General features: G+C 36.4%; 9 protein-coding genes across 14 annotated transcripts in view; 5 read left to right on the plus strand and 4 right to left on the minus strand.

Annotated features, from left to right (window-relative positions):
* LOC110449067 (ATP-binding cassette sub-family D member 3-like) overlaps window positions 1-655 on the plus strand; it is a 23,413-nt gene extending 22,758 nt beyond the window's left edge. Inside the window, exon 27 of the mRNA XM_021495658.1 lies at window positions 1-655. This exon is cut by the window's left edge and continues 2,701 nt beyond it. The gene's annotated coding sequence lies outside the window, so the exon portion shown is untranslated.
* A 7,855-nt stretch (window positions 656-8,510) lies between these two features.
* Window positions 8,511-17,094, plus strand: LOC110449073. 2 transcript variants are annotated; one of them, XR_002462814.1, is made up of 3 exons: window positions 8,511-8,837; window positions 10,731-10,839; window positions 15,935-17,094. XR_002462814.1 is itself a non-coding variant. In XM_021495670.1 (2 exons), exon 2 carries the CDS (start codon window positions 10,756-10,758, stop codon window positions 12,892-12,894), a length of 2,139 nt encoding a protein of 712 aa, XP_021351345.1. In that variant the 5' UTR covers window positions 8,511-8,837; window positions 10,731-10,755; the 3' UTR covers window positions 12,895-14,639. The 2 variants fall into 2 exon arrangements, 1 of the variants encoding a protein (XP_021351345.1); XM_021495670.1 differs by lacking the exon at window positions 15,935-17,094 and having other exon boundaries at window positions 10,731-14,639.
* Window positions 17,095-18,915: 1,821 nt separating this feature from the next.
* LOC110448591 (protein Asterix-like) lies at window positions 18,916-22,951 on the minus strand. The gene is made up of 4 exons (XM_021494926.1): window positions 22,758-22,951; window positions 21,828-21,927; window positions 20,728-20,825; window positions 18,916-19,945 (listed from the first exon to the last, which is right to left on the minus strand). The coding sequence occupies exons 1-4, from the start codon at window positions 22,811-22,813 to the stop codon at window positions 19,879-19,881; spliced, it is 321 nt and encodes a 106-aa protein (XP_021350601.1). The 5' UTR covers window positions 22,814-22,951; the 3' UTR covers window positions 18,916-19,878.
* Window positions 22,952-26,130: 3,179 nt separating this feature from the next.
* On the minus strand, window positions 26,131-30,724 carry LOC110449080. The gene is made up of 6 exons (XM_021495689.1): window positions 30,621-30,724; window positions 29,431-29,792; window positions 28,946-29,053; window positions 27,731-27,836; window positions 26,586-26,703; window positions 26,131-26,213 (listed from the first exon to the last, which is right to left on the minus strand). The coding sequence occupies exons 1-6, from the start codon at window positions 30,631-30,633 to the stop codon at window positions 26,201-26,203; spliced, it is 720 nt and encodes a 239-aa protein (XP_021351364.1). The 5' UTR covers window positions 30,634-30,724; the 3' UTR covers window positions 26,131-26,200.
* LOC110449086 lies at window positions 30,645-32,439 on the plus strand. The gene is made up of 5 exons (XM_021495700.1): window positions 30,645-30,730; window positions 31,092-31,189; window positions 31,434-31,619; window positions 31,959-32,077; window positions 32,324-32,439. Exons 2-5 carry the CDS (start codon window positions 31,107-31,109, stop codon window positions 32,377-32,379), a joined length of 444 nt encoding a protein of 147 aa, XP_021351375.1. The 5' UTR covers window positions 30,645-30,730; window positions 31,092-31,106; the 3' UTR covers window positions 32,380-32,439.
* Window positions 32,440-33,479: 1,040 nt separating this feature from the next.
* LOC110448601 lies at window positions 33,480-36,276 on the plus strand. The gene is made up of 4 exons (XM_021494939.1): window positions 33,480-33,714; window positions 34,796-34,948; window positions 35,666-35,778; window positions 36,094-36,276. The coding sequence occupies exons 1-4, from the start codon at window positions 33,536-33,538 to the stop codon at window positions 36,162-36,164; spliced, it is 516 nt and encodes a 171-aa protein (XP_021350614.1). The 5' UTR covers window positions 33,480-33,535; the 3' UTR covers window positions 36,165-36,276.
* A 1,007-nt stretch (window positions 36,277-37,283) lies between these two features.
* On the minus strand, window positions 37,284-41,375 carry LOC110448606. The gene is made up of 4 exons (XM_021494952.1): window positions 41,138-41,375; window positions 40,455-40,607; window positions 37,691-37,803; window positions 37,284-37,372 (listed from the first exon to the last, which is right to left on the minus strand). The coding sequence occupies exons 1-4, from the start codon at window positions 41,335-41,337 to the stop codon at window positions 37,329-37,331; spliced, it is 510 nt and encodes a 169-aa protein (XP_021350627.1). The 5' UTR covers window positions 41,338-41,375; the 3' UTR covers window positions 37,284-37,328.
* Window positions 41,376-52,109: 10,734 nt separating this feature from the next.
* On the minus strand, window positions 52,110-55,258 carry LOC110448613. The gene is made up of 4 exons (XM_021494966.1): window positions 55,017-55,258; window positions 54,362-54,520; window positions 53,674-53,786; window positions 52,110-52,222 (listed from the first exon to the last, which is right to left on the minus strand). Exons 1-4 carry the CDS (start codon window positions 55,187-55,189, stop codon window positions 52,149-52,151), a joined length of 519 nt encoding a protein of 172 aa, XP_021350641.1. The 5' UTR covers window positions 55,190-55,258; the 3' UTR covers window positions 52,110-52,148.
* A 2,348-nt stretch (window positions 55,259-57,606) lies between these two features.
* On the plus strand, window positions 57,607-66,335 carry LOC110449094 (stromal membrane-associated protein 2-like). 5 transcript variants are annotated; one of them, XM_021495733.1, is made up of 6 exons: window positions 57,607-57,988; window positions 59,216-59,352; window positions 59,615-59,700; window positions 60,926-61,070; window positions 61,618-61,708; window positions 62,484-63,032. In XM_021495733.1, exons 1-6 carry the CDS (start codon window positions 57,874-57,876, stop codon window positions 62,498-62,500), a joined length of 591 nt encoding a protein of 196 aa, XP_021351408.1. In that variant the 5' UTR covers window positions 57,607-57,873; the 3' UTR covers window positions 62,501-63,032. The 5 variants fall into 5 exon arrangements, with proteins under 5 accessions (XP_021351408.1, XP_021351390.1, XP_021351399.1 ...); XM_021495715.1 differs by having other exon boundaries at window positions 62,437-63,029; XM_021495724.1 differs by having other exon boundaries at window positions 60,926-61,049; window positions 62,437-63,027.
* The last annotated feature ends 4,672 nt before the right edge of the window (window positions 66,336-71,007 follow it).

Consider the following 71,007-nt stretch of genomic DNA (forward strand, 5'->3'; position numbering starts at 1 on the left):
ATCCAATCTGGTATTCCTGTTTGTAGAAGTACAGCTCTGTTAGCTTGATTATAACCAGTGTAGTATTCCTGACAGTGGAAGTACAAGTTTTGTTAGCTTGATTTGTTAGAAGTGCTTACTGTCTGAAAGTTTTCACTTTTACACAGAGGACCATATTACTTAATATAGTGGAACCGGACTGGGTCAACAGCTGGCAACTATAGGCAGTTCAATTGGTGGTGGGTCAGAGTTCAAATTCCGATGAAGCCGTGCATTTCTCCTCTGTTACAGTGGACCAACCCTTGTTCATTGTACTGGGTGAATGCTTGGCAAAGGCATATTTGACTGGCGTTTTTAATAGTGTTGTCTTTTGGGCAAAGACTTAAAAAGAGGGAGGAGTGTGGCAGAACTGGACTGGGTTGATAGTTGATGACCAGGGAGCTCAATTGGTAGAGCATCCATCCAGAGTTTAGAAGTTCTCGGGTTCGAATCCCGATCTGGCCATTTATTTCTCTCCTGTTACAGTAATATACCAGCAACATAGATCTCTGACTAAAATTAGGCTAGTGTCAAAAAAGCTTATTTTTGTCAAAGCATTGATATTTCTGAACAAACATTGATCTACTGTCGAAACCTTGTCATTAAATGAATAAACAAATATAAAAACAAAATTAAATCTTTGTTTATGTTGTTACTAAATATCCATATTGGAAGTTGTGCAAACCTTTTTGCAGAATTTTATTTTACTGTTATTTGTGTACGTGTACTATGTATTTGCCTCTATCAAACACATGGAAACAACCTTGTCATATGCACCTTGTTCCTGCTTCAGAATGCCAGTGATAATGTTGTCCTGCTTAAGAATGCCAGTGATAATGTTGTTCCTGCTTCAGAATGCCAGTGAAAATGTTGTTCCTGCTTCAGAATGCCAGTGATAATGTTGTTCCTGCTTCAGAATGCCAGTGATAATGTTGTCCTGCTTAAGAATGCCAGTGATAATGTTGTTGAAATCGGGAAAGAACCTAGCATGTTTGAACTCAGTTGTTGGAAGTTTTGTGTTGTTTTCTTACATACTTGGTGATTTAGCTACAGTATAGCCTTATAAGTCCTGTCACCTTTGTTTTTGTAAAGGAATATATGAAAATAGGTTAAATCAAATTAAGCTACAGGCCAATATTACGGAACTTGCCTTTTTGGTTATAAAGAATAATAATTGTAAAGACTTTTTAAACAGTTGACCCTTATGACCTTGAAAGTGGGTCAGGTCATTCATTTGAACAATCTTATTAGCCCTTCATCCAAGGCTGCTACTGGATTAATTCAGTAATGTCATTACAGAGAAATTTGGTTACTGAGAAGAGAAAGGTTAATTTTTGTTGAACATTTGACCTGTGTGACCTTGAAAGTGGGTTATTCATTTGAACAACTTTGAAGTCCTTCCCTCAACATGGTATCAGATAAATATCAACACCCTTTGCCATATGGTTATGTAGAAGACTTATTTTATAGATGAACTAATTAATTAGACCATTGACCTTGTACATTTAAGTAGGCTTTCTAACACTTCATCCATGCAGGCCACTGGTCAAATATCAGAATGGGCCTTTTGGTTCTTGATAAGAAATTGTTTGAAGATTTAAAGACATTTGACTTCAGTGAATTTGAAAGAAGGTTAAGGTCATTTATTTGAATTAAGTTGGCAGCCCTTCATCCCAGCATGCTACTTACCAAATATCACCAACCTGCGCCTTGTGGGTATTGAGAACAAGTTGTTTAAAAGTTTTTCACATATTTGACCCATGTGACCTTGATAGGGGGTCAAGGTCATATATTTGAACAAACTTTGTTGCACTCCATCCCTGCATGCGTGCTACTTGCCAGATATCATGACCCTGGGCATTTTGAGTAGTGAGAAGATTTTAAGATTTCTTTGACATTTGAACCTAGTGACATAGAAAGTAGGTAAGGTCATCCATTTGCCAAAGTTGGGAGCCCTTCATCCAAGCATTCTACTTGGCAGATATTTTCACATTGGGCCTTTCATTTATTTGGAAAAATATCTATTTTAAAGATTTTTTTTAAACATTTGACCAAGTGACCTTGAAAGTGGGTCAAAGTCATTCATTTGAACAAACCGTGTAGCCCATCATTTCAGCATGCTACTAACTTGCCATGTGTCATCACCTTTGGTCTTTTGGTTATTGTGAAGAAGTTGTTTAAAGATTTAACTTATTTGACCCCTGTGACCTTGGAAGGGGGTCAATGTCATTCATGAAGCCAAATTGGTAGCCATTCATCCCAGCATAGTGTTGGCCAAATATCCTCACCATAGGCCTACTGGATATTGAGAAGAAGTCGTTAAAAGAAAAAATGTTGACGACGGACGGACGAACGGACGACAAACGCCGCGCCACGGCATATGCTCACTTGGCCATTCGTAAGAAAGTTATCTTACTGAAACAAAATTGCAGAAAGACAGACACTCCCGATATCATGAAATGATCCTTCAAATTTTGTTGTTTGCAAATGTCAGGTTAAAGAAAGAGTAATTAAATCTGCATGTTCCTTAATTTTGAATTGGATAAACACTTTAATCTAAGGTTAACGAATATCACGTCACTGAATCCATCCATTGTTATAACCTTATATGGTACTTCACTTTCAAATTCACCGAACACTTCTCATAATGGTTCCTACGAACTTGACTCACTGTTATTCATTGTTTGCCGAAAACGCTCTGCGTCAACCCAGGAAATTTTTAATTTCCTCTTGAAACAATCCCTTGTCACATACAATTAACATGCACCCGTCTGTCTAAATTGTTTCTGTCTATGACACAAATTGTCAAATATATCGTGGGGTCTGCTGTTACAATGAATGCTATTGTCTCCAAGCAGAATCACAATGACGTGGCTGAAATCTACTTTCCGCATCAGGTCCATGCTGTCGGCACGCATTCCACCACGTCTGAAAAACCTGCAATCTCTACCATGAATCTACAATGTGAACAAGAGTATCGCGGGGCGGAACAATATACGCCCGTCGAATGACATATAGTGTTATATACTTTCTTACATCGAAATAAGGTCTGCATCATTCAAAGAGTGGTTGGCCAACATGCTATAAAAATGTAGGAGAAAATCTCCGGATAAAAAAATCAAATACTGAAATGAACAAAGGGCAATAACTTTTGAAACAAGAGTACCGCGGGGCGGAATAATATACGCCCGTCGAATGCCATATAGTGTTATATACTTTCTTACATTGAAATAAGATCTGCATCATTCAAAGAGTGGTTAGCCGACATGCTATAAAAATGTAGGAGAAAATCTCCGGATAAAAAAATCAAATACTGAAATGACCAAAGGGCAATAACTTTTGCAAAAATTGTCGAACCAAAATTCTTTTCAAGGAAACACAACAACATATCATGATAATCTGTCAAAAAATGTAGGAGAAGATCTCCGGACAAAAAATGAAATACTGAAATAAACAAAGGGTAATAACTTTTGGAAAAAATGTCGAATCAAAATTCTTTTAAGGGAGACACAACTCCATATCATGATTATAATGTATACCAAGTTTCAAAGAGATCCGGTGAAAAATGTAGGAGGAGATTGCCGGACAAAAATCAAATACTGAAATGAACAAAGGGCAATAACTCTTGACAAAATTGTCGAATCAAAATTCTTTTAAAGGAGACACAACTTCATATCATGATTATAATGTATACCAAGTTTCAAAGAGATCGGTCGAAAAATGTAAGAGGAGATTGCCGGACAAACAAAAGTTTACGACGGACGGACGACCCCATACCATAATACTCCCGTCAAATTTGACGGGCGTATAAAAATTGTGGAACCAAAATTCTTTTCAAGGAAACACAACAACATATCATTATTATTTAGCCTTCTTTAAGGGAGACACAACTTCATATCATGATTATAATGTATACCAAGTTCCAAAGAGATCGGTCGAAAAATGTAAGAGGAGATTGCCGGACAAACAAAAGTTTACGACGGACGGACGACCCCATACCATAATACTCCCGTCAAATTTGATGGGCGTATAAAAATTCCAGAATGAAAATTGGGCTATTTGGGTTTTTTAAGTCAAATATTACTATTTTCCAAGCATAATTAAACGTGAAATTATGACATTTTAACAAATTTTAGACGACTGAAAATTCGGCCATCAAGTTGAATAAATCTTGAATATCAAGATATATTGATATATTTTGTTCCAGGAAGAAATTGACTAAATTTCCCCACCTGAGAAATGGCGAGAAATTAAAGTAATTCTATGAAATTCAATACTTCTTCAAAATGAGCATTTTTTCATAAAATGATTACTCATCCTCTGATTTTTAGCTCACCTGGTCCGAAGGACAATGATGGGCTTATGCCATACCGCAGCGTCCGTCGTTCGTCCGTCCGTCGGTCAACTTTTCCTTCAAAACGAACTAGTCATGAACGACTGAGCAGATTTTGACCAAATTTGGTCAGAAGCATCCTTGTGTGAAGGGGAACAACCCCTTGGGGCTGAGGGGCGGGGCCCAAGGGATTTCTTTAAAATCCTTCTTCTTCTGTAGGAATGAAAGGGTTTTTTCCATATTTGGTCTGAAGCATTCTTGGATGAAGGGGAACCAATTTTGTATTACCGGTGTGTCTGACCCCCATGGAGGCAGAAAAGGGGGCCCAATAGGGGAAATAGGGGTAAAACCTTTATAATCCTTCTTCTACCATAGGGATTAAGGGATAGTATCCTAATTTATTCTTGAGCATCCTTGGGTCAAGGGGACTCAATTTCGTATAAACAGCGAGTGTGACCCCCCCTCGGGGCAGAAACGAGGGGCCCAATAGGGGAAACTTAGCAACTTCTTCACAATCCTTCTTCTTCTGTAGGAATGAAAGGGTTTTTTCCATATTTGGTCTGAAGGATTCTTGGATGAAGGGGAACCAATTTTGTATTACCGGTGTGTCTGACCCCCAGGGAGGCAGAGAAGTGGGGCCCAATAGGGGAAATATAGTAAATTATTCTTTAAAAATCTTCTTCTGTAGGAATGACAGGATTTTGTTTAAATTTGGATGAAGCACCCTTGGGTGAAGGGGAACCAATTTTGTATAACCGGTGTGTCTGACCCCCATGGAGGCAGAAAAGTGGGCCCAATAGGGGAAATATAGCTAAAAAACTTTAAAATCCTTCTTCTACCATAGGGATTAAGGGATTTTATCCCAATTTAGTCTGGAGCATCCTTGGGCCAAGGGGACTCGATTTTGTATAAGCAGTGGACGTGGTCTTCCAGGGGACAGAAGGGCGGGGCCCAATAGGAGAAATAGAGGTAAAACCTTTAGAGTCCTTCTTCTACCATAGGGATTAAGGGATTTTATCCTAATTTTGTCTGGAGCATCCTTGGGTCAAGGGGTCTCAATTTTGTATAATTGGTGGGTATGACCGCCCTACGGGCATCGGGGTGGGGCTCTGTTTGAAATTTGGTCTTGCTATATCTCAAGTACTGGATGGATCTTTTTGAAATTTCATATGTACTTACAGCTTCTACCATGGAGTGCTATATCTCTACTTCATATCAATTATTTTAAACATATTCAGGCGAGCGATACAGGCCCTCCGGGCCTCTTGTTGTCTATGGACATTAAATGTAATAGAAAACCCAGATGACTGCCAGATACAAATAAGAGCCCCAGAGGGCCTGTATCGCTCACCTGGATAATAAAGCAACCATGGGAAGTTATTCTTATTACATAAAATCCCTCCAATGGTTCAGAAGAAGAAGGATCTACAAGTTTTAAACCTCAAATTCTCCTAGTGGGCCCTGCAACTTTGCACGCAGAGGGCCACAACACTCTGTTTATACAAAATGTTTTGTATAATCCGTAGGTCTGGCCCCCCAGGGGCCTGAGGGGCAGGGCCCAATAGGGGAAACATAGCAAATTATTCTTTAAAATCCTTCTTCTGCTGTAGGAATGAAAGGATTTTGTCCATATTTGGTGTGTAGCATCCTTGGGTAAAGGGGTACCAATTTTGTATAAACGGTGGGTCTGGCCCCCCTGAGGGCTGAGGGGCGGGGCCCAAAAGGGGAAATATAGCAAATTCTTTAAAATCCTTCTGTTTCTGTAGGAATGAAAGGATTTTTTTCCATATTTGGTCTGATGCATCCTTGGGTGAAGGGGAACCAATTTGGTATAAAACGTGGCTCTAGCCCCCCAGGGGCCTGAGGGGCGGGGCCCAATAGGGGAAATATAGTAAATTATTCTTTAAAAATCTTCTTCTGTAGGAATGAAAGGATTTGGTCCATATTTGGTGTCGAGCATCCTTGGGTAAAGGGAAACCAATTTTGTATAAACGGTGGGTGTGGCCCCCCTGTGACCTGAGGGGCAGGGCCCAATAGGGGAAATAGAGGTAAAACCTTTATAATCCTTCTTCTACCATAGGGATTAAGGGATATTATCCTAATTTAGTCTGGAGCATCCTTGGGTCAAGGGGACTCAATTTCGTATAAACAGCGAGATGACTGCCAAATACAAATAAGAGCCCCAGAGGGCCTGTATCGCTCACCTGGATAATAAAGCAACCATGGGAAGTTATTCTTATTACATAAAATCCCTCCAATGGTTCAGAAGAAGAAGGATCTACAAGTTTTAAACCTCAAATTCTCCTAGTGGGCCCTGCAACTTTGCACGCAGAGGGCCACAACACTCTGTTTATACAAAATGTTGTCCCCTTTGCCCAAGGATGCTCCAGGCCGAATGTGGATAAAATACTTCCAATAGTAAAGAAAGAGAAGAATTCTAACGATTTTAACATCAAATTCCCCTTTTGAGACACGGTTTAGACAAAATTGAGTCCCCTTGCAAGAAGGATGCTCCAGAACTAATTGGGATAAAGTCCCTTCATCCATATGGTAGAAAAAGGATATAAAAGCTTGTACTCTATTTCCCTTATTTGGCCAAGCCCCTCTGCCCCAAGTGGGGCCACACCCACGGTTTATACAAAATTTAGTCCCCTTGGCCCAAGGTTGCTCTAGACTAAATTTGGATAAAATTCCTTTATCCCTACGGTAGAAGAAGGCATTTCAAGATTTAACCTCTATTTTCCATATTGGACCCCGCAACTCTGCGCCCAGGAGTTACAAACCCACCAAACATACCAAATTGAGTCCCCTTTGCCCAAGGTTGCTCTGACTAAATATGGATAAAATCCCTGTATTCCTATAGTCGTTATTTCACTTTTTTGGGGTTATTCAGTCCCATATACTCATATAGCAGTACCAATCATGAAATCGATCATCACTTGGTTTACTACAGTGTACTTCCGATTACAAACCAATTATTGATTTTGATTTTAAAGCGATTGTCCATCACTATCTTGGTCTGGGGATGCTTCATACTAAATCATGTTCATATAGAGCGAACTGTACTGAAGGATTAGTCTTTTAGATTACCCTTATTTTTCCTAATGGGCCCTACTTCTCAGTCCCAAAGGAGGTCAACACATCCATTTTTCATGCACAACCTTTAACCCTTTCAACAACGTATTCCCCCTTAGACCAGGGATGTCTTATTTTAAGTTAGTGCCTGTCCAGCCACACTCGATTTTCCCTTATTTGTCTTCAGTCCTATATGCTCCTTATTGGAGCCACATCGTTTGTTTAGAAATTCATTCCTATGACTTTACTATTGCAAAATCCTCTTTTGATAATAATGTTATAGACTGCTTCACAAGGAAAGTATGGCCATAGTCCCTTACGGTACTAATAAACAAAGGGCCATAACCATGGTCACGTAACCCTACCTGGGTTTACCAAATAAGTCAGAAAACCTTCAGCTGAATCCTTGATAATGGATGTATGAGTGCGATTGTTATTTGGCCAATTTAGTGGAACTTTCAACTATTCCAGGAATTCAACATGTAATTTTCAATGTAGAAATACTGTTAAAATGCTTTTTTTTATAATTAGTAGACACCTTATATGAATCAGGTTTTATTGTGAAAAATTCTGACACTGGTCTGATTAAAGCAGTCCATTTTCGACATCTAAGCATTAAAAAACATCCCTGTCATTTGTGACACTGTCAATTTTCAAGCGCATGGTGAGTTTGTCAAGGCCCCTGGTTCAGTGTGGGTCAAAGAACAATGTTAGACCAAAGTATATTAGGAAGGATGCAATTCCCTGAGTCAGTCGAACAAGTTATACTTCCTTATATTTTTCATCATCGTCACACAATAAGTGTTTTTAAAAGTCTTTGTTTCCTATAGGTGAACTGATACTGGCACAAACCCAAGTTTACCAGGATATTATTTACATGAAACACTTGACTTTGAAGTGCAGTGATGTTGGTGTTCTGTTTATATCCATCGATTCTCTATTAACTCATTCACCCCTGAACACACATTTGAACTCCTCCAATTCAAAGGTTGGAATAGTTCATTATGAAATTTCAGGGGTGAATGTGTTAGACACCAACCCTGTTATGCGACCACTTTTGAGTCTTTCTCTGATACAAATGGTATTACATACGCGTCAGAGTTTGCCTTTTTCACATGAAATATTTTGTTGTTTATTGATGTATCATGACACGCTTACTCACAATACAAGTGGTACTTGACCGACTGTCGTCGCCATCGAAACAGGAAGTATTTGCAGCGCTTAAAACGGACCAGATTATTCTAAAAGCCTTAGTTACGAGACGTACAGAGCAGAGCAGAGTCAAGACATGTTCCTTACTTGCAAGCCAGAGCCCAGAGTCACCCTGCAACAACAGACTTATTAGTGTTCAGTCGTCATTCACATTGCAATTTTAAGCCAAGGAGTCTACAAAGTTTGATGCTGTTTGCAGGTAAGCAATAATTTCCTCCAAAGTAACATAATTAAATTCTGATTAATCAAGTTTGTAGACCAGTGGTCAGTTAGGCCAATAAACTGATTAATCAACTTTGTAGACCAGTGGTAAGTTAGGTCAATTAACTGATTAATCAACTTCGTCGACTACTGGTCAGTTAGGCCAATAAACTGATTAATCAAATTTGCTGACCAGTGGTCAGTTAGACCAATAAACCGATTAATCAACTTCGTCGACAATAAACTGATTAATCTGCAACTTCGTCGACTACTGGTCAGTTAGGCCAATAAACTGATTAGTCAACTTCGTCAACTTTTGGTCAGTTAGGCCAATAAACTGATTAATCGACTACAGAATTCATGATCGAATATAGATATTTCCAACTTTTGTCTTTGCTAGCTAAATACTAATAAATTCAGCAGAATTTTCCTGATATATATTTCCTGCTGGTATATTTTAAACATCATTACTGACTTGCTTTTAAAGTTCAAGCCTGCTTAGGACTATAAATTACAGATTCAGTGCTGCTAGATTTTTAGCTCACCTGGCCCGAAGGGCCATCTGAGCTTATGCCATACTGCGGCGTCCGTCGTCCGTCCGTCAACTTTTTCTTTTGAACGACTTCATCTGAAGAACTGTAGGACCTAGGGTCATTATATTTGGCCAGTAGGTACATGGGATGTAGTGTTATTAAGTTTCCTCATTAAAATGACCTTGACCTGCTTTCAAGGTCACAGGGGTCAAATTTGTTAAAAACTTCAAACAACAATATCCTAAGAACCATTTGGACTAGAGTCATGATACTTGGGTATGTTATGTAGATCAGCTGTGTGAATTTGTTTTCCTATTACAGTAATGAGGTCAAAGGTCAAATTTAAGTGCAAGTCGGGAGTCAAAGGTCAATATGGGTTAAAGGCTTTAAAATTAAAATTTCAAGTTTCAAACAACAATATCTTCAGAATCGTTTAAGAGATGTTAGAATGTCTTGTGTTCTAGTTACCTATATGTCAGTTGCATGTAACAAAAGAAACAGGTGAGCGATACAGTCCCTCTGAGCCTCGTGTTTCTATACATCTTTCCCAATCATGTGAAGGTATCACTTTTAATATTGACCAATCAGAATGGTACTCTATATTCACTGCAGTTTTACATACTCAGTTGTAGTGAGGATAGAATATGTGATTGCTCTGCTATACAATTGATGTTAGTTCGAATTATTCTGACGTTTTATCGACTTTTTATATCGGTCTTTGACGACAGACCGATATAAAAAAAATCGATAAAACGTCAGAATAATTCGGACTACATTGATGTATACACTGAGCATTTGGCTCTGGTGACCTAAAATGTAATGGATAGAAAATTCAATTGTATTCCCTAGTATGGCAAGTAGGGCTGCAACGATACGAATACCTCACCTTACAATACGCATCGCGGTTCGATGCTTACAATACGATACGTACCACGATACAAATATACTCCTGCTTATGAAAATTATTGGTTTTCTGCTATACTCAAGAAATACACATCATTATACATAATTAAAGGGCAAATCATTAAATTTCCTGTCACGCTCCGCCATTACTGTATTAGGTTCTAGACAGGCAACCATCACTGATTTCCGTCATTTCCCATCAATTTATATAAAACAGGATGGAAAAATGTCAACACACTGGTGAATCTGAGTAATCAGTAAACATTGAATGATGCTTGAATTGTTTTATGCTATCAGTCAGCTTGTATGATTATATCCTCAATGTATTTCAGTGTCTGACAAACACGTTCATGTATATACAGATGTATTTAACACTTCACTCTGAATGTTTAGTTGATGAAAGGCAGAGATTACAACAGTCTTCCTCTTTATAAGCTTCAGTTTCTTCATTACAGATTAAGTCCTGAAGGTAAACATCTGATGATGGATTCCACAGGGAACGAGCGGATGTCAGTGCTTCTGTCAAAATACATCGAATGGGCTTTCATGGTGACACAAGAAGAGGTAGATATCAGAAGAAAGTCATATGTTTCACTGGGGTATTTTCAAAGTGATGAATCACTTTCTGTCTTTCGAGCTGGAAGTACTGCAGAGGGAGTTGATCTATTGGGTTCAGATAGAGACACAATGGTCATTTGTAAGGAAATTATAGTTATGTACCCTGATCAGTGTATTCCTCCAAATATGGCACACAAAACAATTCTGTACGCAAGAGCAGCAGATTGCCGCCCTGGCTATGTCTTCCTCCAGCTTCATCAGTTACAAAAAAGAGAACCCGTATTGTGTAATGCACTAGTTAGAATTAAGGATTCGATGTTTGTTTCCAGTGATATCTTTAGAGAGCAATTTGTCAGTGGCGTTCGTAAACAATTAGGGGTGAAAGTGGAATCGAATGGACCAGCCTGTACACAAGATACAATGGCAGGTGATCAACAACAAGACATTGCTTTGTGTTTTCCATGGCATAGTTGGCCAAAGGAAGCTAATGAATGGATTACACGTACACGTCTGTATGGATGGCCACATCAAACCTTGATAGACAATATCGTACACCATGGATGTCATCTTGTCCCAGTTGGAGACAAGTGTTCTGAGAACACTTTTCTCCAATGGAGATTTTCATTTGCAACAGCAGAGAGATCTTTAGTTCACTCCTTTAGTCACATCCAATTCAAAGTTTATACTTTGCTGAAATATTATTTGAAACAAATAAAAGGAGTATTAAAAGAAACCATTGGGGATGATGATATCTTGTGCTCCTATTTCTTAAAGACAATCCTTTTTCATGCTATTGAGAATTCCAACCAACTGTTCTGGCAAGAGAAAAACCTATTTTATTGTTTTTGGTTTTGCTTCAAAATACTTATTGCTTTGGTCAAGGCAGGTTTCTGTCCCAGTTACTTCATCCCAGCCAACAACCTATTCAAGAGGAAAGTCCATGGAGAACATCAGCAAATTCTGTTAGATGTTTTGAGCAACTACCACCAGATGAAGTGGATGTGTCTTTCAGTTGGAAACTTCATCAAACCTATATGGGAACAACTGTGTGATTCTTCAGTACAAGCTGTACTTTTGAACCCCAAGACTACAAAGACCACTGCATTCGAACAAGATAGACAACTTATGTGCCATCTGCAACACATAATTTGCATATATAAAGCTTCATTTAGTAATCGTAGTACCTTCAGGAAGGCAATTAATTCATTTTCGACATCACAGTCAGAATCAGATGAACTTTTCACATTCACTTATGCTATGCCATACCTACAAAGTCTTGCAACAGAGCAGGTTTATCCGGAGCACATGGTTGCTACAGACAACAAGACCAGGTACAGAAGTCTAAGGAAATGTAAACACTTGATGGTTACCACAGCCTCCATGGGAACGGAACTGCTAAATTTGGCAACTTTTCATTTTTTGACTGGAAATTTCTTTAAAACTCTGGAAATGTGCGAACAAGTGATGAAACTAGCATCATATTACACCAGATATATAGATTTACATCCAGAACTACGGGCAGTGTATAGCCATTTGTATCATCAATTTGAACATTCCTCAGACAGGCTTAAGAAAATGTACACAAACAAATTGTCTTTTTCAAAGAAGGGCTTGTATCTTCCTCATCTCTGTCAGGAAATGTTAAAAGGACAAACAGATATGATTATCCCACCACTACCCTATGCACTGCTCCTGTCCTTCCTCTGCTGTCATGAACTTGGAGATACTACAGGGCGTGATGAAGCATTAAGGCTCCTCATAGAGGTCCAGAGTGATGATGACCAAGGAGGACACCGATTCTGGATAGTCCACACTCTCCTGGGGATCTGTTACCAGACACTCGGGGACAATCACAGGACCATCAGGGCTTACTGGGATTCAGCACAGTCACAGGCTGATTATCAAGTGTGGAATCCTGCCATCGAGAGGATAGCGGTGGTGTATCTATGTATGTATGCCAGACAGAGGCTAGCTGTGGTGTATCTATGTATGTATGCCAGACAGAGGCTAGCTGTTGTGTATCTACGTATGTATGCTAGACAGAAGTCTGTTCAAGGCTAGCAGTGGTGTAACTATGTATGTATGCCACACAGAAGTCTGATCAAGGCTAGCAGTGGTGTAGCTATGTATGTACGCCAGACAGAAGTCTGATCGAGGCTAGCAGTGGTGAATCTATGTATGTATGCCAGACAGAAGTCTGATCGAGGCTAGCAGTGGGGTATCTATGTATGTATGTCTCACAAAGGTCTGATAGAGGATAGCTGTTGTGTATTTATGTATGTATGTTTCATAAAAGTCTGACAGAGGATAGCAGTGATGTATCTATGTATGTCTCACAAAATTTCACCATATACATGTATTATCAAATGCATTATTACTGTGAATTCATACCGCAATTACATTTGCTTTGGATCCTGTACAGTGTTCAGTTGAAGACCTTAACGTAACACAAGGACTGTGCTGTCTTCAATCTGATATTGTATTATTATTACTTGTATACTAAATGCGGTTTATAACATATATATATTACCTATATTGCAGACTGTATCTAATTAGTACTATGTTATGGGAGTTATCCCCCTTTTCCCACCTATTCCATACTTTGTAAAATATGTCCATTAAATATATAAATATCTAATAGTATTTAAGTACATAATTGGCGGTGAAACTTTAGGCAATGTCTAGAAGAAATATATAATCTGAATTACTAAGCTGATTATTTTGTGATCATAGTATTACATATAATCATCTATACATTTTATATATCTGCAACTTTTCTTTATACCAAAAAGTGCAGATTGAATCACAATGGATAGACAAACATTGATTAAATCTACGTGTACAAGAAATTAAACCATCAATCAACCATCAATCAACATAAGTACATAATTATATTGTATCCATTGCTAAATTATAGTAATGTACATGTATTAAACACCAGTTGCACGAGGTCTTGAAATGTACACTTGGGTTTTTATTCCTATCTTCTTACGTTTGCATTGTCTAAAAGGTTCTACGTCAAATATGATACCTGCTTCTCATGATTAATTATTGACAATAAGCAAAATTGTAATTATTTATCATTATAATATCAATACAATAGGTCCATATATATATATATATATATACCACCAAGGGTGAGGACTTATATAGGCTTTAAGCCTGTTGTCCAGTCCTTTTGACGGTGTAATATTCTTTATGTAAATAAAATTTGTTGAAATTGAAATATTTCAGTCCCTACCTGAACAATTATACTAAAGTTTCCTTAGTTTAAGTCGAATGTTCAAAGGTGCCTATCAGACTCAGATAAATTGTCTCATTCTGGCACGGATGGCCAGGTCCTGATCAGCCATCAATGACAATACCGTTGTTGTTCACTCCTGCGTAGCGACAATCAATCGACTGCCCAGGTTCTTTGTTTACGAAAGGTGTTTAAGTGCAGAATTGAGACTTTCTATGATTTAAACAATAATATTTACATTTCTACTGAACTAGGACTCAATATATGAAGGACCATGGTGAGCTTATGCCATACCGGAGCGTCCGTCTTCCGTTCGTAAGCTTTTCCTTTAAAACGCTACTTGTCCTGAACGACCAAGTAGATTTTGACTAAATTTGGTCTGGAGCATCCTTTGTATAAACGGTAGGTGTGGCCCCCTCTGGGAGCAGAGGAGTGGGGCCCAATAGGGGAAATAGAGATAAATCTTAAATATCCTTCTTCTACAACAGGGATTAAAATATTTCATCCCGATTTGGTCTGGAACATCCTTGGGCCAAAGGGACTAAATATTGTATTAACGGTGGGTTTGGACCTCCTGGGGGCAGAGGGACGGGGCCTAATAGGGGAAATAGAGGCAAAACCTTAGAAATCCTTCTTCTACCATAGGGATTAAGGGATTTTATCCCCATTTGGTATAGAGCACCCTTGAGCAAAATAGACCCAATGTTGTATAAACGGTGGGTGTGGCCCCTCTGGGTACAGAGGGACGGAGCTCAAAGAGGAAATTTGAGGTTGAAATCTTTAAAATCCTTTTCCTTCTGTACCATTTGAGGGATTTTATCCAAATTTGGTCTGGAGCATCCTGGACAAAGGATCTTAATTTTGTATAAAAGATGGGTATGGCCCCTCTGGGTGCAGAGTTGCGGGGCTCAAAAGGGGTATTTTAGGTTTAAGTTTTTAAAATCCTTCACCTTCTGTACTATTGGAGGGATATTATCCAAATTTATCCTGGAGTATCCTTTATCAAAGGGGACTAAATTTTGTATAACAAAGGGTTATGTCTCTTTGGATGCAGAGGGGTAGGGCTCAAAATGGGAATTTGAGGTTTATGTTTTCAAAATCCTTCTTCGTTTGTACCATTGGAGGGATTTCATTCAAATTTAGCCCGGAACATCCTTGGGCAAAGGAGACTTAATTTTGTATAATTGCAGGGTGTGGCCCCTCTGGGTGCAGAGTTGAGGGGCCCAATACGGGAATTTAAGTTTTATTCCATTGGAGGGATCTTTTGTCATGAAAATAATTTCCCATGGTTGCTTTATTATCCAGGTGAGCGAAACAGGCCCTCTGGGCCTCTTGTTCAATGAACTTTCCAGTTGGCGTATGAATACATCAGCTTATTATCAACCTGCTTAGTCCGTTATTCCGCGGAGCGCGGGAAGTAGTTCTATTAACATATTGTTTACAATTTGTTGTGTTATTTTTCTCAGAACTTTTCAACTGAATTAAAAAAAATAACTTTACATCTGAATTTGTTTTTTCGTTGTAACCAATGCAACATGAACAAGATACAACACAGGGCCGTGGTGTGAGTCAAACTCGCAACCCTTCGGTCATGAGCCCGGTGTCCTACCACTAGACTACTGTGTCTCCATATCGTAAACTTTATGAAAATGACCAACCCGTTCACATCAAACAAATTTGGAGTCCTTTCAGGGAGATCTATCACACTACATATGTTGGAAGTGCTAGTGCTTGATATTCATCGATAGACCATATTTTTTTAGATTATAAAAATAAAATTGACACCCATCCGCACAAAAGGCTACTAAATAGGATAAAGGCGTACAGCTTCTTAAATCAGTTGTTATTTTGGATCAACAGCTTCCTGTGGAACATAATACAAAGGGTGGACTGGTAGTACACGGGGAGGTGTCTGAACGGACACAAGTATCGTCAGGAATCCCACAGGGAGCCGTTCTTGGAACAATACTGTTTGGAATGTTGTAAACGATCTTCCGGATAGGGTGAGCTGGTTTATATTCCTATTCTTATGACACCGAAATATTTTAAATCATTGAGAAAGACAAGGACAAGTCAATGCTAAAATACGATTCGGACAGTATGGCAGAATGGAGCCAAAACTGGCTGTTACAAGTACACCCATAAAAAATGCAAACACATGCATATTGGAATACTTACAAAGGAAGAATCCAAGTAATATTTTATCAATTAAGTACTTTTGGCACAAACGGAATCAGAGAAAGATATCGGCATCACAATAGATTCTAATCTCTCATTTGAAGACAATTTAAGCGAAAAAGTAATCAAGGCCAATTTCATGTTTGCTATGCTGAGAATTTTTGCCACGTACTGTATATCAAACACTGGTTAGAACTCACCTCGATTTTGCCAGCTCGGCTTTTGGTCACCATTAAAAATCAAGGACGTAGAAAAGTTGGAAGGTGTCCAGAGGAGGTCAACAAAACAATTACCAGGAATGAAGGATCTTACATCCACAGAAAGATTAGCCGAAGTTACCAACACTCGCCTGTAGACGGATCAGGGGAGATATATGTTAGGAGGATATTAAGATAATAAACGACATATACATATACATGATCGGGAAATCAACAGCACCCTAAAGTAACGGGATAATGTGACAGCAAGGAACAGGGGAATAGGAAACTTGAAAAAGTATTTCCACAACGGACAAGGACTAGTGAGTGTATGTTATGGCGTAGAGCAAATCATTTTTCGGAGTGTATGCTTACAGAGGGTCGAGCGTCCGAGGCGCGTAACGCCGGAGGAAGGGGAGGTTATGGGAGGGATCATAGCTGAAAAACACCTACTAGGTCCTAGAAGCATGGACTTAGATAGCTAATCTAATTCTGTTTTAAAAGCAATTTCCCGTGTTCTGGGAACTCCTTTTAGACTGATTATTAACAAGTAAAACCCAACTTTTCATATGAATGATATTAAATTTTGTACTTCTTTAAAAAAAGAATTCATTTACATATACCTTCGTGATTTGTCAATGTGTCTAGACCTAACAACAATATTTTATCAGACTGAAGTTTTCAAGAAGATTTTCCCTTTTTATCTTGATACCGACAGTCCATATTAATCATAAAAAATAATAATGAAAATATATGATTAAAAAAAATCTTAATTTTTTTAGTGTATACTTGAGCATACAAACATACATGAATGCTACGCCACTGGTAGAGACTGTCGTCCGTCAACTTTTTCCTTTAAAATGCTAAGCTTCTAGTCCTGAATGGCTAAGTAGATTTCGACCAAATTTGACCGATTGGTTCTCAATTTTGTATACTGGAAATGGAGGGTGTGCCGCACTAGGGGCAGATAAGTGGGGCCAAATTAGGCTAAGTTTTAAAAATCTTTCTCTTTTCCTTATGAATAGAGGAATTTTCACCCAAGTTGTTATAGATGGACTCTAGGCAAAGGGGACTCGAGTTTGTATAAGTCACACAAGTATTTAAATGTTATTATTATATGGGTTTTCCTGTATCCTGTCTATTTAGAACTCTCGGGCATTTTACATCGGATAAACTGTTGAATTGCACAACAAGGAGACAACCATGTAGCGAAGAAGGAAGCGGTGACCTAAAATAAAACCATACTACGTCTGACAATGATTTCCCGTTACATGTTAACGTGTATTTGTTCGTCATCACCTTAATAAGTATTAATTACCTAAAGAAGTTTTATAATATTATCAATTCTGTGGTTTATTATTTTTCAACCCCGTTACCGTAACATCATACCTCCACACTACATGTATGTCTGATCCTATTATAGCGACACCACGATGTTGTAACAACGGGCATATACTTATAAAGTATTATTCCAAATACAGTAAAAGTATTTATAAATTATTCTAATAAGTATTTGATATTTTTGTTTATAACTATTAAGTATATTTCATGCAGAAAATGTCATTTAGATTAGGCTTATCTTACTCTGTGGCTGTGAAGCACAATAGGAGCAACACCTGCATGTACTCCAACAATGTTAGAGGTTTTACACGGCGAAAAACTTTTGACAGGCGCCGCGTAACAGTCGGCAAAATCATATCCGATTGAAAAACATGCCGACCAGCGGCCTCTCATGTTATGGGAGTACACCTGCATGCTGGTTTTTGAGATACACGTGGGGCACTCGGCCGATCATGAGGTTCCCACGTGCAAACGGGTTCGTGCAGGGTCAATATTTCTCTCTCGTCAGCCGATGCTATCTCTCGACTCTCACACGTCACAATAACAACCTGATACGATGCAGGCACATTACACAAACCATGACAGATGTAGATATATATATGCATACCGAAATACACATAACAAGTGCAAGTATTTATATTAAAGTATAAAATAGACTCGGCATATCTACAAGTCAAACTAAACAAATAGTTTGAACACCAGGATATACATAAGGTTGTGGCTCTTTTGGGGTAATAGGGGGAAATATTAATATCCTTCTCCTTCTGTATCAATACAGTGATTGAAGTTTGTATAAACTGAGGGTGCAGAGGGACGGGCTAATAGGAGGGAAAATACACATTGTATGTGAAATCTTTCTACTTCAAATGGTTTCAGTGATTTCACCTAAATTTGTTGGTGGGGCCGTATAGGGGAAATAGATGTAAATCTTTGAAATCGAGACCGATATAAACATCTTCCACTGATGTCCATTTCAATTGTAAAACGTTTGAAACACTTGCATCCCACCTATAGCTTGATACTTACCTCCCCTTTATCACAGATATAACATGGGATGAAGAAATAACGCTTGCTTATATTCCATGTGGTTTGGAATTGTTAAGTCATAAATAAAACAACATAACATTTTATAGGTATAAATTTAATTGACATTTCCATATAAATATGTATATTCACATTTACACATGTACTCTGGGTATTACAGATAAATTCTTCCATTTAACTCATTCATCCCTGAAGACACATTTGACCTCTTCTAATTCAAATGCTGGAATAGTTCATTATGAAATTTCAGGGGTGAATGAGTTAATAAGTCAATTTCCATACACAGGTTTACTCGCACTCGCACAAACTTCTAAACAAAACTAAATCTGCATAAAATCAATAATCTTCAGAAGGTTAGAAAGAGTACTAGATACATCACCTCCATAAAGTTGAACTAGAAATGAAAGCTTCTGGTGAACTTGTACCTGGACACCCTGCTTTTAAATGTAGTTAACATTTTAGCTACAATGATGTTGCGCTGAATTTATTTTTTCAAATTTGCCTTTGACATTCTGATCCAAAATTACATTTTTTAAGTTACCTTAAAAACCAATGGCTAGTCGTCTTGTAAAATTACAAAATCCTCACAAGAGAGGCGCACCATTTAAAACGTAAAAAAAACAATGATGGTTTAACCTCAATATGAAAACTGTTTGTGGCCTAACTAACATGTATGGACTACCAATACTTCAACTAGAAACTCTGTAGGTTTTTAAACCACTTGTAAAGTGAGAAAGAAAGTCACAGATGTTTGGTGTCCGAATGCATCAAAATGTTTAAAAACCACAAAAGTTCAACGTCTGGCATTCTATGTAGAGTTGAAAGCTGGGATCAAATTTGGTCTTCTAAATTCGGATTTCTGATAAAATTCTAATGGTATTGTTTGATGATGTGGATGTCAAGCCTTGCCAGTACACCACTCTAAATCTACCACCACTGATGTTACTTGACACTAGTGCAACTCAGTCTGTGTGTGTCAAGATTTCCAGTTATCTTCCTTAGTTTTAATTTTTCACTTAAACATTTCCAATATCCAATGGACTTTCACCAGGGAGGAGTCATGGGCTGGGGATTCTGGAGGTAGGACATCACAACGGCTGATATAGACAACCTGAAAAAGAAATGCAGTATTCTGAAATCTCTGTAGCAAAACATGAACACTGATAATGAAATCAAATAACCTTTCCAAAGTGCCTTTGCTATTCTGATTGAAATAAAGGAATAATCTGTATACCCAAGTCCAGATGCTTGATGGTAAATTTTCAACCTAATACAAAAATGTATATCAATACAATGCACATAATAATAATTCTAGGTTCACAGTTACCGTTTTATCACAACCTAGTTTGTAGGTCATCTCAAAACGGTTTACAAATTATTATCCGTGGTTATAGGGCCTTAGCAACCAGCCTATATCATTCTCACCTCCCTGGGGAGCATACAACCAGTGCTGCCATTTTGAAGTTCATAGCTAGCATTCAACATTTCTAGCACTGCCAACCACGTACTCATTTACAGCTGAGTAGACTGGAACAAACGAAGTAAAGTATCTTGCTCAAAGATACAACACAGTGCCGTGCCATGACTCGAACCAGCAACCCTTCGGCCACGAGCCCAGCCTCCTACCACTAGACTACCGTGCATCTTGACGACTTTTTAAGTGAGAATAGATGTTCAATATACCATGTGTCGTAGAGAGTTCTTTCACAGCACATGTAATTTATTCATGTGACACACTGTCTACATACAATAGCATGTTTGATGGTTTTAATTTTTTGCAGTATCAACCAAAAATGAAAATTTGTAAATGTTAAAAGTTTGTATTTGACAAATGTTAACAAATTGACAAAGGGTTTACATAAACATTACTGATGAACTGATAATTATACTTACATGAAGCTACTGAGCATTTGTTTTGTATCTTCTGAGGTTCGAGAATTAGCAAAACTAATAAACGAACAATAAACTGCTGCCCAGGCACACCACTTCAACTAGAGATGAAAAAAAAGGTAAATTATGAGCATTTAAGAAACAGGTTTATAGATGCCAAAATGAATAAACAGCATGTTTCAAAACTTAAGAATGGAAATCAGTTGGTCTGGTATGATTTAACCATCACAGTAAAATAGCCCAAATCTCCTCTGGCCCAAACACCAGGGCCCTTATTCATGAAACCATTTTCATGCTCAACCATGGATTCTGTGCTCAAACCAACTTTCTCTTAACTAGCTTAAATCTTGTAAAACGATCAAAAAGTCAAATACAAACATTGAAAACAGTATTGGCTTTAAATCTCTTCAATTTTTTCCAAATCATTGACAAAATAAACCAGAACAAGAAATTAGACTTGAGTACAAAATCCATGCTTGAGCATGAGGGCGGTTTCATGAATACAGGTCCAGGTTAAAGACTGTTATTAGAGCCAAACTTGGGACTACAAAGTATTGTATACGTACAGTACTACAGCTATAGTTAGAGAACTATCTGGTAGTATGATACTATAACTATACTTGTGAAACAGTTGTCATATTATTAATCTAATAAATTGGTGTTCAGCTGCTTAAACAGGTATGCAGATTTGATATGATGAGGGACTAATTGGGCACCCTACTGCAAGTCCTTGGCATTATCTCATTCACCCCCGAAATTTCATAATGAGTTATTCCAACCTTTTGAATTGGAAGAGTTCAAATGTATCTTCAGGGGTGAATGAGTTAATACCTGGGTATGACAAACAATAAAACTTTAATATTCCGTTCCAATTTACTACTGTTTTCCTTTTATATTCTTTGTGATGTCACTTATGGAAAGAAAGTCTCATGTTAGAATTTTGTGAAACCTTGTGTAGAAGGACGGTTATAAAGGAACAATTGATAGTAAATTATATTGCTATAATTTTTATCATATTGCATGCTTTGTTTTTGAATTCAATTCAATTCACGTCATCAGTTCGGGTAAAATTCATTGTTTTTAAAATTTAAAGAGTGTCGTACCTTCATCATTAATCCACACATACTGAAGATCATTCCGAGGAGGTTCATGTAGTCAGGGGTCGGATCATCTGAGGGCCCGCCAGGCTGAGGAGGTTTGTATCTACATAGTAAGAAATACACAGAATTAATGCAAGCGTTTATCATATGTAAATAGGTGAAGCTGATGTTACCTGGTCCGTATCACCTGATGTTATTAGTTCTTCTGTAAGCACATCATTTTGACAAAAAATGTCCTGACCATTGACAATAAATTTACAATGACAGCCATATGCAGGTATAAAAACCCTTCATAACTTGTAGTGTTCTTACACTTGCTGGTATGTTGTTGTTGGTAATTTTTAAAAAAACTATCCTTTTGGTATTTCATTATCACAGACACCAAATCAAAATAATCAACAGGTCTTGAATCTTATGCTTTGTGACTCAATATCTGCAAGAGAATTTCTGTGACTAGCACGAAGGAAAAATATTCCCTTGATTTTTTTACCATACAATATAATTATTATAGTACCAACTCTACTGTTCAGGCATACGTAATGCAGCATCAGCAAATTAAATCTGGCTATATGGGACAAATACCTGTATGCATTGGTGTGCTATAACCTATAGATTATTTGTACTTTTTTAGACATTTGTAACGAACCCCTCTGATCACAAGGTGCTGGACACACTTATATGATGTGTATATACTGTATACTATGATAGAGTATTACAAAAATCTGTCCAGCATCTTTGCCAGCTTGGTCCACCTTTTCTTTCCAATGTGCACGAGATCATCGAGACTATTAAGAACTTGTTGGTTTACTCTCATAAAGTCATACGTAGCTACATATATCCAAATCCGCTTTTCAGTCAGATTTACCGGTGTTCCACTTCCTGCCGATTATAAGGCAAGGGTTGAATAAGGCGAGTAAAAATATATCAATTTACCTGTTTACTTTGGCTGCTCGACGAGGATCGTTGGCATTGTTAGTCACTGAAGACATCTTTTGTATTTCTTAAAATGCAAAACAAGGATCAACTGTCTATTTCTATTGTTATTTGACTTAAATTCGTCTTCAGTACTCAGTGTCAGAACATTAAACAAGCGGAAGTAAGGTACGCGTGTACGATAACAACTTCCGGGGAAAACTAATAACGCGTTAAATATCCGGATATATCAGATAATCACTACAATATCCACAAGATATTATGTAAAATTATATTTGTGTGTTTCAATTATACAAATAATAAAAAATGAAATGTAGCAGAACAATCGTCTTTACTGAAAATATTTTTTATAGCCGTTTCTCTTTTTTTTTTCATTTTTGTTGTGCTTTTGTTTCTTAATGCGTTTTTTTGTTCATTTATGCCCACTGTGATATTTTTATATGATATGTCGTAAGAATAACTCATCAGAGCTAATATTTCATCATATATATATATATACGACAAAAATACATTTTCTTGTATCTTGTATCTTGTATGCCATGAAAATCAAGTCGCACACTAATATAACTTGTATTATTTTGGGCGTTATAGCTTTAATCGATTTTAAACTGAAGTATATGTACTTGTTAACAAAGGTGTTAAGGTTTCAGATTTTGGCTTAAGCATACAGGTATTATTAATTTTTAACAAGCATGTGGATTATATCACCTAATCTAAGGTCCATGGGACTTTGCTGATCTGCATGCAAGACAGATAGGGATTATTTTAATAGAAAATACCAGGAGCATGCGGGGTCCCTTAATTGACCATACGATAAAAATTCACCTATACGGAATGGATGTTCAGTGTTTGATTGTATAATTAATGTGTGCCAGAGTTCTGACGTTAATCGACGACAGACCGATATGAAAAAAGTCGATAAAACGTCAGAATAATTCGGACTAGTGACCGGGATACTATTTATGAGGGGTACTGGCCATGGGTCGGTAGTAAAACAACCGGTATCTCCTAGTTCTTACCACTAGAGTCTGAAATTCTGTCAACAATACGAACAATAGTAATATCAATAAACCCTATGTAATACGCTTATCTATTTTAAGTATATAGTAGGGGTAGTTATTATCATTAAGACTCCCACTAACACTACAGTAGGCACAGATACGTAATACGTTTGTTGATTTACACTTTCCATGATGGAATCTCAAAAACCAATTGTTGCTCCAAGTGTAACATTATCTCCACACCAAACACACGTATCAAAACTAAAAGCACTTTAAAATTCCACAACCACATAATACCACAAGTAGACTCCAGTCTATACCTAGGATTAACATTACAGAGCAATGTCCAATGGACACCGCACATCAACATCACCTCCGATGCAAACAAATAACTAGGATTTCTAGAACGTCACTTGAAAATATACCCCCAATATATAAAAGAGCATGCATACAATGCAATGGTCGGACCCAAACTGGAATACCACTCTTCTGTATATGGGTCCCACATAAACCAAAACAAGAGAAGATACAGTGCAGAGCAGCACGATACGGTCTCAACACATACCGAAATACAAGCAATCTAATTAAAATTATATCTTCACATCGCTCCCGTTTACTGATATATCGCGTTGAAGATCTAACAACATCCCGTAGAGGGTCATGTTCAGGCGACCTTTGCATTAACCAATCAGATGAGAGCTTACGCATTTCTGTAAGTGATGATGTAATGATTTCGGAACACACTTGCTATGATAAAAGACCGAGAGGTGTCAAATGAGCATCGAAAATGGCGGCGCCCATGACACCACGCCGTGTCTATCTACAAGACAACGTTTGTACAATTTGTGGATTTTGCTTTGAAATAAGAGAGACTTCCTCTTCTGGTTACAAAGTTTAACAACCTGAAACTAAAATTAACCAATGACAGGCTTCGCAATATTCAAACTATCACTGGACCAGACGAAAAAGTGGATTTTGGGCTACGAGGTGTCTGCATTAAATGCTACAGGTCCTGCTTTCTAATTGGTTGAAAGAAAGAGTTATGTCGCGTTTTGATTGGCTTGTTATAAATACGATAATGCATTCATGTTGACCTCTGACGTGACCGTCTATGGGATGTTGTTAGATCTTCAACGCGACATATCATCAGTAAACGGGAGCGATGTGAAGATATAATTTTAATTAGATTGAAATACAAGCTCAATACAAACTGACCATCACGGATAAAAGAAACGAAGACTGCAAACTAAACTTATACTATTCTACAAAATTATACACCATCATGTTGCAATAGACCACAGCACAATCCCCTTACCAACAGACCCAAAAAACAAGACATGCACACTCCAACAACTGCAAATACATTTCTGCTACCAAAGATACATGCAAATTGTCATTTTCCACTTACACCACAACACAATGGAGCCTCATACGTGTAACAGCAGTACAGTATTAGGACTTCAAGGCCAATATCCCCTCAACAGCCCTCACATCCGCATCATAAACACACCTACATTTTTACCCTCTTTTATTGAACTTTAAAAGAAAAAAAATCAATGTAGTATCTTTCACGCAATGCAGTCAACCAAACATGATATTGACGTAGACGTCAAAATTGACGACATCACTAATTCAGAAGAAGAGAAGACAGTTGAGGGTAGCATCTGTCGGAAACGGCCCTAATCGTTCTGAGGTGCTGCTTCCCTCATGTTTTGTTATTCTACACTTCGCGATAGCCCGAGTTTCCACTGGCCCTAACACCAGACTAAGACATTTTGTCATATGGCATAGATGTCTGGTGTGTCTAAGTCTGTAGTTATGGCCAGAGGAAACTCGGACTAGCTTCGCGAATGACACGGACAAATTCGATTATTGGTTTGCGGTAATTTAGTAAAACTCTGTGATAATATTTTTCCTGAACCTGAGCTGATATTAATTGTATAAGTAAAGGCGTTGATGTATTTGTGACTTATGACCCCCAGGAACGTCCATGGTTTAAAGATTGAAGATTACAAAGGAGGGACATCTGACTTCAAAGCCGGTCAAGAACGAATTAGAAATAGGAATCGGTTACGTGTACATACGAAAACTCTTGAATCTGTGTTTGATAAAACCTTATAGCACGGATTACATCCGTTGCAAAAATTGTCAAAAGTCCAATCCGAAAGGTTACTAGAGAACATGAACCTGGTTTGCAATAAACTGCCACTGATCTTTGCCTGTTGTCATTTTGGCTTAAATCAAGGCTTCCGTATTTACGTATCGGAGTTTTATTTTGTATCGAATCTGAGTCAATAACAGGTATACAGGACATTATGTTGGGAAATTAAGATTCGTAGAGTGATGTATCAAGAAAAACTCGGACACATATAACGGATATGAAAATGGTATATTTTCTGTAAATGACATTGTGATGCGGAAATATCTTCCGGGCTGAAGTCATCAACATCCTCCCCTGTAAATGAAAGCGGAAGTATTAGTGTTGTGACCGGTCATTTGCACTCTTTAATTGCTTACCAATTGTAACATACGTTTTCGAAAGCTTGTAACATACGTTTTCAATCACTGTTTTTATTCAAACCAACTGAGTCTTTATTCATTTACCTATTTTCAATAGGGGCAGCGTGTTGTGGCCTTGCCGTAAGAATACATATATCTATTGGAAAACGAGAGAATTATCAAGCGCGCTTGTGTTTTTTATGCCTCCAGTTGTCTACTATTTACGCATTTTAGTTGGAGGGAATTGTTTATAAGATTGCAAACCGTAAACAAGTTGAAAATAATACAAAATGAAGAAATATTTCTCGCTTGCAGATTCCGTACTCACCTACACGTAGCGTAACAATTGTCGGTCATGAAGGTAGCATAGGCACTGCGAGGCGAACAGAATCCACGCTGTTTCTGGTCCTCACAGTAAGACTTAGGATAGGCGTCTCCACATGGCACTTAAACAACAAATCAACAACGACATTCATTTCAAAAGTTCGATAGGTAAAATGTAAAAATCCTATCATATTGACAAATATTTTTCATCAATCGTTGATGATGGTATGTAGATGTGGAAGATTTTCTTGTACTTCACAGAATGAATGTTTGTAATATGATTTATTCATAATTTTTGTTATTGCGTTTACCTCTGGTTTCAAACAGACACCGATTACAAAACTACAATAAATGTAACTTTATATACATGTGCCCTTTGAAGCCTTGTTTTATCGTTCACAATGATTGCCAACATACTAGTGAAAGGAATTTCGTTTTTCTCACCTATGTTGACTATTGAAATGTCCTAAAATGACGTTTCTTATACCCTTAATTATTCATTATTTTGATTTTTGTTAGGGACAGAAGTATTTGCTTCTGTTTCTTTAAAAAAAATTGTGATTGACTATAATATAGATCACAACCCTCTACGATATCCATACACTGATTTCCGATTGCCGCGCCCTAGATTTTTTACATGTATCATTTAGACGCCAGATTCAAACTACTAATTGGGTTGACATTATTTAGATACAGAGGTCTTTTGTCACGCATACCTTCAGTGGGGGTGGGTATCGGTGACATTATTTATATACAGAGGTCTTTTGTCACGCATACCTTCAGTGTTGGTGAGTATCGGTGACATTTTATAGATACAGCGTTCTGCTGTCACACCCTACCTTCAGTGGTGGTGAGTATCGGTGACATTATTTAGATACAGAGGTCTTTTGTCACACCCTACCTTCAGTGGTGGCGAGTATTGGTGACATTATATAGATACAGAGTTCTACTGTCACACCCTACCTTCAGTGGTGGTGAGTATTGGTGACATTATATAGATACAGTGTTCTACTGTCACACCCTACCTTCAGTGGTGGTGAGTATCGGTGACATTATTTAGATACAGTGTTCTACTGTCACACCCTACCTTCAGTGGTGGTGAGTATCGGTGACATTATATAGATACAGAGTTCTACTGTCACACCATACCTTCAGTGGTGGTGAGTATCGGTGCCAAATGTAAGTCGTCCCTGCTGATAAAACCCATCTCTAGCAGTGTGGTGACGTACTTCTGTGTCGCCATACTCATAGCCTCCTAGAGCGGTCATACACAAAATAAGACAATGTTTAAAAGAACAACGAGAGTTTTGAGTATAGATGTGTTGACAACTTGACAAATGCCGTTTATAATGATAAGAAATCCCTATATTCGTACGGCCCTGCCTGTGTGTATGTAAATGGAAATATACTTTCAAGGAAAATTGGTGTACCTTCACCTAAAAAAACAGACAAAAAAAACCAACCCTCTTTCCAATGTTTAATAATAATGCCAAGTTTCCTCAATTCTGATACAAAACTCCTTATGCAACTGTATTTGTGCTTTTGTAAAAAAACCTTATGATCATCATTTGACTTTCATTCTTAGGAGGCAATAAAGGTGAACATAATGCAATCCTAAGCGTGCCACTCTTTGACCACCGAAATCGTAAAAGACAACAGATGTGGATACCTTACTGTGCATTCCACTATTTCATGAAACAGCTCTTTGGCATAATTCAACGAATACTTTATTTCAACAATATTACAAAATTGATAGCTCATTTAGTTACACTCGTAGGTTAGTTCTGGTAGAAGATATTTAAATGAAATTTGTATGGTGTCATCAATAATAACATACAATTAAGACGTTTGTACGGTACCTACAATAATAATGTAAGAGGAATTACGTTTTAAAGACGTCTATAATTATGTACGACGAGTTCAGTTTTTACGACGTCTTCAATATTTATGTTTGATAAAAGATTTTCTACGACGGCATCGATAATAACGTAGAGGAATGATGTATGCACGACTTCTATAATAAAATAATGTTCGAGGAATAATATTTGAGCGCCGTCATCAATTAATACTTAGGAGTAATAACGTTTGAACATTCGGCAAAGATGCAGAAATAACTTTAAATTTTATCCGAATTGATTTTGCGATAGATATATCTTACGTTATAGCATGTGACATGTCCCGGTGTGTGATTCTATGACGTGTCTATTGTAGTAGAATGCTGTATGCTTGAGAAAATTATATTATATTTACTGTCTTAAATGTATACGAATAATCGTTTACAACTCGGAGGAATTTAGAATCGTGCATGAAGGTGCAGCTTAGAGGGTTGGGAAGGTAACATTGAATTGGTTCAAAAGTCCTTACGTCTACCGTGGCACCTGTCCCGACCACTGTTATCCCACTGGCCACGTCTTGTATAGACACGGTGTTACCTGTAGCATGGAGCCTAACACCTCGTCCAAGGACAGTGTGCTGGAGGAGAGGAGATAATTCCGTGACAAATGTTTAACAATAACAAAATCGATACGTTAAACGTCTTGTTCAAGCTATTCTTAATCTATTCTACCCATCAGAGATAATTTGATAATCGCAATCTACAGAGTGGTTTTGATTTCAGACAGCCACTAGAGCAAAACGTAAGCGATATATTGTAATCTGTCTGTAAACAATTTATGAAGGAAATTTTCAGTAATCAGTTTATCTATTTTCATCTTGCTGAAGCACTAAATGTTGAATACTTCTAGATAACAACACGTACGTAGGTAGGGCTTGCAAAGAAATGTAATCTATATTACAATTAACCTGATACAAGTTTTATACTTCATCTGTAGCTAAACTATTCTACTTACAAATGGATGGTTGCCCAACATGTTTTCACTAAGATATGACATAAACTGCGTCTCAAGTTGCACAATTCCGTCAGTCAATGGAGCAAGGAATACTGATGCCGCGCCGGCCACCGGGTTCACCGCCGCAAGGGCGGCACTGACAGCCGCTGATACCGCCGACGAACCCCCTGCTGTCGCTGATGACTCTCCTCCTGTTGAGTGTGACCCACTTGTCGCATGCGATCCTCCTGTCACTGGTTTGGGTGTATGTAAATGGGTTGACATTCCAGTCCTCCTTGTGTCTCTGGCTGTTCCCAATATTTTAGCAAGACTTCGGAAGTCATAACTATACACGCCACACACAAATAGTGCCAATATGTAAACTACAAAAACACAGCAAAGAGGTTCAGAAGTAAAATGTTACGACTTGAATGAATCAGTCTTATGAAAAAAGATCAAAAGAAATAATTGAACTAATGCTTATTGGGTTATTTTTTACAGGAATGTTGTTAACATGGGTATCTTTATTAATTAATTAAATTAAAGTCTCAAAGTTCACAAACAAACAAAAATCCCCAGGAAAACATTAAATAAAACCTTCGTAATTTGAATGTGTTTACTGTATATACTTGTATATTATTTATATATACATTTTACATACTCGTTTTTGTTTGTAAACATATCTACTCAAACAAATGCAATTTTAATTAAACGAACTTCCCACATATTTTTGTCTAAAGTTCTCGCTATTGTTAACATCATCACACTTTGACCTACTCATCACACTAGCTTACTAGGTTCTTATAAATGTAAATGTGACGGCATTATAAAGAAATCAACACGAAAATAACTCCTGTAAAATCCTACAATCACAACGCTTCTATAATAAAAACAAATATTTCATTAAGCGTTTCAATCGTAACGCTTAATTATACAAAAAAAGTTTATGATTTTAAGCAACGGATAATGTAACACATTAAGCGTTTTTTGTACACTAAGCATTGTCATTTAGCGCTTATCTCGCTAACACCTTTCTATAACTATACTCGTATAGGTTAGAAATGATCCACCAAATGTCATTTTCTTTACTTTACAAACTTGTTTGTATCGACCGTTGTTACCCCTCTTCTCCCTGTGCGTCTACATAATCAAGTTTGTTTTTTTAAAAGTTGAAAATCTGTTGAAAATTAATTACGTTTATGACGTCTTACCTGTCAACCTCATCCTGGCAAGCCTTGTCACTGGGCTATCTATTGACTGAACTATATAAACACTCTTATATATCGCTGGGATCTGACAACTGATAAACTGGAAGGCCTAAGTAAGACTCTCGTCGAAACGAAACTTAACATTGTTTTGTTGAAACAAAAAATTTGTGTTCAATAATTATGGCAAAGAATTAATTGATATAGTTTCTGGTATATTTCCATGCTGCTAATGATTCTTTGTAATTTACTGTCCCGAATTCTGTATGTTAGAAAATGAAAGAATCAATAAAAAATGTAACCAATACATTTATTTCTTAGGATATTTGTGAAATTCCAATTGGTAAAATTCATTTTTAACATTTTTAACAATATGTTCAAACAACGAACGTCTAAACGGATATCACGTGAGAAAGGTTGTGTGTGTAGCGTAAGGCTTGATAAGAATTATAATCGTATCCTGTACATTACTTACAGAGTAAACTATTAAAGATGAATGCTCTGCTCGTTCTGAGTGTTGTTGTCAGCCTCTTCTGGACCACAGTCGGATTCACAGTTAAAAGGACAGGCGATAAGTATGATATTGAGAAGTCCATTTTTTTATATTTTTTTTTGCTTTCACAGCCTTTCACAACAAATCTGTTGTCATTAAGTTGATATTGATCGGGTTTCTCAGCCTTGTACGATGCATTGCTATGATGATATTGGGGTTAATTGTTTGTTTGGATATCATAAATGAGGTTTTACCAATGGAAGTTTGTTATATAGCTTTAATGATAGACGGGACTTTCAGTTACTGTTCTGCTTTTTGTTCTTAAGTTCCAATTGGTGCTGTGAAGTGGAGCCGACCATCTCGTCGTCCAATTTCACTTCGATAGAAATACACCAGTTTACGAAGGTGATCTGGGAGGAGAAAGAAGGTCCTGTTCATCAATGTGAGCCGGGTGAGGACACGACTGTTGGACTGTTCAGCTGGGACTGCCAGAGCATGGTGAACGTCTCCAGGTCAGCGATTTACTTAATACATTACGGCTGTAAAGAACAAAGGGCTTTGTTTTAATAACACAGTTGTTGTTCTGATAGGAACAATAATTAGATACATTTTGTGTTTTGCAATTTTCTTTATTTTTGTTATTGGCAAATGAAAATACTTTTCTCGAAACGATTTACAAGAGGGAATATTTTCTCAATACAAATGTTGCGTATTAAATATTTGCTGTTAATTTTAATTGTCCTCTTGTTAGATATTGTAATAGAAACTCGTTTTAAAGTGATTTAGTTTAATTCTAGTAACTATAATATGGTATTCTTTTAAAACATTTATTTCTATTTTTCCCGATACAGGACAGTGACCACATACCAACAGGTGCCCGTGGTAAAACCAGTGATACAGCAGGGCGTGTGTCCCACGGAACACCTAGTGTGTTGTGAGGGTTATGTCAAACACCAGGACCAATGTCTAAGTAAGTTACTAGCGCGCATTTTACAATAACTGCTCGCGATTGCTGTAATATCACAACGGTTATATTGAAATGAATTCCATAGAATTAGACTAGTATAATAAAAGTGTTGGCGTTTTTTCTATAAAAAAACATCATATTTTTTTAACGATACTGATTAGTTAAGCATGTTATATTAATGTAGGAATTTTAACATATTTTAATATACTGCAGTTACGGCTGTTGATTATATCAAATGTTTTTCTACAGAATCCTCTGCCATTAATTCCCTCCAGGCCCTCATCGACGCGGGATTGATTGGATAGTTTCTGGCAATCAATTCAATGTCATATATAAAACGTTGGAAATAAAATCACAAAAATATATCCATGTCTTTGTTTTTTTTCTCTCTTTCAATCTTGATATATCTATTTCATTCAAATTTATCAAATATTGAATTAAATGCATAAAATGTATTTAGCAAAATCAACAGTACATATCTTAACACAAGTGAATTTGATTTCTATAGAACAGAATTAGTACACAGACCTCCAGGTATATAGAGATTTTACAACTGGCTAGACAGTAAAACGAAAGTGGAAAGACATCATGAATTATCACTATTGGTGCTGAGCGATTTTGTTGACAACTGTACAAGCTGACTGTCTTGAATTGATATGATGAGAACAAGTCCAACTATGCTGAAAGGGAAACCACGTGACGCAATGAGCGCTTTCTGCACCACATATTGCATCCATCACGACGTTTTCGGTCAAATCTTGTATGGTATATATGTACACCACCGACATGAAAAGTCGACCAACTGTTAAGTAGTTTGCTTAATCAGATTATTATTACGAATTTATTATCGATATAAAATATACGTTTTATTTATACGTTTTATATGTTTCCCAATTTATACTGCGGTTTAAGATAACGTTCAATCATATTACGTCGGCGATCTAACCACACTTTCCATTGATTAATAATCATACAGTATCGAACAATGCACACGCACGTGCATGGTTTATTTGCTTAATGCACGTGTGATGTTCGTCCACAAGCCTCTCGTGCTTTTGAAAAAAACTCGTTTGGAGGGGCAAAATATTACATAAGCTATGCTTGGGTTGGATTGTCAGCCTTGCTCATAGAAGCAACAAGATTACCTTAGTCATTCAGCCTATTAGACACAAAAGCACAATTCATTATATGTAGTATACTAGTAGATATAATCAATATGTGTTTGATTATTTTGATGGAATTGATAGATTTTCGGATTGAAAAATGTTGGAAGCAGTAAAAATTGCATCGTTAAAAAGTTTTACAAGAGAATTTACTTGTTGCCCAATACATTTGAACTTGAAATGTCCTCCTAGCTACGCCTTATCTGTTACAGTTCGTGAAATTCGGTGAAAATGTCAACTGATAATGAATTCGGCGAATATGTTTCTCTGTTTAAGCTTGAAATCATAAACATCGGATATGTACAGCATGTTGAGGTTGAATTTAGTCTTGGTTGCTTTAATTATTTATGTTCCTTTCTGCCTGTTGGAGTCGGAACAAAATGATGAAGCAACAATGTTTGGGAATTTGAAGTATGACTCCCTACCGGAGCGCGTGAAAGAGGTTTTGCGTGAGAGCAGAACCTCGACGGACGAAACGTAAATATGTCCTTAAATGACTACAAAATCAAATAATTATTTGATGTATGCAAGAGTCTTAATTGTTAATACAAACCATTATATGGTATATATAAGCGTACATTCATTAAATTTATGAACATTTGCAATCACATATTGATTTCCTCTCTGTAACTATCTTTGAATCATTTCTATGTAGCCTTTTGTTGACTTTATAACCCATTTGATATATTTTTGTTTTTGACTTGTGTGGAGCGTTGACTTCAGCTATCTTAACTGGAGGCCGGTAGCTAGACATGACCTAGATACAATAAGTGAACTTTAGATAAGTTGTCAGTTCGTTATAACATTTAATTTGATTATACTTTTCTTTTAATGAAATCACCTGCATTCATGCCTTTTTACAGAATAACCTACACCATCACATGACATAAACAATGTAGTCCTGAACTCTTTAACTCTTTGTTGTGTAAGGCTGATTGATGTTGTTGATTTAACCCATTGTCATGCTGTTCCGGTTAAAGTTTTATTGTCATATTGAGCTATTTGCTGTTTTTATGTTTACCTGTTGTTTTATAGAGCTAATCGTTGATGTTTGTTTTACATAGTTCATTGATGTTGTTAGATTGTTTTGTTTATTTTAGAGATCTCATTGGTTTTTGATTAATATTTTGTTTTACAGAGCTCATTTTGTTGTTATGTTAACATTCTGTTTTACAGAGCTCATTTTGTTGTTATGTTAACATTCTGTTTTACAGAGCTCATTTTGTTGTGATGTTAACGTTTTGTTTTACAGAGCTCATTTTGTTGTTATGTTAACATTCTGTTTTACAGAGCTCATTTTGTTGTTATGTTAACATTCTGTTTTACAAAGCTCATTTTGTTGTGATGTTAACGTTTTGTTTTACAAAGCTCATTTTGTTGTGATGTTTTCATTCTGTTTAACAGAGCTCATTTTGTTGTGATGTTAACATTCTGTTTTACAAAGCTCATTTTGTTGTTATGTTATCATTCTGTTTTACAGAGCTCATTTTGTTGTTATGTTCACCATTTGTTTAATAGAGCTCATTGCTACCGTTAGGTTGACTTTTATGTTTTATAGAGCTCATTGGTGCTGTAAGATCAATCCAACCAAAACGGTTGTAGATTCCCGAACCGTGACAGTCACTGTAGTCGTCCCAGTAAAACACACCCATCATTCCAGCTGTGGATTCCTGTGGCTCAGTCGATGCGGCAGTTCATCATATACCACTGGGTAATTAAAATAGTTTTTACGTAGTATTTTCACCACCACATAGGTGTCTCTATAGCATGTGTAATTATATTTATTAGATGTCAAGGTAACGAAGATAAGTTACGAATTCACAGCAAACGGCAAAATCCTATTACATTTCCACATGACTCGTATTCAGTACATATTCGCGGGGGTTAAATTTCGCTGTGCACCCGAATCCCATGTGTCGTTCAAAGTATTTTGAGCGTCATTTTTTAAGGGTTTAACCTCAAAATATAGGTAAACCGTTTGAAAACACTGATCCTAAGCGTCCTCATCCACGAATGAGTGACCTCACTCGAAAGAAAATCAAATGTGTATGTACGTTTGTAGGAGTAAACTGTGATCAATTTATCACCTACCGTGTACACATACATATGTTGTGGCCACTTATATGTAATTGTTGTTTTCACATGGACTGTCATGTTGTCCATTGCTGATCTGATTTGAGTTCATTTTAGCTTGCATTACAGCGTTGGGTTAACGATATTTTTAACATGTGTGATAAGGTCCGTAAACGTGGTTAACCTTTTCGATAATTTCGCTGGTGCTTAGAATTCGTGGTTATTAGTCAAAGCGCGAATATAGCGAAATTAAAACCCCCGCGAAATATAACCGCTATACATTAGTTCATCTTAACACTGTAAGAAAAGTAACAAGTGACATATCATATTCTATCAACCGCGCTTACAACTTTAGGTACAAAACAGCGTACAGAGCGAGTTACAAAAGTAGGCTGGTACCAACAACCTGCCCTGACCAGCATCTGGTGTGCTGTAAAGACTACATAAAAGTTGCTGACCAGTGTTTGCGTAAGTAATGATATGGAACTAATGCTTGTGAAATATTTGATTTGACGAATTTTTTTTTAAATTACAATAAATAAACAGTACGATAAATAAACAAACAAATTAATTAGTTAGAAAGAAAAAACAGATAAATAAAACAAAACAAAATCCGTCCAAGAACAACTTTGTGAATGTTTTTCAATGCGAAATAGTGTTAAATTTAACGAAAACGTTTGATCATTATTTTGTAATTACAGCATCTGCATCTGACATGATGTGAATTATGTAGTAATGATGTAAAATATGTTCAAGTAACAAAAATATTTTTATTTTATTTAGCTCAAAGTCGACTCCCAGACATAAAAGACGACTTGCTGCATTTGCACTCTGCAGGAATAGTTGTTGGTTAAAGAAAAAATAGAAAATACTGTAACAAGAAAATATTAAGTAAAAATTCGTGGGTTAAGAAAGGATTTGAATCATTGTGACAAAGAAATAATAAAAATATATTTTAAACTTGAATTAGTATGTTGTTCTGCGTTTACTCATCAAATTTGTTTTATATTATCTTATCTATTTATACGTCAATGTGACAAGATGATATTGTCCGTTTTACTCCAAATGAAAGTGAAAATACGGTTATATAATTTTTAAATTATAATTATGATATTTATGTCATATTTACTGTACACAGCTCATGTGACAGAGAATTTACAATTATAACTCTGTTACCATTTGTAACTCTGTTACCCATCATATTCTATCACTTACGGGAAAGACTATTTATATAAAAAAAAATATAAACTTTTATTCGTCCTTTACAATAAATTACACAGTATCAATTACCTGTATCCATATACACTTAAAATAGACATATCTACATATATAAAACATAAAAACAGAGAAATGTGTTTTTGAAGTCCGGAAATCGAAGTTGAAAGAAGAGACAGAACAAGAATGGGAGGTGTTAATCAGGTCTAATGTCTATTTTTTTCTCCATTTGATCTCCTTTTCTGACTGTGATATTAAGAACAAGACCATACACATTTTCGGCACACAAATTCTAAGGAGCCACACAAACGAAAGGAAAGAGGCCAGAAATCCCCAACACAAAAGGGAAATGAAAGCACCAGCGATCTGAGACCGATAACAATTATAATTGGCAGACAATACAATCTCATAGATTATAAAGGGAAGAAAATGAATTTCAGAATTTTTGAATGCTGGAAAATGAAAAATCAGAGTGTATCAATGGTAGACAATAAATTTCCATATTGCATTAAAGGCAGACCATAAAATGTCATAGTCGGAATTCAGATCATGAGGTAACCGTACAATATCTTAAGCGTTGACTGGAGGTAGAAAATCATTTACTTAGTAGTTCACAATGAAATGACAATAGGACGCATTTATCGAGAAATTCTAATAGTTAAAACGGACACTGAAGAAGTGAGCTAACAGTTACCTGTAATCATCATAAAGGGAGGAGTCTCACATACTGACAGAAGGAAATCAAACGATTGTGAAGGTTATAGTTTTATGTTTTATTTCATTTTCGAGGCAAATACATGTGATTAGCCAACAAGTTGAGTTGTTAGTTCATGAAGGTCATCCAGATCTGAAAAGATGAAATAATTATATTTGAACATCCAGGAGTGTTATTAATGTTTCACTCTACAGAGACAAAATATATAAAGTATGGATTACGAAAATATTTGTTTTAAGTCACGACCTTGCAATCAGCAGAACGAGAGCTGGAGAGGTTTGAAAACATATCTTGTGATATGTAAATATACATGATAATGACAATGGGTGTTTTTCCTCAATTTTGATCAGAATATTTCAGATGTTTTTTTACCCAACTAAGATTATTATTGTGAGTCACGAGATTACTTGTTCTATGAATTTAATTCATTTTGAGGTTCCTGATACTTACGAACACATGATTCGGCCACCATGATGTACATGTTGCAGCAGACGATATGGCGATCAGGACAGTCCCCGGATCTCACATGTGTGTAGTATGCTGTCACGTAGAAAGTCTGTTGTCTGTAAGAATATTTTACGCAAACAAGTTGAAGTGCACACCTCTTTCAAGTATTGTACGCTATTTCAGTTAACGAAAATTCATTACAGATTGTTTACTACCATAATTTCAATACATTTCCTATGTTTTTGTTCTAAAACAGGAACAATGGATATGTTATATTTTATTCTATTTCAATTGTTTACGTAAGGTTACCCCAAGGTAAACTGTTTAAACTAGGGTCTAATTAAAGGTATGACATAATAAGTTGTATCCGACGTCGGGAGCCAATCCCACGCCTAACACGTTTAAAGGTCGTCAAATGCTTTAGATTGCATTTGCAGATCAGGGCAAATATTAATTGTAATTTCGTTTTCCTGAAATGATGATGTCACATCAGAGATGGAAAGTAATTTCCTGAAGATGGTCGTTTGGCATGAAAGCGTTCACGATAATTAACTATAATGGTACTGTTGATTTTGTATACAAGTATTCCTAAACCCTTAAATGCAAGGATAAATGCGAACTGAAAGTAAGAAAGAAAAATGTAACAGGTACTGAGATGACAACAAATCAGATGGAAAGAGAGGCTCGTCGCTTACACCATAAGCGAAGGGAACATTATTATTATATAAAAAAAGTATTTGTAATGAGTTTTATTGATCATATCAATATTATATACGTCTATATTGATGGGCTTATCGGATTCCAAATTGATATTTTAAACTGTAATAGAAAGGTAACAAAATGTATTTCGTTCCTCAAGATAAAGCTGACAAACTTGATTTTATCTAATGTATTTCATATATATCTTTTATCAATGTAATTAATTGATTACGCAAACCATTGATTGTGCGGGATTTAAAATGATTGACGATGCAAAAATATCATAACGCATCAGATATACAAAACAAATCACAATGTATCGATATAGATTACCTATGTGTATGAAGACGTGATAGGATAATATCACGATAAACGTGCATGTAAAATCAGTCCGTATAGGGTTCTGTTCCATTTGGGCAAACATGACAATACCATACAGTATTGTATTTGCCTGTCGCGAGCTCATAAATCACATGACATCGTATCAACGACGATAAACACGTACAAAAGTACAAATATACATAATATTATCTCAGAAAAAAACTTACATGACATTATTTTCAAATCTATATTGACGTCTCACTGAAACGTGATATCTAGGGAAAAATATTATTAAAATATTACTGAATTGTAGTTTAAGGTATATTTCTGAATTCAGAAATGTTATCAATGTAACAATTGCATTGAGAACATTATGCAACGCAAACATAATTGTTGTACTGTAAAAACCTCGTTATACTGCCACCATTTGTCAAGGGAGAGTTTCGCGATAACTTGAAGGACAAATATAAGGTAGTTCTTATAAACATAGAAACTTACTTCATCTGAATTGAGCAGTGTTCTGTACTTAGGAATCCACGTTTACCTGTTAAATTCATCTTTATTAGTGCAGTGTCCTGTATTGAGAAATCCACATTTACCTGTAAATATCTTCTGTATTAGAGCAGTGTCCTGTATTATGAAATCCACATTTACCTATAAATATCTTTTGTATTAGTGCAGTGTCCTGGATTGAGCAACACACATTTGACCTGTAAACTTCATCTGTATTAAAACAGTGTCCTGTATTAAGAAATCCACATTAACCTATAAATGTCTTTTGTATTAATGCAGTGTCCTGTATTGAGAAATCCATATTTATCTGTAAACTTCATCTATATTAGAGCAGTGTCCTGTATTAAGAATTCCACATTTACCTGTAAACTTCATATGTATGAGTGTGTCCTGTATTGGGAAGTCAACATTTACCTGTGAACTTCATATGTATGAGTGTGTCCTGTATTGAGAAGACAACATTTACCTGTGAACTTCGTCTGTATTAAAGCAGTGTCCTGTATTATGAAATTCACTTTTACCTATAAATATCTTTTGTATTAGTGCAGTGTCCTGTATTGAGAAATCCATATTTACCTGTAAACTTCATCTATATTCTATATCAGGACAGTGTCCTGTATTAAGAAATCAACATTTACCTGTAAACTTCATATGTATGAGTGTGTCCTGTATTGAGAAGTCAACATTTACCTGTGAACTTCGTCTGTATTAAAGCAGTGTCCTGTATTAAGAAATCCACATTTACCTATAAATATCTTTTGTATTAGTGCAGTGTCCTGCATTGAGAAATCCATATTTACCTGTAAACTTCATCTATATAAGGGCAATGTCCTGTATTAAGAAATCCACATTTACCTGTAAACTTCATATGTATGAGTGTGTCCAGTATTGAGAAGTCAACATTTACCTGTGAACTTCATATGTATGAGTGTGTCCTGTATTGAGAAGTCAACATTTACCTGTGAACTTCGTCTGTATTAAAGCAGTGTCCTGTATTAAGAAATCCACATTTACCTATAAATATCTTTTGTATTTGTGCAGTGTCCTGCATTGAGAAATCCATATTTACCTGTAAACTTCATCTATATTAGGGCAATGTCCTGTATTAAGAAATCCACATTTACCTGTTAACTTCATATGTATGAGTGTGTCCTGTATTGAGAAGTCAACATTTACCTGTGAACTTCATATGTATGATAGTGTCCTGTTTTAATAAATCCACATTCACATTTACCTGTAAACTTCGTCTGTATTGGTGCAATGACCTGTACTGAGCAATCCACATTTATGTGACGTAGCCACTGTGTCAACCACAGCACGCACTCTTCGTACCCTCCTCGACTTAACCTCAATGATCACTGGCTTATTACGGCAGCAAAGGTGCTGTCTGTACAAATGAAAAAAGAAAAAGAAGGATAAACACCTAACACCGATCCATGAAGTATTTATGAAATACAAACTGGTTGTGTCTCATATACAATAGGTGTATGCTGCTGTGGATATTATAAATATTGATGTGACATATATATATTTTTTAATTCATTTTTACATCTGCTTTCATCATTGTATTTATAGCCGTATGCATGATATGTAAAACGTTTCTTATGTATTTCATGTTTGTCTTTTATTAATAGATAATTCAGCTTTATTTGTCAAGATTGAAAAGGAACGTCATCACAACAAATCATCAGCAATATATCAAATTATTAAGATAAATCATATAAAAAAGCATAAGGTTAACAAAATCTATGAAACTATATTAAATGTTCATCTATTAAACCTGTGTCGCAAGCTATTAAATCTTACAATTTGAAAAACAAATTAAAATTTACGCTGTCTAAATAGTGAAAAACAATTGATATTTTATGACAATGTTGACATACAACACATATAAAAGTGTTGTTATTGTTAGCTTACCCAGTAGGGATAGTACGGACTAGTTTCCTCACCGCGGCGGGAAGGTCATCAGGGTCGGCATGAGCTAATGCAGTGAGTTCGCTATCGAGGACAGTTTCTCTCCTCCCCAACTTCAAAAGTACATCATTATAGGTAGATCCACAGCTAGCCGTAGTAACACAAAGTAGGAGTGAGACAACCAGTGCCTTCATGATTGCCATCTTTGACTGTTTATTCAGAAATAATCGACTGATAAGAGAATAAGGAACAGTCGTTTAAACAGATAGACATATACCACTATCCAATTCTGATGGAATTATATATGTTATTGTGTGTACATGCATACTGTCTTAATAAGTTATCATGTTTTGATGCAATTATAAAATAAAATGTAAATTTCAATGTAATGTCACAAAATCTGGAATTTTGTCTCATCAATTATTCTGATAATGAGATATATGTCATTGTTTTATCGATGAAAGACATTATAAACGATACCTATCAAAAAGAAATAATTAAGATTAAACCAATATTTAATAAAAGGTATGTTTTAAATATTTTACATATTTAAATCAATTACAAGGCACTTCATATCCCTTTGTCCTTACTTGCAATATACAGAATCAACAAACGTAGTTTAAAAGCACGATTGTCTAAGTTATAACAAGACGTTTATTCATTGAGAAAAAACACATCTGTTTTCTTGTGATAGCACGTCCAATGACCTGTTTCCTGTATTAGAAAGACGAGAAGTTACCAAGTGTATGAGACAGCAACATTTGGCATCACCTGTTCGCCCGTATTTCACCGGATGCACGTGCAGATCAAATCCAAACATCTGTTTACTTACATCACCTTGAAAGCTGTGTGTGGGTCGATCAAGGTCAAATGACATCCTAGATCAAGGTTAGATCAGTTCAGTTTTAAAGATAACAAAAGGTCACTCAGTCGCTGTTGATATGGTCTTAACGTTTTGATATGGGTTCATAAAGTAATGCAATGGAATGACAAGGTGTATGCGCAATGATTACAGAGGGTTACATTGCATTTTTACCTAATATATAGTTCTGCAGTGAGAATATCAATCTTTGAAATGATATGCTCAAAACAGTTAATGGGCAATATATTTTAAAACAACATATACCTTCTCTTCTAAAGAAAAACCTTTTAACTAGGAATAAATTCAAGTATTTTGGGAAGTTCACCTAATTATAAAGGTAAATTAAGTAAAATTCGATAAACATCAATGACGATAAGAGATATATATTAATCATTGGAGGTAAAAGGCGACTCCTGTGGTAGTATGTCAGATGTGGATTTTTCATTATTTCACTTATAAGACATGTTTTTTGGTTTTTTATTACAATTAAAATGACAATTTTGTTATAATAAACACGCAGGAAAACTACAGATACATTTTTACACACTAGCTCTGTGTAAAAATGCTATAATTTAAGTTGAATTACATTATTTTTTTTTGTCGTAGCGATATAAGGCAAAATAAATAATTGTGGGAGAATGCTAATTACAAAATTATCTTAGAAAGACTCTGCATTGCAGATAGAAATAGTTTAATGAAAATCGTATTTTATGTATTGTTCTTAATAAAATATTTGAACAGTTTGGGGACGAGTTGACTGATACTTTAATATTGCCTTTAAGCCAGTCTTCAACCCAAAATACCTTAACATATTCACCGCTAAATCAAAAGCTAATACAATGTACCAACATTCAGTATCCGAATTTTCAATTTCCTGCAGAAGTTTACCATTTCAATAGTATAGCTGAATTCAACATACACAAGTGCATTGCCCGAAGAACACAAACCCTCCTTTTGGTAGTGCATTTCGAGTTCGGGGATCGAGAAAATAATTCACCTGCTGTTACCCCTTACATGTATCGAAAGAGGCGACTAATGTGGAACCACCCTTCAGAATTGGGGATTTGCTTTTGTGCCCTCTACTTGGGGACACTAAAGCGACCGCAATAAATCTGCTGCACTTATTGCAACATTTGGGATCTTTATCTTTCTTTCTACTGCTAATTACTTTTTATTTCCTAGCGCCTAGCTTGGCAATACCTCACTTCTGGCTTTAATGTTGAGCGTTCGCCCAGGTGAGGAAGGCAATGGGTTCTATCCCCAGGCCGAGACATACCAAAGTCTTTAAAATGGTAGTTGTTATTCCCTGATTAACGTTCAGCATTGAGGGTAATGGAACCAACTGGTTCACCCGTTATCAGTATAATGTGACCGGGCGGAATGCTGTGCTAGGTGCCTTCGGCATTGTGTTTCAGTGAGATATCACTATAAAGTCGGTATCAGATCCGCGCTATTTCAAGGAGGCAAGTCCACCAACATACCCTGTCTCCAGCATACATACACACTTGCACGCTTTTACAACACACTTGGAGGCACGTCCTTAAATGGACGTATATGTTAATGGGAAGTTAGACAAAATAAAACCAGCCCAAACACAGCTATACACTGATGGTTCTAAAGATGGCAACAACAAAAAAGAAAGAAAAAAAGCAGCCTGATTCTCTGCTTACCATTCCCGCTCGATTCAATTACCAGACGTTATCTCTATTTTCTCCAGGAAACGTGTGTCTTCGGTTTTACCCTTGACTATATCGATGAACACCGCATTACAATCATCTGTTCAGACTCTCCATTGGTCCTTAAACATCTGATGTTACCAGATCCCCCAAAAAACCTCTCATACCAAAATCTAATTATCCGCAAATCTTGTATCTCAAAGAAATGCAATATCTCTTCTATGGATTTCGAGCCACGTCGGCTAAAATGCATTCAACTCCCAGCAAACCATTATCAAACTGTCATTTACAACCTGTACACCCCTTATATGTTCGGCCATTAACAGTGAATGACAGCAACGAAGGTCTCTCGAGACCAACACATTTGTTTTTAAAGTGCAATCAAAACTTAAACCTTGTCTGCCAAGTCGGAGAGACCACAGATAGGTAGTTGTCCTCTCTCGGCTCCGTACCGGTCAAACTTTGGGGAGATCCACCTTCATGCCACACATATGACTTCTCATTTACAGTGGAGCACATTTTAATAGAATGGTAAGATTTTAGATACATTCGTGATTAATACTTCAACGTCAAGATCATGAAAACCCTTTCCACTTCCACAGACTTCAACTATATAAAAGACATTGGTCTGCTTTATAAACTTTGATTTTATTGACCTACATCACACTTTTTTTACGGCATTTATGCATCATCTTTTCCCATTTCAATCTTTACACGGATTTTTTATAATAAATGTTGATATTATACCCTCTTGCACTACTTATTATTCTTAAGCCTACCTTGCTGTTGATTCTATGAGATATACCAAGTTTGATAAGATTTTACTTTTGATTTCTTGCCTAAATGACCATAGTTGTCGATGGGCAGTAAAACTCATCGAATAAACAAACAAAAATCCAACCATGACATTTTAATGTCTACCATGATGTCTGTTTAAATGATAACTTGATATTTAATATATTAAATTAAAGTTTATATACCACGATGTAGCCAGCTCCTCTTTTGTTTTAGCTGTTATAATCATATAAGTTGTTTTGCAAAGTTTATATCCAACTCATGACATTTCCCTATTCAGTCATGATCATTGCATGGGCTGTATGGTTATATATGTTAATGAAGGTATGGTAATTAATAGATGAGAAATTGACCAATCACAGAGCAGTATATTGTCCCCTATAGGGGTCTCTTAAATGGGTAGCAGCCCCCTTCACCTGGGGAGGCTGCAGTGAAACACAGTGGTTTATGTGTACCCACCCACCATCCCCAGCTACATGCCAAGTTTCATATATGCATATAAGTTCTGCCAATTGTAATGTAGTACTTATCTTTTGTTGTTTCCCTGTATTTAGCAGCTGTTCCTTTTCTCAAGATTGTATCTTTGTGCAATGTCATTTTTACAAGTACCATGTATACTTGCCTGTGCAGGTATTATTGCTCTCTTTTAGGTTTGGGCTACTCACTTCAGGTAGGTTATTATATTTCTTCGCTTCAGTTCTAATCTGGCTTTAAATTCTAGGGGAATTCACCCCCAATCTCAACATAGTTTTATATTAGTGTGGGGATGCGGCTTCTCTTGTAAAACAGGAGTCTAGCTGCTCTCATCATGGCTTCTCTAGGGGTGTTCACAACCAGAGCCTAGTCGCTTCTCTGGAGACATGTTCAGAGTCTAGCTGCACACTTCTCTGGGCTGTGTAGGTGCTTCTCTGAAGACAATTTCAGAGTCTAGCTGCTTCTCTCAATACCCCCGTAGCCTAGCTTGTTCAAAAAATAGTAGCATAAATATATGGTAGTAAAATTGTTGGAGTGAGTAGCCCCTGATGCGCCAAATGTATTACTGTATGTAAATATGTTGCTTACAAGAGTAATAAACAGGTTAACTGTTTCCTGTGTGTTAGTTGTATATAAACCTATTTATTAGGTCTCAGGTAGTTAGTGAACTGTACGATTTCGTAGATTAGACAAGAGAATGGGCGCTACGTTTGGTCAAGAAACGCTACCCATTCCGGAACACTTTGTTCATATATAATACATTGAGTTTCCTTTTCGTTTGATGTCTCCTCGATCCTGTTTGTTCCTGTTTTGTATCACTTTCGAATTTAGATTTCTTCCTTGTTTTTTTTAAAGATGTTGCATTTTGGTATGTTTCTTAAAGTTTATACTTTTAATTCAACAAGGGAAATAGATTACTGATCAAATAGTTGCAATTGATAATATTTGTGCAGTGTATGCAATACAGTACTCTCAGTGTGCATCGTAAACGGTTTGCTATTTTCTGTCTATATATCTCGTATATAAATATAAATGATTTGTTGAACTGATATACTAATACCGGAAGACAAATAAGACCTAACTTGGTTTTAGATGCTTTGACCATTGCTCCCCCCCCTCCCATCAAACAGCTTCAAGTGTAACCCCCTATTGACATTAAAAAAATCAGCCACGCGAAATAACATATTGTCCGTTTAAACAACCTATGATACTTAAAGTAACAAATAGAAAGACACCTGTACTTTTCTTGTACTATGCTTGTTTACGTGACATTATAATGCGTTTATGTCGGAGGAAAAACAGAAGATCCACTGCTAATACTATAGTATCATACATGAGCATACATTAGCTCAAACAACATTAAACGTTATGATAGTAACAATGTATTGTTTACATCTCCTTCCGGTTTTAGTAGGACGGAAATGAGATCATGTTTTTCATTTCAAATATATTTTATTGATTAAACAAAATGATTGAGCAACAGGCTTTGCCTATATAAGCTCTCTCCATGGCTTTCAGCATACTTTTGATAGTTGAAGACATTGAAAACAATATTTACATACATACATTATATTTCAACTCATCTCATGACACTTGGGTACATTTATTGCGAGGTAATATACAATAATTAGGCTGGATTAATATATTCATGTTTCTACAAAATTACATTATTTAATGTGATACATGGACTTAAGATAAAAAAAAAATTACAAACTTTGCGATATTGATATTTAATATAGTTGTAAAATTTGTGTCAAGACGTATTAAATATACCGTTATGGATATATACCGTTATGGATATACATTTTATTCCAAATCGAATTAAATATATGGATATACGTCTTGACCTTGAGCCACTAAAACGGCAACAGGAAATAAAGCAAACTTGAACAATATATATATGCTGATAAAGAAATGTACCAGGACTTATTTGAAGTATATATGTCTTGATATGAGTTGGAAAATTAAATAGAAATGAGATAATGTGTATTACGTTAGTCTTGTACAATCAGACGATTGATCATGCCGTAATTTAATTATCTGTTGGATGTAACTTGAGCATACAACAAGAGTCTGGTTGAACGAAACTAGTTTTACATATAAGATATTGACTTTGTTAGTACATTACAATTAGCCTATTCTGTTTTGTGTATAAATGAAAACTGATTGAAACCCTTCCATATTAAGACAATTAGATTAATAATTCCAACATTGTTTACAAACAGGGACAGAATAGAGGAGACACAGAAACAAAACAACAAGAAGAGATGAGGCACTAGAACAAAACAGTCATAACTCAGAGACGCTATAACAAACTGACTAGACCGGAAGAGACACCAAAGTAATCAGATCTTAGGAGACAGAGACACGAAAATGAAAAAATCAGTACTGAGGAGACATCGAAACAAAAGGAAAATTGTTTATAAACCACTACAGAGGTACAGTAGGTGTTCCAGACCAAAGTCCCCCAAACTGCTGCCTCCATTGTCGCAAAGATACATCAGAAAAGGATCACAATGGCATAAAACACCTTCATACTAAATTCGAGTGAAATCGAACAATATCTGAATTTCGATCAATACGAATCCTCCATGTTGTTGGTATGGCAACGAAACCTATGCAGTTGGATTTGCAGTCTCCTAATACCCCTTTATACCAATTTTTATAAAAATCAAACAATATATAAATTTCGACCAATCAGAAGTCTCCGTGTGGTTGGTATATAGTTACTATGGCAACGAAACCTATGCGGTTTAAGTTGCAGTCCCCTAATACCCCTATATACCAATTTTCATAAAAATCAAACAATATATAAATTTCGACCAATCAGAAGTCTCCGTGTGGTTGCTATATAGTTACTATGGCAACGAAACCTATGCAGTTTAAGTTGCAGTCCCCTAATACGCCTATATACTAATTTTCATAAAAATCAAACAATAACTAAATTTCTACCAATCAGAAGCGTCCGTAAGGTTGCTATGAGGTTGCTGTGGTAACGAAACTTATGCGGTTAAATTCGCAGTCCCCTAATACTCCTTTATACCAGTTTTTATCAAAATCGAACAATATCTACCCCATAGACGCAAAGATGCATCAGAAAATTATCGCAATTAATGCCTTTATACACCTACAGACTAAATTTGAGTTAAATCGAACAATTTCTAAATTGCGACTAATTAGGACCTCTGTGTGGTTGCTATTGCAACGAAGGTATGCGATTGAATTTGCAGTCCTTTAATACCTCTATATATTGATTGTCATCGAAATCGAACACTATCTAAATTTCGACCAATCAGAATCCTCCGTGTGGTTGATATGGCAACGTGTCCTATGCGATTGAATTCGCAATCCCCTAATACCCCTGTAAACCATTTTTCACAAACATCGAACAATATCTAAATTTCGACCAATCAGAACACAGTATATGGTGGCCATTTTGTCAAATTAGAAAACAAATGTCGCAGTTGAGTTTGCAATGTCATATTACACATACATACTAAATTTGAACGAAATTGAACAATAACGGAGTTTCGACCAATCAGTAATCAGTATATGGCAGCCATTTCGTCTAATTAGAAAACGGATGTCATGGTTGAGTTCGCGGTACCATCATACACCTACACGCCAAATTTGGAATGCATTAGAAAATATCTATAAAACATGTAAAATAGGATAGGTGACATTGGCTATCTTTAGCGAACACCTTTAGAAATTTTAAATTCCCAAAAATTTTAAAAATTCATGGCGGCCATCTTTTAAGGTATTCGGAAAAACAAAAAAGGGTTTGCACATCTAGAGGCTATTTGGTAATAATCCCTCAAAGTTTGGTGAAAATCCGACTTACAGTTTCTGAGAAAAGTGTCGGAAACCTTAACGGCCGAAAGCGGAAGAAGAAGAAAGAAATAATTATCAGAACCGGAATAAAAACAATAAGTCCCCATACCAGTTGTCTCAGGATATATAAACTCAATATATGTTCTTCACAATTACACCAATAATGTCTTAATAAATTATTTTCGCTAAATCGTTCTCAGATTTGAAAATGAATGAATGAACAGCTCGAGGCGTTTCTCCTTTACACAGAAGATGGACTTTCTTGTTGACAGATGGAAACATGACAATACCTCATCACATTGACACACAAAAACGTTAAAATAATAAATTTAGTTATTGGAATGTATATACCACAAGGCGATACACTTTCGCCCTCTGTATTTTTCATTTTTTCAAATGTCATTTAAACCATTTGCAATAGAAGATGCAATTTTAGTTCATCAGGGAACATCATAAGACTGATAAGTACAATACGACAGAATTAAAAGTATACTAACATTGCACAATCATTTTGATTCACTTTCAGATCGTACGTACAAAAGCTGTCATGTAGTTTTTCGCCTGTTGGTTGGCTCTTTAGCATACATATTTATAACTGAATTGTGTCATAACATTATCTACTCCGCCGCCCGCGTATATGCATTTAATTGTTCAAACTCCTGATTTTAGTGCTTATACTTGTCAATGTGATGTACCGAAACAAGACTGTTAGAGAAACACACGACACAGATGCATCAAATAAACTAGGCTATAATTGGGTTATTATTATTCTCTTTATTTCCTCNAAACAAGACTGTTAGAGAAAAACACGACACAGATGCATCAAATAAACTAGGCTATAATTGGGTTATCAAATGTGGATTTTTTTTTAAAGAAAATCCGATTATATTGAATTTTGCAGCAGTGACCTGCTTTCTGTAATGATTGTTGCATAAAGCATTTTATCTAATTGATATAACTTTAAAAGATGTGGATTAATTAGGTTGCCTTACAAGCGTCAGCTGTAGGGAATTTCCCTTTAGCTCATCGGTAGAGCATCGGGCTGGAGAGCCAAGGGTCGCGAGTTCGAGCCCCAGCTACGGCACTATCTTTATCACTATTCATCGTTCTATTACATATACATACATTAGACCAAGTCTATCTAGAGAGCCCGGTTTATGTATACATACAATAGAATAAGTCTATCTAGAGAGACCGATATATGTATACATACTATAGAACAAGTCTATCTAGAGAGCACGATATATGTATACATACATTTGAACAAGTCTATCTAGAGAGCCCGGTTTATCTATACATACAATAGAATAAGTCTATCTAGAGAGCCCGATATATGTATACATACTATAGAACAAGTCTATCTAGAGAGCACGATTTATGTATACATACAATTGAACAAGTCTATCTAGAGAGCCCGATATATGTATACATACAATAGAACAAGTCTATCTAGAGAGCCCGATATATGTATACATACAAGAGAACAAGTCTATCTACAGAGCCCGGTATATATATACATACAATAGATCAAGTCTATCTAGAGATCCCGGTTTCTTTATACATAAAATAGAACAAGTCTTTCTAGAGAGCCCGGTTTATTTATACATACAATAGACCAAGTCTATGTATACATACAATTGAACAATTCTATCTAGAAAGCCCGATATATGTAACATACAATAGACCAAGTATATCTAGAGAGCCCGTTTTCTTTATACATACAAAAGAACAAGTCTATCTACAGAGCCCGGTATATATATACATACAATAGACCAAGTATATCTAGAGAGCACGATATATGTATACATACTATAGAACAAGTCTATCTACAGAGCCCGGTATATATATACATACAATAGATCAAGTCTATCTAGAGCGCCCGGTTTATGTATACACACAATAGAACAAGTCTGTCTAGAGAGCCCGATATATATATACATACAATAGAACAATTCTATCTAGAAAGCCCGATATATGTATACATACTATAGAACAAGTCTATCTACAGAGCCCGGTATATATATACATACAATAGAATAAGCCTATTTAGAGAGCCTGATTTATGTCTACATACAATAGAACAAGGCTATCTAGAGAGCCCGTTTTCTTTATACATACAAAAGAACAAGTCTATCTACAGAGCCCGGTATATATATACATACAATAGATCAAGTCTATCTAGAGAGCACGATATATGTAACATACAATAGACCAAGTATATCTAGAGAGCCCGGTTTCTTTATACATACAATAGATCAAGTCTATCTAGAGCGCCCGATTTATGTATACAAACAATAGACCAAGTCTATGTATACATACAATAGAACAAGTCTATCTAGAGAGCCCGATTTATGTATGCATACAATAGACCAAGTCTATCTAGAGAGCCCGGTTTATGTATACATACAATAGAATAAGTCTATCTAGAGAGCCTGATTTATGTATACATACAATAGAACAAGTCTATCTAGAGAGCCCGGTTTATGTATACATAAAGATGTTTCAAAAATGAAAACACCACTCACTGCATTTTCTATATTCATCTGAATAAAATACTGTAGTTTACATTTTTTCAACTTCACTTCCTCAATTTTTCTATGTCGAGAGTGGTCGATGTTATAAAAAAGAACCGCCTTTTCATTATGACCTATCCAATACTTTATTTCGACAAAGAAATCAAGCTTATCGGCTTAGGTGCACTGAAGCATCAAAGTTGGTAGCCTTTCTTTTCATAGGGTAAAAATTACTGCTGGAAATTCTTTTAGTAATTGCCTAATAACGAGTGCACAAGGGTAAAGGGATGTATGTATTATTGTGTATCTCTTGTTTTTTGCAATTAACATTTTTGCAATAAATGAATTTCTTCATTTTAACTTCATTATTGAGGTTATCCATTGCCCATTTGCAAATGCCATGAAAAAACATGAAAACTCCGCTTAAAGAGAATGCCTATTGAGAATGGCAAGTGAATATCAAAACAATTACATATTGATCATATTTTCTCCAACAACTATGTACTAAGAAGATATACAATTATTAAATTTAATGAATTCCATTTAAAAAAAAAATCAAATCAAAGTGGGATAGTATACTCGTTCTAATTGTGAATATAATTTTAGAGGAATGTTAACATTTTTGTTTAATTAAGTACTCTGCAGGTATAATGATTAGTACCAAAAGAAACAACAATTATAAGTTCTCCTTTTATTTCAATTGACAAGATGGTGTTATCCAACTAGAGGTCCGGCATTATGTAACTTGATCAGGGCACAGTATAATTGCAATGATCAAAGTAAAATTGATTAATCTATTAAGAAATAAAAAAAAAAATCAGTATGTTTGAGTCTCGGTTTATTTCAGCTGACAACTACGTTTACCCTAGAAGTCCGGCACCTTGTAACTTGATCAGGGCATCGGTCAAGGTGCTGAGATATTGGCCTTCCGCCGCTGTGGAGAAACGTATAATATATCATTGAATACGTGACAAACCAACAATTAATAGTTTTAAGTCATCCATAATTGATAGAAATAATATGAACATGCTGCCAGTCTACTTTGAATACGGAAACAGAAAACTAAATATTTTACATACAAGATTAAGACATGTCTGTAGTTCTTTAAGATATGATCTGTATAAGGTAAACATTATAGAAAGTCCGTCTTGTACGTGTGGAAGTCAACATGAAAATTAATTTCATTATTTTTTCGAGTGTAATCTACATGAAAGAGAAAGGCGATTGTTATTACTTACATTATATGTATATGGTATTATAAACTTAGACTTATTATTAAATGGCATTTCAAATTTGTCTCTTGGGGAAAACATCCATGTATTAAAATCAGTACAGAAGTTTATTAAAGACAGTGGTAGGTTATAAATTCTCTCTCTCTCTCTCTCTCTCTCTCTCTCTTCCTCTCTCTCTCTCTCTCTCTCTCTCTCTCTCTCTTCCTCTCTCTCTCTCTCTCTCTCTCTCTCTCTCCTTTGTTATTTTCATTATCGATTTGTGTAAAATCTATTGATGTTGCCATGTACATTGAATAAAATATTTCTGGGAGAAGGCTTCATAAGTTGGAATAACTTGTACCTAATCCATTTGCAAATTCTGCAATAAAATATGTTTAAATCAAATCATTGAATCTCAGCGGACTAAATATATATAATTAACAGGTATTACAATCATACAAATCAAAATATATCTTATATGATTAAATGGCAATTAAATCATGGCTTTCAAATAAATATAATCACATATATTTACATAATTTTGCATTTTATTATGTAGATACGTTGTTAAATGTATTCCTTTACATAACATCTCACGATTGATTCCATCTCAAGTACACAACATGTACATCGTAAAACATGTTTAACCTTCAAAAATATGCTATATCTTTAACTATACGACAACTTTATAATCGTATAACTTAAATACCTGATAACTTAGGAATATGTGTTAATAATTTGATAGCGCGTTATCACATTAATTGTGTTATATTTTTAAACCTAAAAAAAATGTATTATGATGTTTAACCTGATAACCTAGTTATTCGGGATATGTTTTTAACCTGATTATTCATAATTTGTGTTATAATGTTTAACCTGATAATTTAGTAATTTGTGTTATAATTGTTAACCTGATAACACAAGTATTCGTGTAATAATGTTTAACATGAAAACTCAGTAATTTGTGTTATAATGTTTAACTTGATAACCCAGTAATTCGTGTTAGGAATTTTAAAACTGATAACTCAGTAGTTTGTGTTATAATTTTCAACTCCATAACATAGAAGTTTGTGTTATAATTTTTAACCTGATAGCATAGTTATTCATGTTATGACTTAATATTTCGATAACGCAAAAGTAGCTTCATGCATATGATTATCGATGATATACTTACCCAAACAATTATCAACGGCGAGCACGAACCCGCTACAGCACGTGATCTGTTCGTCTGGACAGACGCTCTTGTTAGGGACGAGCTGGTAATCGATGTAGGTAATCAGTTTCTCACTGTATTAACAATAAACAATGTAATAATATAGCTGGTGATGTAATGGTTAGAACAAAATCAACATGTGATTTACACACTATAAACATCTTCTGGATACTATATATAACTTATTCGAGTCAGCCATCGACTTGATATGCTGCTACACTTTCTTCTTGCGTTTCATGCTCATCTTGTTAGCTCCAAATTAAATAGACAAATCAATTTCGGGAAAAAATCCTGAATGGGAGGAGGATAAATAAGATCAAAGAGAAACAATAAACGTTAATATTTTCACATATTTCATAATGCTAGAAGATAATATGGCAGATTATTTTTAGATAAACTTATAGTCTACAAGGCCTGGGTCCGTATTTATGAAACCGTTCTCATGCTAAAGCATGGATTTTGTGCCCAAATCAGCTTCTTTTAATTAGCTTAAATAATTTGAGTATGTCGAAAAGTCTAGACATCTGTTCTTTCAAACATTCATTACCGGAACTAGAAATTGAGCTTGAGTACAGATCTAGATTCGGACATGAGAAAAGTTTTACGAATACGTATCCTGGATCAAATATATTATTGTAGATCGACTCACACATATTTGATATCTGTAGTCTCGCACGTCTTGGTGTTCAGGAATCCGCATCCGTCCTGTGTGTGTGTCTGGACTGACTCTCTGATTGTCTTGGACGCGATCTTTGACATCTGGGTATTGCTTACCACTTGGTCTGCACCATTCTTACAACACCAGTTACTGTAACAGAGTGTTGGTTATAACAACGTAGTTAACACCAGAAACCGTTCAAATCATAATCAGGTAGCGAAATACATTCACCGTTGTGATACAGATCTCACTTTTCGATCATTTCCAATAGTGTTAATATCGATATTTATAATAAAACCACTGCTTACATATATTAAACCCTTTTTCATAAAAATGTATGAAGTGCAATTTTTATTTATTAATCTCACTACTGAGGTGATTTTATAAGATAATGTTCTGCAATGTCAATACACGATATTTTTACTTTTATATAGAAACGCTTATTCTAATAATAAAAAGTATGTTTTTTTAATATTTACCAAAGTGTAGTATTCTACTATACAAATAGAATATATGTGTCTTCTCACCGACAATAAGCAGCCAATTTTTTAACATTATTTTAGGAAACCTGTGTTACTAAACGATCACATTCAACAATAAGGTGTAACTTCATCGATCATCAATTTAACCTGTGTTAATACTTCACCTGGTGTCGCCTATTTTCTTTCCTCTCCTCAGCATCAGTTGCAAATGTCGGGGAATCTGGTCATAGTGCACTCTTGCTAATAAATCAAGTTCGTCCTGTGTATACACACGGGACTCGGAAACATGCCAGAGTGCGAACACTACCAGCACCTGTACCAAAAACAGTTTGTACATTTTACTTTGATGGTAGGCAAACAGATCACGTCTGACAGTGGACAAAATACACCTTTCTTTAAATAGGATGATAAGCATGTGTCAACACCTGTAAGGGCGTATACCAGGTCATGTTATATCAGTTACACAGATAAGCAATCTCCGTCCACAGTTGCAAACTTAGCATTTAATATATGTAACTAGCTAGCATTAACCTATAAATTGCCATTACTTAATTGACAAGAAAATCTTAATAGAAGGTGTATTGCATCATAAAAATTTCTCCCACTTTCTCTTTTTGATTTACTTCCAATGTAATAATGTAATAGCTATTAAAATGATTGCTACATATTTACCATATTTTATTTTATTTATTTTTGATTTTATTTATTTATTGTTTGATTTATTTGCTTTCATTTCACCTACACAATGTCACTACTGTGTAAATGATACGGAGGTTACAGATGTGAGTTTAACAAAGGGGTTGTACATAGCAACACTATCGTATATTTCTTGTATATTGCAGACAAAGGCCGCAAATGCTTCTGAGTTCTGCTTCACTTTTGATCAATGCCTACTCTTATTGTACATATGAATTACTGATTGTGAGTTAGCTTTATTTAATGAGAGTATTAATGTGCGTGTGTTGGATACATGATTCTGAGATCCTATGAGTTCATCCCGATTGTGTTTATAATGTTGGAGTTATCTCCCCTGATTCATAACATTGTGTTACTTTATATTATTTTTTATTTCAATGTATCCCTAAATTAATTTATCAATATTCTTAGTACATTGTATATGAAATTAAATCAAATTTTGAGCCATTCATGGATAGAAGATAATATGTAGACTTGTTATTCAATCTATTTGACTACTAAGTATTACATGTGTCAATACAATTTGTTGAAATCAAATGAAATGCTTCACCAATCCACATTACGTAAATATTGTTTGCATAGAACATCGTTGCAATAAGACAACACTATGTACCTTTGATTATTTTGTCTTAATACAGCAACGCTTTACATATTTAAAGTATAATCTTAAAGTAATTTGGTGTATGCATTTTACAGATATGATCATGTATATGTTAAGTGGTGCTTTATTAACGAATTATAATTATTAAACCTATACCTCATTAGTCTTGTTCATATTTTAGAATCCCCGTACCACTGCAAAAGAAATTAATTCCTTGCGGGACTTTTATGAAAAATACTTTTGATAAAATAAACAAAATATAATCAACAAAAGTGTTTTGAATGTAAAAGAAAATCAGCAGAGCTAGCCCGGGAATTGAACCCTGGACTTCAGATTGCTATACCATCGCTCTAACCGATTGAGCTAATGTACCTGGTCAACGGAGGTGCCTTTGTCCAGCTGTGCTACAGTTATACCCAAAACGATATCAAGGGGGTTGGGGTGCAGAGGGTTGGAGTTACTGTATATATAGGAAAAAGGCACAATGCAGGGGGACAGGTATATCCATAAAACATAATAAGACCCTTATGATGTAAGTATTTTACAAAAATATATCACTCTATACACTGTTTCCAAGTCGATTTCCTTCTTACTTCACTAGCCAGGTACAAGTTTTAACATTGAAACTTAGAACGATGTCTCACTAGCTGCACTTCTGTCGTGGACAAAACCCCAGACCGAACAATTTCAAGTACTATAGGTGAATAGTGTAATACAAATGATATCCAATGTATCCATATATAGATATTATATAAGTGATATTATACAAAGCAAATGCTGTCCGTGAACCTCCCTGTGGTGACAGGGAGTTAGAACATTGGCTGTTGTGGTGTTCGAGGGGGGTCACATTTAAAATAAAAAAGGGAAAAGGGGTATAGTGTGGTTAATTTTAATTGTTCATACGACTACGGTCGCCTTCTTGCTTCGTATTAGAGTGAATTTCTCTATATAGCTCCTTCGGTAGAGCGATGGACGGGGAAACTGGGGGTCGTGGGTTCGATACCGGTGGAAGCGAACTACCCTCTTTCCTGTTAGAAAGTCTAAGTTTGTTCAAGTAAACAAATATTGTTGTGTTGTTTTAAATAAATATAATTAGTGAATCCTGTTCATGTTGTGATAAGGAGCTAATATCTTTCTTTATTACACGGTGGACATATAACGTATTGATTTCATGGAACGTTATGTGTCTCTCTCCATTTAACTTATTTTATCATATTTTTAATACGAAAGTGTAATATAATCCTCTTAATTAGTTGATGAAAATGAAGAACATAAAAGCAAATGGCATATCGATTCCTACCTTTACATTTTGTTATATTTAGGTACCTCATTTTCTATGGCGTATATCAGACCTGATTCTATCGGTCATTGATTGACTGATTTTACGTCCGCGTCACTACCGGGGAGTTCGGTTATCCAGCAGGCGAAAAAAAGACAGGAAAATGAGTTAAAGGGATAAAGTGTGGAGTGTAAGAATAGAAAAGGGTGACAGAGGAGTTGTATAGATCATCGATCACCCTACGTATATGCCGAAAGAATAGTCGTGACGTCATGGAAAATCCATTTAAATGGACTATTTTTAACTATGTCTGTATAGTATGGTATGTGTTTACTTGGGCATTACCTTAATATATATATATATATACATGTATCCACGGCTCTCAAAGGAGGGGAAATAAACATAAACTACACATATACAGCTTCCCAATACAGAGGAAGGAAGCATGTCAGCACAAACGGAGGACCAGAGGAGAGAAGACAGGGAATCTGTTGCTGTCCGTCTAGCCAGCTTACAACGGGTGGACGGTAACAAACATTGTGCTGATTGCGGTGAGCGAGGTAATTAACTGTTTTATTTACGGTATCGAATGTAAACAAGTACCGTATGTTAATATTCATAAACCAACACTCTGTATAAAACATTAATTAATGGAAGTAAAAGTTTTCTCGTCAAACAGTGCCAACAGTCGTGGAATTATCCTATTAACAATGGGCTCAATTACACTAGTTCAGCAGACCTATACATTTATGCTATTAACAATGGGCTCAATTACACTATTTCAGCAGACCTATGCATTTATCCTATTAACAATGGGCTCACTGACACTATTTCAGCAGACCTATGCATTTATCCTATTAACAATGGGGTCACTGACACTATTTCAGCAGACCTATACATTTATCCTATTAACAATGGGCTCAATTACACTATTTCAGCAGACCTATACATTTATCCTATTAACAATGGGCTCACTGACACTATTTCAGCAGACCTATACATTTATCCTATTAACAATGGGCTCACTGACACTATTTCAGCAGACCTATACATTTATCCTATTAACAATGGGCTCACTGACACTATTTCAGCAGACCTATACATTTATCCTATTAACAATGGGCTCACTGACACTATTTCAGCAGACCTATACATTTATCCTATTAACAATGGGCTCACTGACACTATTTCAGCAGACCTATACATTTATCCTATTAACAATGGGCTCACTGACACTATTTCAGCAGACCTATACATTTATCCTATTAACAATGGGCTCACTGACACTATTTCAGCAGACCTATACATTTATCCTATTAACAATGGGCTCACTGACACTATTTCAGCAGACCTATACATTTATCCTATTAACAATGGGCTCACTGACACTATTTCAGCAGACCTATACATTTATCCTATTAACAATGGGCTCACTGACACTATTTCAGCAGACCTATACATTTATCCTATTAACAATGGGCTCACTGACACTATTTCAGCAGACCTATACATTTATCCTATTAACAATGGGCTCACTGACACTATTTCAGCAGACCTATACATTTATCCTATTAACAATGGGCTCACTGACACTATTTCAGCAGACCTATACATTTATCCTATTAACAATGGGCTCACTGACACTATTTCAGCAGACCTATACATTTATCCTATTCGAATTTTTCGAATTCACCACTATAGCTGTTACTTGTTACCTTTTCCGTTTGTTTTATTCCTTTTTACCCTGACAACTTGTTGATTATCTCACGATCATTTTAACTTTAAAGCACCAAAGTGGGCCTCCTGGAACCTGGGCGTGTTCATTTGCTTGCAATGCGCAGGGCTACACAGAAACCACTTGGGCACACACATCAGCAAAATAAGATCCGTGCATCTGGACGCGTGGACCGAAGAACAGGTTGCCGTAAGTTAAAAAGTTTCTGTTCGTTTATATGCAAAATTGAGAACTTGAAATATGTGCCGCTGGTATTATTAAATTATGTGTGATCTTCGAGTTTACTATAACCGACACTATGGGGTTTGAATTATACAACTATGACATTCAAGAAATATTTGTATTGTAAATGTGTAATCTTACTATTGAACGAACATTGATATATTAGTAAAATGATCGAACATGGTAATTAGTAAAAAAGTATTGTAAAAACATATTTAATGTATTGTAGAATATGGAGCAGATGGGAAACATCAAAGCAAACGCAGTATATGAGGCTAATCTTCCTGAAGATTTTGAACGACCACAAGACAATGAGTATCCACCCAAAATGATGACCATATGTATGTTTGGTCTCGTGCGCCGCGACTAGCGTAGTCTCGGATAATATAGAGATGTATTATGTAGGTATAAAGAATGGTTGATATCGACATGGTTGTTTATCAACAGGGTTTGATATTGTCGACAGGGTGTTGTGTATGTATGAGTTATTATCAGTAAGCTTTTGTACTGGAGTGGTAGGCTATCGACCGGGTATGGTATGGTTCGCTTTTGATAATGTCTATTTACAGCGTTTGGAACTTCCATAGCTTATTATCACCTACTCCAACAATGTTAGAGGTTTTACACGGCGAAAAACTTTTGACAGGCGCCGCGTAACCTCTAACTGCCCATAGCTGATTTTCCCGATGCTGACTATCACATTTTCAAAGTTCGGATTAAGAAAGAGTATATCGTGTTTACATACATTTAAATGGTCAAAAGGGTCCAATAAATATTCCTTTCCATAAATCCATGATTATATGAGAAAAATTTCATGTCAAAGACATAAATAATGAGTTTTTCCTCATTCGAAGCGAAGCAGACAGCATTTGCCATGATTTTTCCGGTTAATACAAAAATGGATTACATGTAATGTTTCACAAGCGGAATACAAACAAACTCCGTATCATTTCGTTCCGTTTGAAATCCCCCCTGATATTTTGTATTAATCCAGAAGCCATGTTTTAAATGTAGGTCAGAGATGTGCTACAACGACATGGACATGTATTTTGAGTGTTCTATTCCGTAATATACTATATATTTGTGTCTGTGACATATATATGAGATCTATATTATATAAACCGTGAGTAGACATCGTTGTCATGAACTGTTAACCACTTATGTGAGTTTTTCAAGCCGATTTTGTTCCGCCCGGATTTCGGGCGGAAACTGCATCAAAGAATTAGTGCTTCGGAAATGAGAGGTCGCAGTCGGCAAAATCATATCCAATTGAAAAACATGCCGACCAGCGGCCTCTCATGTTATGGGAGTAATTATCACCAAGAGTCGGAATATATGTGACTTACTTTTAAAAAGGTCAGAGATAGCCAACTACGGTTCGGTAAAATTGGGTACTAGTTCGTAGAAAATATCAAACCATAACTCTGAAAATCACGATCTAAACATGGAGTTTTGGACAATTATCACAGCCCCTGATCAATATTTATAAAATTTCCAAGTTGGTGTGGAAACAAGAAACAGCTCCTTAACAAATATACAGAGCTGACCGGAAGTCGTTTTTAATAGACAAATACCAGCTTAGGAAGTACATGTCTACAAATGTAGCAGATGATTCCATCAGAACCCCAACAACGAATGGAGGAGAAACCAGCTCGTCCGGAAAGGTATTTGTAAGGATACCACAGGTCAGGCTCAAAACGTGATGTAATAGTTATGTATATTCATTGATGATATTACATTTGGACAGTGATAGTTTAATCCACTATCACTGTTAACAGATTATTTCATCTTCATTTATAACACGTTACCTCACAATCATATGTTAGTAAAGAAACAACACTTCGGTATAGACGCTCGACACGATTCAAAATAAAATCCCGCTGCTATATATTTATCAAGATTTCAAAAAAGTTCTATACACCAAGCAATGTGTTCATGCTAGGATAATTGTTTTTTCATATTTTATATAGCATAATGAACATCTGGATATCGACTCAATATAATTACGTTAATTGTTTTCCCAAATCAAGGCTAAGTGTTTTCCTTTATTGTTGTTGAATTTAGGTTTCAAATATAGTCAATTGATTATTGAAATAATAGTGTTAATTTCATTCTCTCTTAGATGATTAAGTAAACATTGCAATTCAACTTAACATGTATTTGTTAGGGCAATATTTGTTTCAATACTACCGATACGTATACACTTAACCATTTTTACCAATTTTTCATCAGGCTACCAAAGAAAGGGAATTTGCTGCTGTCCGTATAGCAAAATTACTGCAAGTGGACGGTAACAACCAGTGTGCTGATTGCGGTGAGCTAGGTAAGTGTTAGCTGTGGTATATGGATACCGTATCGAATGGAAGAAGGTAGTACCAAACCTACCCGTACGCCAACAGTATTATACGAACTCACCATACTAAATATGTCTTAAATTAAGGTAAAAAAATAAAAAATCGTGATCAGTTTTCGCATTTGAAACTGTCAACAGTCGTAGTTATATATGCTATCTAAAATGAGCTTACTGACACTTTGTCATCCTACATATACATAGACTTCTTACATCCATTTATAACCGACAGATCGGTCTCTCCATTACAGAGATGATTTCAACAATCCTAAGAACTTATTCTGTCCATTTATTACAGACAGACCGGTCTCTCTGTTACAGAGTCTATTTCAACAGTCCTAAATATTTATTCTGTCCAAATATTACCGACAGACCAGTGTCTCCATTACAGCATCAGTTCCAAGTCATAAAACCGCATTTTGTCCATTTACTTCTGACAAACTGATCTCTCCTTCTGTCTCTTTTCTGTTATGTTTCACCAAAGGCAATAGAAAACTTGTATTAGTAGCAAACTTAATAGTTCTGAGAATATGCCCTGTTTTAGTACGCTCTCTCTCTCTCTCTCTCTCTCTCTCTCTCTCTCTCTCTCTCTCTCTCTCTCTTATATATCTTGGTGCTTCTTTTGCCAAATATTGCTTCGTTATACCAAATCAAATTTATAATGCAACAATCATCTTGCCCTTTTTTCTTTTACTTTGAAGAACCAAAATGGGCATCTTGGAACTTGGGCATATTCATTTGCTTTCAGTGTGCAGGAATGCATAGATGCGTCTTGGGTGCATACATCAGCAAACTTAGGCCATTGGATTTGTCTTATTTGACTGAGGAGGAGGTTACTGTAAGCGGGTTACTCATTTTATTTTTCGCGGCTTGGAAATGTTTCTGTTATGATCCTGTAAACTAATCGCGGGGTGGAAATGTTTCTGTTGTGATCCTGTAAACTAATCGCGGCGTGGATATGTTTCTGTTATGATCCTGTAAAGTAATCGCGGTGTGGAAATGTTTCTGTTATGATCCTGTAAACTAATCGCGGTGTGGAAATGTTTCTGTTGTGATCCTGTAAACTAATCGCGGTGTGGATATGTTTCTGTTACGATCCTGTAAACTAATCGCGGCGTGGAAATGTTTCCGTTATGATCCTGTAAACTAATCGCGGCGTGGATATGTTTCTGTTATGATCCTGTAAAGTAATCGCGGTGTGGAAATGTTTCTGTTATGATCCTGTAAACTAATCGCGGCGTGGAAATGTTTCTGTTTTAATCCTGTAAACTAACCGCGGCTTGGATATGTTTCTGTTGGAACAGTGGTTGGAATCGACATAGTTGACAATTGTCAGTGTTAAGTGTTGACATAGTCAATATGATATTTTACTTCCAGGGTTTGGTATGGTAGCTGACTATCGACAGAGTCTGAATTACCGTGACTTACTATCAGACAGGGTGAGAATAGATAGGGTTCGGTATGGTATGGTAGCTGACTATCGACAGGGTCGGGATTACCGTGACTTACCATCAGAAAGGTTGAGAACAGACAGGTTTGGTATGGTAGTTGATTATCGACAGTGTCGGTATTACCGTGACTTGCTTTCAGACAGGTTGAGAGACTATCGACAGAGTCTGAATTACCGTGACTTACTATCAGACAGGGTGAGAATAGATAGGGTTCGGTATGGTATGGTAGCTGACTATCGACAGGGTCGGTATTACCGTGACTTACTATCAGACAGGTTGAGAATAGATAGGGTTCGGTATGGTATGGTAGCTGACTATCGACAGGGTCGGTATTACCGTGACTTACCATCAGAAAGGTTGAGAACAGACAGGTTTGGTATGGTAGTTGATTATCGACAGGGTCGGTATTACCGTGACTTGCTTTCAGACAGGTTGAGAATAGACAGGGTTTGGTATGGTATCTGACTATTGAAAGGATCGGTGTTGCCGTGATTTACTTTTACCAGAAAAGTTGAGAAAAGACAGGTTTGGTGTATTCAGGATATAAAGGGATAGCGTTGTATAGAAATTATGATACTATGGCGACGTCAACCACAACCATAATATAGAATTATATGAACCTATTCCGTTTCAATATTTATAACCAAGTGGTTGTTGAAACATCAAAAGACTCCTTAACAGATATACAGAGCTCTAATGAAATCATTTATAAAAGACAAGTATGAACTCAGGAAGTACATGTCTACAAATGTAACTGACTTCTCCATCGGAATACCACCAAAAAATGGAGGAGAATCCAGCTCGTCCGAAAAGGCATGTGTAAGTACCAAGTTCAAACGATCTTTATTACAATCAAAAGTAATTCTTAAACTTCACTGATTCTAAATTTCAAACATTACACACAAACTGAATTTGAGGATGTATACCACTGTAGGGAGTTTTATCTCCAAACTCTAAAGATTTCATTACATTTTATCACAAAGAGTGATTTGCCTTGCCTGCTTGTAATGGACAGCATTCTTCATTGGTAATATATTGACCTCACCATCATGTTTGTTGCCTTAAATTGGCATAGAAACATAATACCTGGACAGACATTAGGATTCAAAACCACAAAACGACACGGCAGTTTATTAATATTTAACAATCAATAATGCTGATAAGCACGGGAAAATAACCTACTCGATAAAGTGTTAATACGCTCTCTATCGATAGGCGAAACGTCCCGGTCGAGTGCATCCCTGTAGGTCAGGGATCGAGTAAAGAAAACACCCGCTGTTACCAACTGCATGTATCGTAAGAGGCGACTTATGTTGGGACCCCCTTCAGAATTGGGGATTTGCTTTTGTGCCCTCTATTTGGGGACAAAAAAACGACCAAAATAAATTTATTGCACCCATTGCAATATTTGGGATCTTTATCTTTCTTCCTACATTTAACTACCTTTTATTTCCTAGCGTCTTGCTTGACAATAGCTCACGTTTGGCTTTATTGTTGAGCATTCGCCCAGGTGAGGACGGCAATGGGTTCCGTCCCCAGTCCGGGATATACCAAAGTCCTTAAAATGGTAATTGGTATTCCCCGCTAAACCTTCAGCATTTAGGATAATGTTAACAACAGGTTCATCCATTTTCAGTATAATGTGACCGGACGGAATGCTGTGCTGGGTGATTTCAGTGAGATAGCCCTATACAGTCGGCATCAGACACCGCGCTATCACAAGGAGGCAATTACACCAGCACACTGTCCCTCCAGCCCTCATTCCCACATGCGTGCATACACAACACACATGGAGGCTTGTCCTTAAATGACCTCAGTTTTTGATAGGACGTTAACAAAAACAAAACCCAAACCAAACTGGGTCGAGTGATATGAGAAATATACAATTTCGCCACATCGGTGTACAGATAAATAACACAAATCACTCACTCAGTCATAACTTGACAAAGGGACCAGTTGGTCTTTAAACGTTGCGGCACGTTTAATACGTGCATTGTTTGTGTATAACGTAAAACTTTGATATTATGCTAGTATGCGATAAGTAATAAACAACGCTACGTGCTTTATATGATTTGAGTGTCGTGCTCGGAGGAAGTCCTATCCGACATACTATGAGCATGTACGCACGGCCTTTAAGTGCTTCAGTCAATATTTACTGACAACACATACCGCCATATATTGTAAAAAGCATAATGCACATTTGGAAAACGATTCAATACAATAAGACTAATTGTTCAACGAAATCTAAAACTAAATGATATTTTTTGTAATGAAATTAAAAATCAGGTTTTTGTACATTTTACCGTGTCATTGTGTTGTACAAGTCTATATTGTGTGATTTAAAATTATATATTGTGGTGTTTATCCTTTTATCATCCTTGATACTCCAGGGGTAACGCTCTTTAACGCTCTCTGCACCCCAGCAAAATCGATGGCTCGGAATGCAGCATCTTGTTGCTGGAACGAGAAGACTAGTTTGCTCATTTGATGTACATCAAAAGAATCTTTCGGTCGCGTAGCGGTAACATTGACTGTCTTTGACGTCGGGTGTCTCTACTCTTAAATCTTCAAAGGACAGGTATCAGCCTTAGGGATTGGTCAGGTATTTATTTTACCCAAGACCAATCAAACAGCTAGCCGTGTGCCATCAATTTTGCTATGACATATTCCAGGGATGGAGAGGGAAAGTGAGCGTAACACCTGGAGTATCGAGGATGTCTTTTTATATGTTTACTTCATCTCTGTTATAGGGTTCATGATGTAACGTTCTATGACAGTCGAGCCGTCCACACACCACACCAGTAATCTCCAGAACACTGGACCTTGTCGGATTGTAGAAAGAAATGTGTTACAGATTTCAATGTACACCCAATCGTCTATGCTGAAATAAGTGTGTGTCAAACATCGATTCTGAAAGGGGGGTAACATTGCGGACAGAAAGGGGGGTAACATTGCGGAGAGAAAGTGGGGTAACATTGCGGAGAGAAAGGGGGGTAACATTGCGGAGAGAAAGGAAACCAAAGCGTTGTTGGAGAAATTAATCAAAGGAGCGAAATTTTAATGTGAAAATGTACATAATGATATTACTTATACACCTCTTTGTCAATTTCATTCATATTTTGTACATATGTCAAGAATAAAGCACTCTATTCAACTCTTTGATGTTTGATTTTTACTTTGAACTTGTTATGACTTGGGAACTGCTGTCACGATTACTTTTCCCCCTTGTGTAATACCGGTTTAAAAGCATACATTGCCATTTGTGTTGAACAGCAACTTTCACCAAACATACATGCCTATTATCATTGGGTTGTTCATAACGTAGTTTGAGTGGGTGGGCCAACAACTTAAAAGGCCTGAAGACATGTGCATTGAATGTTTTCTTATACAATTATTTAACACTTTAGTTTAGACCATATTTTATTTCATGTTTTTCATGTCATGCATAATATACAAAAATAAGTACAGGATTCAGAAAAAAGGTATGTACATACTTATATGAATCTGTCTCCTTAAACACTACAAAGCTAAACAACATCGTAAGAATAATATGTATAATAAAAGGACAAACATAAACTATAAAGAGAGAGAGAGAGAGAGAGAGAGAGAGAGAGAGAGAGAGAGAGAGGAAGTGTCTTAAATCGTGACTTAGTTAAGTACCGCCTGTTGTAATGCTTGCAGCTTCGAGCTGAATATTCTCCAGAGATTGAAACTGTTGGATAGTTAAGTTATCCCAGACGATATCACTGTATTCACGTATAGGTCTGACAAATGAAAAATACAAGGTTTGAAAAGAGTTTCTGTCTATTTTAAAATTAAAGTTTATTAGACGCTTTCTTTATAATAATAATGTGTTCTGTCCAAGAACCATTATGAGAGAGAAAAAAAATCCTATATGTTTGTGCTGTTTAACCTCATTAACAGGAACGTCATTCATAAATAAAAGGGGTGATGGGGCTTATTAATTTTCCTAATAATCAAAAATGATTTTCAGGGTTAAATTCAACCAACCCAAATTTCAGACCATGCATATATTTTCCTTAAACTGCCATTTAACAAATCTGCACATTGAGACGTAGTATCTACTATAGCATAAACGGAAGCATCGTCAGCAAATAGTTTTATTATAGCGTTAATATCGTCAACTATGTAATTTTTACAAAAATCAAAAAGAGCGATGGATCCTATATTGATCTCTTGAGAACACCAGTCCTAATTACCATCGACTCAGAGGTCTTACTGTTTATACCAACTCTTTCGTTCCTATTATTCAAATAACTTTTAAACCATGATGATAAATTCCCCCGATGCCTAATTTATGTAATTTAAAAAGTAGTCCTGCAGGCCAGACTCTGTAAAAGGCCTTGCTGATATCACGAAAGATCATCCGAATTTCCTTACCTTTATCTAGCGCCGAATATATATCGGTAGTAATGGCGAGCAATTGATTAGTTGTAGAGTCAGCAGCCCTTAATCCAGATTGAGAAGGTGATAATTGAGAATTTTCAATAATGCATTTGTACAGATATTTATATACACATCTTTCCTTCACCTTGCCAACAATAGATACCAATGATAAAGGTCGATAGTTGTTGAGAAGAGAAAGGTTATCTTTTTTGACAACTTGGGCAATGTTGGCGAATTTCCAGTCACTAGGAAAAAACGAAGTGGTTAAGAATGATTTAAGATTATTTGAAGAGAGTAACTCGAAATTATTTTTGCTTCCTTAAGGAGTCTTGGATTTATAAGGTCAGGTCCAACTGCCTTAGAGCAATCTAGATTAGATTAAACTGAGAAAATGTTGTTCCTAACAATATAAATACGATTTAACACTTTAAGTTGATGTTGCTATATACGTCACCTGAAGAACCATTCTAAATAATCCTTCAATTTCATGACGTCATTCAAGTCAGTAATGCTTCTTTGCATGCAGAGTTATCTCAATATAGCTGCTTAAAAACAATCGCTAGGTTCTACACCACCATATGCAAAAATCGTAATTTAAGATAAAAGGCTCAAAACTTCACTTCCCTTCTCATCATATTTTAACTGTTTGGTAATTTATGGTATATTTCACCAATAAAACATTTGTATGCTTTGACCTATGCAAGGCTTGCCACGTACCTAACACTCATCCAAGCTCGTGATATAGTACACACTCGTGACCAATGTTCACATGTCGACAAACGACGTCACATTCTGACAGTTTTTTGCTTCCGATTCCTGTATATCAATAGTTTAAACAGAGAATAATTTGTTTTTGAAAAAACAAAAGGAAAGTAATTCCAATATAATGGCATTTTATGTTTAGGTCACATGGGATGTTTTAATGTAAGGTTGTGCGGTAGCTGTGATGCAGTGCGCGAGTTTCGCTGCCGTGTGAGGGCATCTTCGTATTTCAAATGGTCCACTTTCACCATAAAAATCGTCTCTGCATTCTAAGATATCGAAAATGGTGCATGTGCTTCCATTAGCGAGAGCTGTAATGCACTGCAATCTTAGGAGATGTAGGTTGAGAAGTGTACAGGCTGTGATAGAAAGAGAGCCGTGATGGACTGCAGTGTAAAGATTGTGGTACAAGGTGAGGATAATGGTGCGATGTATTGCAATGAGGTTGGAATGCACGTTAGAACAGGTAGCGGTGCACTGCAGTAAAAGGGGTGTGACGACCTTGATACACTACAATGCGAGGGCCGGCATACACTGCAATGTGAAGACCCTGATACACTGTAATGTGAGTGCCGTGATACACTGCAATTTGAGGACCGTGATACCCTGCAATATGAGGGCAGCGATACCCTGCAATATGAGGGCCGCGATACACTGTAATGTTAGGGCTGTGATACACTGTTATGTAAGGGGTCGTTGTGATACACTGCAATGTGAAGACCATAAATATATATTAGTTACACGAATTTTTGGCAGGGTATACGGGATGGTATGACCCTATAGGGTTTCGAATTTCCTGAGGCCGATAGGCCGAAGGGAATACGAAATCCTGTAGGGTCATACCATCCCGTATACCCTGCCAAAAATCCGTGTAACGCATTTATTACCCCTTTGATTCTTTTATATTGGTTTTGTACAGTTCCCCGTCGACTTTTCTGTTGTAAAGATAAGAATGGCACAGTACCTCATTTAGTTTCGTTTTATCAAATTCCTCGAACCGTTCTTCCTGATTCTTTTCTTTTAAATACGTCCTCAGCATGTTTGCCGCTCGTCTGTTCGACTTTTGTGTGTTTTGAGGCACATAGTTAGCCCTTTTGGCGAGTATTTCCTCATTAGTATGCGAAACGTTTTGCCATTTTGTGAACAGCGAAGCAGACGACGAATGCGAGTTATCTCCCGTTGCCCGTCCGCAAGATACAAAGACACGTGACCCGTATACCTGTTGTAAAATCACGTGATTCCACCGTATTACTGCTGAGAATTACGTGACATGACCGTATACCCCCTGAGATTTACGAATGCGGTTTGGTACACTGTTGTTTTTAACCAATCAGATTCCTAGATTTTTCTCAAAGGGGTAATAAACTGCATTGTTAGTGCCGTGATACACTTCGATGTGATGGCTGTGATACACTGCAATGTGAGGGCCGTTGTGATACACTGCAATGAGAGGGCTGTGATACTATTTAATGTGACTGTAGTACCGTATTTGACGGAGAATTAAAGCTGTGAAACATCGCAGTGTGAATGATCTGATACCAGACAAGACAGCGCACAAGGACTACCATCCTGAACATAATTAAGCCATAATGCTGCCAACAACTACCAACCTTCGCAAACACAGCGAAATATATCCCTACAACTACTTACCGTTATAACCAAAGTCAATACGGACAGCTCCCGACAGAAGACAGCTCCTTACATTCACCACATAAACAAAGACTTACCGTACCTGTCCCAGCTACCAACATCAAGCAACCTTCACATCGACAAACCTGACCGCTTTCAACAACTACCAACCAACACAAACCGAATTATGAAAAACAGACAGCTACGAACACCAACCTACACAAGTAAAGACAAACCAGACAACATCATGTAGCATCAGAAAGTCCACCTTGACTACTTACCTAGATATCTACAGTCCAAACCAGACAACATCATGAAGCATCAGACAGTCCACCATGACTACTTAGCTAGATATCTATAGTCCAAACCAGACAGCATCATGTAGCATCAGAAAGTCCACCTTGACTACTTCCCTAGATATCTACAGTCCAAACCAGGCAACATCATGTAGCATCAGGCAGTCCACCATGACTACTTACCTAGATATCTATAGTCCAAACCAGACAACATCATGTAGCATCAGACAGTCCACCATGACTACTTACCTAGATATCTATAGTCCAAACCAGACAGCTCTCCCTAGACAAATGGTTGTGCATATTGTAAGGATCATGCCAAGTTCTTCGCACTTTTCGTGGCTACAATCCATTTGCCAGCAGTTCTGCCACTCCTGAAGCCAATATATGTCGGTCAGCAGCTGTTCACGGTAAGCAAATTGACCTGTACATCAGACAATCGTCTACAAACAGACGTGTCACCGTTTGATCGAAGCCATGCATGTCATTTCTGTACGACATGAGAGGTCTAAGACTGCCTTTTTGGGGATAACAGATGTTTTCTAACCTTTACACTAAAGTTCATGTCATAGCGAAATCGAAAGCACGCGGCTAGCTATTTGAATGGTCTCGGGTGAAAAAACCTGACCATTCGCTTTGAAGATTACAGAGGAGCGATCATCAACTTCAAAGCCGGTTAATTTTACCGTTTCACTACCACGGGATCATTTCGATTCACATCAAAGGA

The sequence above is a fragment of the Mizuhopecten yessoensis genome, unplaced genomic scaffold (assembly GCF_002113885.1).
Source record: "Mizuhopecten yessoensis strain PY_sf001 unplaced genomic scaffold, ASM211388v2 scaffold431, whole genome shotgun sequence".
NCBI lineage: Eukaryota > Metazoa > Mollusca > Bivalvia > Pectinida > Pectinidae > Mizuhopecten > Mizuhopecten yessoensis.

What these genes read in the sequence shown, in the direction of transcription:
- LOC110448591 (XM_021494926.1), bottom strand. Translation starts at nt 22,813, where the DNA reads ATGTCTTCAGTGACTAACAATGCCAACGATCCTCGTCGAGCAGCCAAA. An exon ending in TGTGTGGATTAATGATGAAG is followed by an intron (nt 20,826 to 21,827) that starts GTACGACACTCT and finishes TTTCATCTCTAG; the next exon opens with TTGAAGTGGTGTGCCTGGGC. An exon ending in CAAATGCTCAGTAGCTTCAT is followed by an intron (nt 19,946 to 20,727) that starts GTAAGTATAATT and finishes TTTCTTTTTCAG; the next exon opens with GTTGTCTATATCAGCCGTTG.
- LOC110449080 (XM_021495689.1), bottom strand. An exon ending in TGTTGGGCAACCATCCATTT is followed by an intron (nt 29,054 to 29,430) that starts GTAAGTAGAATA and finishes CCTCTCCTCCAG; the next exon opens with CACACTGTCCTTGGACGAGG. An exon ending in GATACTCACCACCACTGAAG is followed by an intron (nt 26,704 to 27,730) that starts GTATGGTGTGAC and finishes TTGTTGTTTAAG; the next exon opens with TGCCATGTGGAGACGCCTAT.
- LOC110449094 (XM_021495715.1), top strand. Translation starts at nt 57,874, where the DNA reads ATGTCAGCACAAACGGAGGACCAGAGGAGAGAAGACAGGGAATCTGTT. An exon ending in GGACCGAAGAACAGGTTGCC is followed by an intron (nt 59,353 to 59,614) that starts GTAAGTTAAAAA and finishes AATGTATTGTAG; the next exon opens with AATATGGAGCAGATGGGAAA. An exon ending in GAACGACCACAAGACAATGA is followed by an intron (nt 59,701 to 60,925) that starts GTATCCACCCAA and finishes ACAAATATACAG; the next exon opens with AGCTGACCGGAAGTCGTTTT.
- LOC110448606 (XM_021494952.1), bottom strand. Translation starts at nt 41,337, where the DNA reads ATGGCAATCATGAAGGCACTGGTTGTCTCACTCCTACTTTGTGTTACT. An exon ending in GTCCGTACTATCCCTACTGG is followed by an intron (nt 40,608 to 41,137) that starts GTAAGCTAACAA and finishes TCATTTGTACAG; the next exon opens with ACAGCACCTTTGCTGCCGTA. An exon ending in AATACAGACGAAGTTTACAG is followed by an intron (nt 37,804 to 40,454) that starts GTAAATGTGAAT and finishes ATATTCTTACAG; the next exon opens with ACAACAGACTTTCTACGTGA.
- LOC110448601 (XM_021494939.1), top strand. Translation starts at nt 33,536, where the DNA reads ATGTACAGCATGTTGAGGTTGAATTTAGTCTTGGTTGCTTTAATTATT. An exon ending in AGAACCTCGACGGACGAAAC is followed by an intron (nt 33,715 to 34,795) that starts GTAAATATGTCC and finishes TATGTTTTATAG; the next exon opens with AGCTCATTGGTGCTGTAAGA. An exon ending in AGTTCATCATATACCACTGG is followed by an intron (nt 34,949 to 35,665) that starts GTAATTAAAATA and finishes TTACAACTTTAG; the next exon opens with GTACAAAACAGCGTACAGAG.
- LOC110448613 (XM_021494966.1), bottom strand. Translation starts at nt 55,189, where the DNA reads ATGTACAAACTGTTTTTGGTACAGGTGCTGGTAGTGTTCGCACTCTGG. An exon ending in AAGAAAATAGGCGACACCAG is followed by an intron (nt 54,521 to 55,016) that starts GTGAAGTATTAA and finishes ACTCTGTTACAG; the next exon opens with TAACTGGTGTTGTAAGAATG. An exon ending in CGCCGTTGATAATTGTTTGG is followed by an intron (nt 52,223 to 53,673) that starts GTAAGTATATCA and finishes GTTTCTCCACAG; the next exon opens with CGGCGGAAGGCCAATATCTC.
- LOC110449086 (XM_021495700.1), top strand. Translation starts at nt 31,107, where the DNA reads ATGAATGCTCTGCTCGTTCTGAGTGTTGTTGTCAGCCTCTTCTGGACC. An exon ending in GTTAAAAGGACAGGCGATAA is followed by an intron (nt 31,190 to 31,433) that starts GTATGATATTGA and finishes TTTGTTCTTAAG; the next exon opens with TTCCAATTGGTGCTGTGAAG. An exon ending in ACACCAGGACCAATGTCTAA is followed by an intron (nt 32,078 to 32,323) that starts GTAAGTTACTAG and finishes GTTTTTCTACAG; the next exon opens with AATCCTCTGCCATTAATTCC.
- LOC110449073 (XM_021495670.1), top strand. Translation starts at nt 10,756, where the DNA reads ATGATGGATTCCACAGGGAACGAGCGGATGTCAGTGCTTCTGTCAAAA.